Source organism: Pocillopora damicornis, chromosome 13 (assembly GCF_964200805.1).
Source record: "Pocillopora damicornis chromosome 13, jaPocDami1.2, whole genome shotgun sequence".
Taxonomy (NCBI): domain Eukaryota; kingdom Metazoa; phylum Cnidaria; class Anthozoa; order Scleractinia; family Pocilloporidae; genus Pocillopora; species Pocillopora damicornis.
The window spans coordinates 19887573-19945831 of NC_142682.1; the positions used below are offsets into that span (position 1 = coordinate 19887573).

The following is a 58259-nucleotide window of genomic DNA, read 5'->3' on the forward strand; positions in this document are numbered from 1 at the left end:
TTTTCCATGATCATTTTTTATCTCCAATCAAATTATTCCTATCATGTAAAAAACAAACAAGCTAACAAACAGAAATGTGATCCAATAAAAATATCCAAAAATATAACTGTTGTATTGATTTACCATTTCAAGTCATGCCTTTATTTTTTTTCTTAATAAATTTTCTTCATTTTTATGGCTAAGTAGGTGTATTGTACAAGTTATCTGCCTTCCTTGTAGTGGCTTCTTTGTTAGTGTGTTCATGAAGCAGCCAAGCTTGCAGCATTGAATTTCTGCACCCATACTTTCACTTGGCTGCTTGATGATGGCTAGCATGGTATCCTCTTTGCCTGGGTGGGTGCTGTGGTGGGTGGGGTGGGGAGTTTAAGGGGAGGAGAGGTTTATTAGTGCCATCTCAAGTTTCAGAGCAAAACACATTTTTGGAACTTAATTTAAATTGTAAACTTTTTTATCATTTCAGAAAATTGGGAGAGTTTTGCTGAAATCGACAAGAGTAAGTCACATCAGGTGAGCTTCTTGAGAATCTTGAGGCCAGCTAATTGGAATTTACCGGGCATGATTAAATAAATAGATTATTCAAGCATGGTTCTTGTCTCGAGACAAAGCCTCTGAGGTTTAGTGATGTAAAAGAAATCTTTCTGATTTTGTCAAATATGCTTATGTTAAGAAATGAATGATTAAATAAATGTGTTTGTCTTCAAGATTATGTGAAAATCTAGACAACAGGAATTAAACCATTAATGACTTGATTACATTTAGATGATAAAACATTGCCAATAACCTTATGTCTGCTTTTTATTTTTCAAGGGTGCTGCAGTGGTTCTCACTCCAGCCTACTGTGATACTGAAATAACCTCTCCTGTCACTGTTAACGTAGTGGTAACATTTGGAAATGGCAGAGATGCAAAATCAAGTGAACCTATTGAGTTCACATACAAACCCAAACCTAGGGTAAACTTGCTAGTTGAGGAAGTAGAAATGCATCCAAGCCTTCCCATTACTGCTACAGAAAACGTTATTACAGTGGATCTGTTTAACCCTATGGTTGAGCAGGTTGTGATGGACAACCTGCCTCAAGAAATCGTGGAGCCTGCACCAGTGCTAGTGCCCACAGTGAATGAGGAGCAAGGTAAGGCATGGGTTAAAGTAAATTCTACCCAATTTTTGGTTTATGAGTAATATCATGGATGTGTGTTGGTGGTGATTTGAGCATATGAAATTCATTGGCGCAGTTAACATATATGTGAGTGGTACTGTAGGTGAATTATCTATCTCTTGAACCTGGATAGCAAGGATGCATTTCACCTGTACTACTTCAAGCTCATAGTCTATCATGGTTAAATCTGTAATCTTGTTTTCAGACTGGCAGGCTTTGTGTGTTCAAATTGGTGAGCTACATCAAAATGGAGAGCTTTCTACAGAGCACGTCAAGGTACTTGAGCAGTTAATTGTCAGCTTGAGTGGTCAGTGAATAAAGGGATTTACATGGTATTCCTAGTAGGCTAAAAATAAATTTGTTTCTAGGAATTATGTGAATACATCAAAAGAAAGGACACTCTACTTCTGCAAGCCTTTCGTTCATCAAGAACTGCTGGCACCAAGGAACAGCTACAAGTGAACTTCAAACAATATCTCTCAGGGATGCTTTGTAATTTGTAGGTCACATTTGAACATGTAAATTAAATTATATTAATTATTGTTATAGAATTCTTATAGGCAATTTTATTATAATAAGTTTATTTCTTTCATAATTAAAAACAAACAAACAAAAAAAAACAGTAAAAGAGAATGCTGACGGTCTGTATTTTCACTGCACTGTTTACAATAGATAGAAGCATGTCATATCCCTATTTGTTTGGCTTATATCTATTTTCAACAGTGTTTTGTTGGTACAGATTTCACTAGACAACATCCACTGTAAAGGTGTTATATATCAGTTTCAAATGAAGGCAAGGTAGACTTGTTGGAAGAATGTATATTGATTATTTACTTTATTTTCTGCTCGTACAGATGTTATACACGTGAACTTCAGTGACTAACGCCAATCCCTCCTGTTTTCAAACAACACTTTACTCGATCTCTGCAAGACTTTTCTTAGATATGAGCTTAATTGAATTTGCCTGACCTTTGCAATCATTACATCTGGTGTTGGCAATGTCAACGTCTGAAATTTATTTTGTAATGGGAATTAGTCACTTGTTGTGTCCTTCTCAACCTTTATATTCAGATAGTTTTAAGTACTGAGACATTTTACCATGTTTTGATGTATGGGTTGCCACTTAATTGAATTCACTCAGGGTTAGCATGCTTAGTCAATTTGTAGATATGTGTAATCTCGCTCCTGGGAGATGAGTTTTCTAGATTCTTAAATTAAATTTCGTAGCTTTGGGTAGTGTTGTAGTTATGCCCGAGTGTGATTTCTAAACTACTGTGGCTACTTTTGTAGATTCTTTGAAGTGTAGCTATTACTAGGAGTTACTGTCCACCTTCATTAGTTATGTACTGTGTCTGTTAGCACTTAAACTTTTGTTATACTGGTTATTGCAGGTGGAACAATAATGTATGTATATGTATCAGTCAATATTTGTGAGAAAACCAAACTAAGGTAGTCGGCCTGCATTTTGTTTTGCATGCTTTCCTGTCTGATGACAGTTGAAAGCAGGCACTTCAAAATGTCGTTCTTGAATTCTGTGCGGTGTACATCCAAGTTAGTCTTAACCAGGTTGAAAGCTTTAGCATCTTGACTCTTGAGGATTTTTTAATCTGTTTTTCCTACAATGAGAAGATTCCACAAGGTATTGTGAAGGTGCAGTTGGCTTTTCTTGGTGGAAAAACTGAAGGAAATTATTAGCCTTGTTAAGACTATACATCATGATACACAGTCTGATTGTGTATGGCTCTGGAGTAAGTTAACTGTTCCTTTACTTATCTTAAAGCAGATTGACTTGAAAGGTTACATTTGCGCGGGAATGTCTGACATTAATATTATGCACAATTTTGTGTGCGTTGTTTTGTAAGATGAGTATTGTCAAAATTAATTTTAATTTATTGATATAGATTTCTCATGTTGAGTTAATGTCGTAATTTGAAAGAAATAAATGCATGATCAGTTCATTGTCACTTTGTATTCAGAGGTGAAAGTTTAGTAAAACAGGTTTTCTCCGGCAAAGTTTCGTTTTTGTTGTTTTCTCACGTAAATATCTTTTTAATTCCTGGGAGAACTAATGGAACTACTATATCTTTAACCCTTTGCACCCTGACATCAGTATGTATATTCTCCATACTGTTATCTACACATTTCCTATAGAGAAGATGAGGAGAACTTTTCTACTAATCAAGTGCCTCATTGGTTGGTGTCATTTTCTTGTGACCGTAATGGTGAATTTGAGGTGATATTGTAAGGAGAAATTAGATGCTTGTCACTCCTAGGGTTCGATGGGTTCACTTTGTAGGACATCGAATGTAACATTTCTGTTTTCTTCGGGGAGTAGTTGTTAGGTCGCTTAATTTTCCCAAAACAAATGGTCAAAGGTTGTTAGTTTGAGGCATTCGTGATTGGGGGGTGTGGCCTGGCTGATCACAGGCGGCCCAAGCTCACGTCTCGAGAAAAAGCCAACGATGATTTCATGAACGCGTCACGCGTTGTGTGACTCGGTGTTAAGTTACGGGAGGAACCGTTGAAAATTTGAACACGTTTTAAGGAATAGTATGGGAAACGAAATATGGTCGATTTACCACGATAAATATTTAGAAATTTAAATATTTTACACGTAAAATCAATAAAAGTTACTCATGCCCTGTGTATCCGTCGTAGTTTCTGGCGATTTCTGCCATTTTAAGCTTGTTTTACCATCACTGTTATCCATATCAAAAGACGAAGTGGCTAACAGTGATGGTAAAGCAAGCTTAAAACGGCAGAAATCGCCAGAAACTACGACGGATACACAGGGCATGAGTAAGTTTTATTGATTTTACGTGTAAAATATTCATATTTCGAAATATTTATCGTTGTAAATCGACCATATTTCGTTCCCCATACTATTCCTTATAACGTGTTCAAATTTTCAACGGTTCCTCCCGTAATTTAACACCGAGTCACACAACGCGTGACGCGTTCATGAATTCATCGTTGGCTTTCTCGAGACGTGAGCTTGGGCCGCCTGTGGGCTGATAAGCACGTTTCCAACTTTTTCTCAGATGCGGGGATCATTTCCTGACCAAAGGATGTTAACTCAACCTTCCTGACTCACGTACTCTATGTTATTTGAATAGAATTGTGATATTGGTATAAGTTTTCTCAGAGGAGGGTAGAGTTGTCATTCTGAATCGAGGCAAATAAATACTTTGCCGCGCCAATTAAGTGGTTTGCTGCTCCACCTCAACAGCCAAAGTTCAAATAACACCATGACCACATGGGTCATTCGTGTTTTCCCTCTCTGGAGAAGAGTTATCATGAATTTTTAAGTCGTGCATGCCATCGTGCGATGCTTTTCTTCGTTATGAGTGGTTGGTTGTAATGGTTTAACGGAACTGGGTCCGTTTCTCGAAGGTCGCGGTGACATATCGGACCCGTAAAGCTATTCTGTTTTCATTCAAAATGGGGTTTCAAAAGATTTAAAAATTGCATAGGAAGACTAGCTGCTAAAGAAACAAAATGTACTACATGGCTTGGGTGCCAGAGCCTGCCTCTTTATTCTTTAACTTTTTATTTTCAAATATGACTTGGGGCCCTTAAAGTCAGCAAGACTTCAGAGAAACGGGCCCCTTTGTCGAGTTTCGAGCGAATTGCAATTCAACGCTTTTCCTGGCACTGTGCGGCACAGATCCAACGAACTTTCCGGTTAAAAATTAGAAATGAGCATATTTGCATTGATCCATTTGTTGCACCAGTGAACACGTATCAGATACTCAGGAGTCGTGGCTATTTCATTAGTAAAAGTCACATCTATTATGTTGGTGGTGTGTGGCAGCGGGAGCCCATTCAGTGACCCTTCTATGGAGGTTGCAAATTTTGTTTGCCTGCCGCTAGTTTACTTAAATAATAAAGGAATCACGTGGAAAGAACGCGCTTCCTTTTTTACGTTCCATCTTCCTCCATTTTCAAAACCCTCAATATGGAATTTTGGCGTATTCGCGAGTTCAAGTGTGATAGTTGGCTTTATTAGAGACTGGAATTCGATCTGAAGAAGCAAAGCCTTTCAGAGTAGTATACCTCTTCTAGTCTGTCTAGACACTGAAATTCACTTTGGAAATAGCCAAGCTGTGCTGTCAGCAGCTTGTTACTTCTGGCGTAATGGAAGGTCACTCCGTCACATTTTCCATATTGATCAGAAAATCTGTTCTTAGCAAAGGATTTATTTATAACAGTATCAGTCGCTGATAAGAAATGTACACTGTAGCAATTTCATGTTCAGCCGACTTACCAAATTTCATATCAAGGTTTACCGAGCGCTGCGGCCCAATGGAATGACTAGCTTTCTTGAGACCTTTTAAAAGGCACATATCTTGATAGTTTATAGTTCTACTTGATGGTTCTACCCTAACTCAGAAATTATTTAATTTACTTTACTATTTATTGCCTCAGAAAGAAGGAAAATTGGATTTGAAGTATGGCGCCTGTCGTCTCTTAGCGGATTTTGGAGCAAAATAATAGGGATTGACCTCTCTTAGCAAGTTGATAAACGTTAGATTCCATTCTATATTTTTGTTCTTTATGGCTTGTATTTACTCTTAAACGACTCCCTGTTGGTTTTGCGCGACACTAGGAAAAAGCGAGATTGAACAAAGCCGGATGTCTCAGTTTAATTTCTCGAAAAGTATTCAATTCACCGTATCGGGGACGATTCAAAGTGGAGAATAAGAAAGAGACACGTTTTTTTTACTTTGAAACAAATCAGAGCATGAACAGGATGCCATTTCTTCACAATCGAGACCCTCTGCATGTTGTGGAATGAATCAGCTTAGCAAATTTGTTGGATCATTAGAAGTGAGGAATTAATAGTGATGGTATGCTAAGACATGCGTGGTCGAGGATGACAAGAAATAGCGGCATATTTACAGCAGCTTAATGTTTATTTAAAAATCGAAATCTGTAAGGTAGATAAATTTAAGTATTCGGGCAAGTTTTCAAGTGTATAAGCTAAGGCTGAAAGAGCTACTTGAGAGATTTCTCGCGGAGGAAAAAAGACGCTACAAAATTCAGTGCTGTAAAGCCAATCTTTGATTGAAACTAAGTAATGACTATTAACTCAGCAAGAACACTCTCACACCGGAAAATAAGGTCTACTTAAATAAAGGTTTAATGAAAAAGTCACTGCAAGTCGTACCGTTTCATGCGATTTCCTTACAAAAAGTTAAAGAATAAAGGCAATCAACTATAGGAATACGTACACGTTAAACTAGAAAAGTGCCTTTCAGTGAAATATGAATTTGGATTGTTTGAGTGCTGCTGGAGTTCAGTAAACCTGAAGCGATAACCAACAAGGACGAAGATGGTAAAGTGCAAATGACAAACTTGATTCATCCAGCCTTAATTTTCACCGGCAAAATCGGCCGACGAATGGTGGCGATTCACGTTTGAAGTCTGTGTCGATTATCATGACTACGTCATTAAAAATCTTGGAAAATTGTGATGGAGTGCACCGATAAGGATATTGGTCTATAAAATAGTTGATATTCTGCATTAAAGTGTGACACAGCATATGCGAGGAAAACGTCATTTTCGGCAGCATTCATTCATCTGTGCGATTAAACGAGTGAGACTCACTTCTGAAAAAAGCAGGGGCGTGAAGGGAAGTCGGAAGTCAGCTCGGGAAATGAACGGCTCGGGAAGTAGGGCTGATTTGGTTAAGATGGTTAGGGTTAAATTATGGATGCATTTTACGGTCTCATGCATATTTTCTGCTGTCTTCCGGATAATCTCATACGTCCAACTGAGAAGCAAGTGCCGAGGAGTAATTCAGCCCGAGTAATCCTAAAATTAATTAATTTACGTTGAATTTTTTTTTCATAACTGCTTTGGTCGAAATCCGGCCTTAGCTACAGATGCCACCTTCTCTCTCTCATTCCCGTATATTCCTCACCCTACAACCCACATAGCCTTAAAAACGCCGTATGAAAAAGCTTTCCTTAGAGAGAAAGAAATTGTTATCATTCAGTACTATTGCAATCAATGGATAACTTCCCTCGGCGTTATTTGTTTGGTAACTATGCAATAAATCCTTCTTTTATTGGCATTCTAGTCTTTCAGATAAAACCCCATAAGATGTAAGGAGACCCGAAAATTGTGGCTTTGTGGCCAGAAAAATGAGCTAGATAAAAATCCGATCATATCTACCGTTCTTCCTGCTCCCAGCATGTTTAATCTTGCAGACGCAAGACTGGATGGATTTTGCTAAGCTGGCTCTTGCACTGCAAGGTATCGGTGATCGTAATTTAATTCAGTTTAATCAGTTCATGTTTTTCTGTTGTTTTGGCTTTCTGGCCACGCTGGTTATCGTCTTAGACTGAGTCAGGATATTATTTGGTTACCATGACTCCTCCATAAGTATTACTGACATTTGCAAATACCAGCGGTACATGTTGCTTTGAGTAAGACAAAATAAATTGTTATTTACCAGGTTTGAACCAAAGTACAGGCAAAGAATAAATATGAAGACATCTGAATTCAAGCATGCCTACGACCTTTTCTGCTGTTAATGAATTAAGAAAAAACGGGCGCCTTGTTACTCAAAATTATCAGGAAGAGAGCATAAATAGTTGGAACTGAATATGTTTTCCGCTCGGCCGACCCTCAAGTCTGAGAGCCAAGAGAAATTACCTATCACATTCTTTTACAGTTTATTTTGTTAGATGGCGTCTCTTTGGAATCACGAAACAATAACTATTTGTTATTTCTTGCTGAGCGAAAAAGATCGGTCACTTTTTTTTTCAATGGTAAATTCTAACATCCTCGTCTCTCGTCAACACTCAGGTAATTTAGTGATAACAACTGAGTTGAAAACGTAAATTGGCCACCGTAAAGAGTTAAAAGGCCGACCGGTTTCGAGCGTCAGTAGCCCTTCGTCAGAGCGATTGTCGTCAATTTATCATTTCTCTCGATAGATTGTCGTCTTGTCAACACTGCTGCTTGTCACTGATGTTCGCGCACGAGTTTAAGTCAAAAATCCACCTGTTATCAGAGAGAGAAGTGATGTAAATGAATAAAAACATAAGTACGCTGTTCTTTATATTCTAAACAAGGTTGAAATCAAACCACATCACGTAAGTACAAACTGCACTCCAACTTATAGCTTTTGTAATATAAACATGATAATCACAAAGAGAAACGATAACTTGTGCAGGTTGGAAGGTTTGAGTTAACAACCACATTTACGTACGAAAAGCAAGGAGAATCAGACTTTGTGGATCAGGAATGCATTCTAGCGAAGATACACATGATAAGCTGGAATAATGGAGGTTTTCGGTCAAGGGCAGACCTTGGACTCCCGCAACGGAAACTCTTTTAAATGCATTATGTAAGCGACTAGTTTTCTCGAGAGTTCTTGGGCAATAAATACACCACAGAATCTTATTTAGGACAAGGATAGTAAACTCTTAGAGGCTTCAAGCTGATCGATGGTTAAGCTTTTTTTATCTTCACTAGTTGCCGTTAACGATAACCTTTAGGGTCAAATATGTTTTAATTTTTTTTATTAATCAATTAACCTCGAGGCTTTATTTTCCAACCAGAAAATTGACAGTAGTTAATATGACAAAAAGAACATTACCTCCACTGGAAACTGAAGTGGTAATATATCTTCTTACAATTAAGTTAATAGCCATGAAAGCACGCAAAGTTTTGATTATCAGCTACGCTTGTAGTCCATCATCAAAATGAGTTTCTCAACCGATGAAAAGTTCATCGATGAAGGGAATAAGCGCGAAAGCAAACGAAATAGTTTGCACGTACTTTCGTGTCTCGTGCGTGGATCCACGAGCGGACTAAGAAATGTGCGTGCGCGTCTGTTCACCTTGGGCTTAAAATAGAACCAGAATTGATTTGCGAAAATCACGACTGTCAAAGCTCTATTTATGATAATTTTTCTCATTAAGTTCACATTGTTTGAGTGTTATCAAGTGTGATCATTTGCGGCCATTAATTTAGCGGTGTAGGTAAACGACTGTTAAAATCAATTTCATCGCTTTTCAAACCTTTAAATAGCTGTTTCCGCAATCACCAGCTTTCGTGCAGTTAAATTATTGTCTGCGAATATTTCAAGGTTGAACAGTTTGTCAAGTTGCGCGCAGCCGATTGATTTCGTTAAAATCCCTTGCTCCAATTTTTTTCTCGCGTGGAACTAAGGTGCCTAAAAAGCCCATCCATATTTTAATAACGTGGATCCCGTTTCTGAATGATTTCTTTGTTTTCGCATTTCTGTTCTGTTTAATATTTTGTCTTCTTCTCCTTTGATTTTCTAATGTCCATGCCAAAAGGATCTCAAGTACTTGACATAAGTCTCAGAGTCAAAGTCTTGGCAGTTGATAGTTCATTGTCATCTCTTTGAGTAACTTTTGTATCGCAGTATTGATTTTAAGAGTCTACTGCGATGAATTGTGCACGAGTTACATGCTTGTTTACATCGAATTTTGTGTTGTTCCACGAGGGAGTGTTCCAAAGGATATAAAGGTAGTTTTTTTACGTAGGCAGTAATCAGGGAGATAGGAAATTACGTTGGGGGTCTGTAGTAAACAAAACTTTCCGTGCCCTGAGGCTTGTGTTGTTTTTTGGTCTTACAAATAACACCCGCCGCAAAACCACAAATTTGGGGAAAAGGATAGTGACAGAACTTGCTTTAATGGGGTTCTTATATTTTGTTGTATTTACAGATGAGTATTTTGGTAATACCGACACTTCACACCTAATTTACGCCTAAGATACGTTATCTCCGATCAGCCGGTCGGTTTTACAAAGTGAGCATTGAAAAACTTTGAGTTTGGTTTTTCTTTTACCTCTACGCTGGCCTTTGGTCGATGACGAACGTATGACGTACCTTTGCGGTACTCATAAATTTTTTAGCATAAACTATGTATGAGAATGGACGAATCGATCACTTTTTACAGTTTAAGTTTGCTAGTTAGAGAAAATGTATACGGTAAGAGGAGAGAATTATAAATTAAGTCTTGAGATTTACAAGGTTATAAAGAGATCTTAAAGCCTAGTTTGTATATTAAGAGCCCGGCAAAATTAGCAACAAAAAGATGAAAGAAACGATTAGGGGTATGCGGTAGAAACTTCTCGGTTACGTCGGAAGTGGCTTTGTTGGGCGGAAAACAATATTACTTCATTAGTTAATCAAAAAAAGTTGTTTTCTCGTGATCGACGGAAAAACCCATTGAAACCAAAAGGTGAGGTCACACATGTTGTGTTTTTTTTTTAATTCATACACAGCGCTGATTATTATCTTAAAGTTTAAATTAGATCTTCCGTCCAGTCACGCGAAGGTTGAATGTTGAGAACGGTTTTTAAATACAATTAAATGTTGACCAAACATGCCCTAGAACACTGATTAACACAAACAAAACGTAAAGAAGCCGACAAACACACACGAGATCAATTCAAATTGGATGAGATTGAACTAAATGGGTTACATACATAATAACAGAGTTTGTCGAGCTTACAGCAGAGTGACTCTTCATGCACGAAGAAGTGATTTACTGAAGCCGCCGTATAAAATCGCATTTATTCACTTTGCACCTTAAGATCTCAAAATAAATTGATAAGTTTGATACTTTCACACGGGGCTGGCTTGTCATGTTTAGAACAGAGAGGAATAACTCTTGACAGTCGTTTACCGATCCGTGACCCGCAGGCAATCCAGGGTTTAGTTTCCATCCTCTGGGAACACGCGATGTCATATTCAAAGTGCAATTCTTTGAAAGTTTTGTAAACGGCTGAATCTTTGTAAAAGGGTGCTTTTTTAGCTGACGATGTTTCTTGAGCTATCCGTCAATTTCTGGTTCAGTCCTGAACTTTTAAAAATGTCAGCTCCACCCTCGTGGAATGGATTTGATCTCAGCCACATTCCGTTCGAATTTTTGTGGAAGCTAGTTATTGAGAGATAATACATCTCTCCTACAATTTTTCATATTAATTTGACACATACCTTTCTGTGCTAAATTTAAAGCCTTTTAACTTGAAAACTCCTAAGTTTCCGACAACTCAACGCCCCCTAGATAGGAAATGATCTCCATGTCTGTTTTCGCTTACAATGAAACTTGCAACGTTCCACTCAATTAGTCAATTTATTTAGATCTGTTCGATCGATGCTTAACAAATATATGATTTTGAAAACTAAGAGAAGCCTGCTCTATCAAATTGCAAATTGTGGACTCACTTATCGATGTTCAGGGCAGAAAGTCAGCCATTGTATGCAAAGTCCTTGTTCTTCGTAACTTTTAATACCTTCCACGCCAACACAGATTTCATCCTGTGGCATGAGTGTCATCACATGGTATATCCATCAAGAGATTTTGTAAAATGTAACAATCGAAAGGAAATAGCCAGAGCAAGAGCGTTTGGAAAATATCACCACAGCTCTCGTTTCGATTTGATTTTTAATCCATTGATTAAATAAGAGGAACAGAGTGAGTGCGTCAAAAACTGAAACGAGTTCATAGTATACTAAATTCAATCGTCTCTTTATTTTCTCGGTAAGCAAAGCAAATGATCTGCGGAGCTGTTTGGAATTCCTTGTCACTAAAAGAACATCTGGTTCTGAAAGGAATCTGCCGAAATCGCAGTTAAGAGGGATACCGAGTTTCAGAAATCTGATGTAGCTTATTTTTTGGTCTGATAAAATTTAGGGCATGGGCGGAGCGGTGAAGCTTTGGACCATCTCCCGGGGCTAATCGAGCACATCTCTCTTGCTCGTGTCAAATCCGCCGAGTCGCACTTTATTATCGACATATTAACGAGGTAAAATAGCCCTGTCTATAGCCTCAAATCTTATTTCAACTAATCTCCCGTGCTAATGAGCTTGTCTACTGCGTGAAAATCTTTGAGCAGCCTCAGTTTTGTCGTATAGGACGTAAATAACTGGAGAGAAAAGTAAGGCGAGTTTCCTTGTTCAGAAATTCTACCTTAAATTCCCTTAAAGCAGCCTTCAATAGAACAAAAAGAAAAAAAAGGACTTCGTCGGTAGTCTGTAGAAGGCGTTTCGTTACAGTTCAACCTGGGGAGATTTTTTGTTCACTATGCCCTGTTGAAATTGCGAGCTTCCTGCGGTGATAATGAAAAAAAGATGCGAAAATTTAGTCTGCGGTTTCCACATGAAGGTAAACAAACCTTCGGCAGCCGAGTGTGATTCCGTCACCACTAGGGAACTTTTGCGCCTCGCTCTTTGAATGGCAAATTAAATACTTAATACATGGGAGGTTTTCTTGAACCCTTGACAACAACACAAAGGATACGCAAACAATGAGAAATATCATTTTATTTTTATTGTGTTTTTAAGCCGAGTTTAAGAAACTTATCTACGTGGTAACTCTTCAAGCGCATTAGCAGATGTTTGGCATATTTAGCAGCGTGCGCTGGCGCCGCACAAAAAAACGAAATTTCAAGAATCGAAGGGATTTAATCGCCGCCTAATTGACTGGCTTATTTGTTGGCCTCACGGCTGGGACACAAAGAGAATTGAAAAATCGTTTCTCACAATCCCTAATGCTAATAAGAGCGTGACAGTTAACTTTGCCAGACATTTATTAACCTCGTCTAGAACCTGATATTTCCCAAATGTACTTCCGTTCATTAAGCCGAACTCAGCAGCTATAACAGCCTTAGGGACTGAGTTGTAGCGTTATTCGACTGAATAGCGCTACCAGGTGGTCTGAGCGAGTTTGCATAATATTTTGCCAACATACTACACTCAAAGTGCGACTCGACTAGCCGTGTCAATTTGAGGTCCGGCAGATAGAGGTGTAAATTGAATCTTTTTGAGCGCTGATGTCCCAGATATAATAAACTTTTGTTCAAGTCGGTTTCCGGTAACATCATTAACCCGTGGTAGAAAGTGTTTGGTCAAAGCCATTGTAAAGTGAAGGAGAGCAAGACTCGTGGGTGACCGGGGCAGTAAAATCACAGCTAGTAGAGTCGCAGCATCTCACGAGAGTCAAAAACAATGTGCGGAGCCCTAGGCCTATTACGTTTTGCCTTTCTACTCAAGTTTGTGTTAGAATGCCGTGGATTTCGCCTCGTGGCAAAGTTGGAGCCGATAACTGTCGAACTGGGGCGATCTGTGTTCTTGGATCCAGTGCGCGATCTGAAAATCACGTTCCCTGAAGGAGCCACATGTAAGGTTGAAGTTTTAAGAACTGACCCCTTATCGCAAAGAGTGGGGTTTCTCTCGCCAGACACCTTTCCATGCGATTTCTCTCTTGGCGAGGTGCAATATTCACACTTGGGGTCCATGTTTTTCATGCAAGACTTTGTTAAACTACAAATCCGCGCGGACGCCGACACACAAACTCGTTTAATCCCACTCAATCTTCGCGTGACGGTTTCGTTCACAGACATGGAAATCGTCAAGAAAAATCTTCCCATCAAAGTGTTTGAACTCGGGGGCATTTCCACAGGCATAAACAACGACGTGCTCGAGTTCAAAGACGACGTAACCAAAACATGCTCCGTTACCATTCTGAACTTCAACAACGGAGGAGTAAATTCGCGATACGGAGAACTTGTTAATGTTACAAGGGACCAAGGGAAAACGGCCAGATTTGAATGTAGCGATTTCTTACGATCCAATATTCGCTATCAACACAAAAAGCTTTCATCTTCTAATCGCGATTTTATTCCACTGGTAGTAGAGCTTATCGATGAAAATACTCATCGAATCGAGAGGGAATACTTTCAAATAATCGTGCGTATAATGGAGGCACGATCGAACCAAAGACCAGTGGCTTCTTTTGAAGCTTCTCATACCGTGGAAGTCAATCAATACACGCTTGCCCCGATAACTTCTGATATCCTCGCTGCCTCTGACGCGGAAACCGATGCTCGTGAGATAATTTTTAATATCACTCAAGCGTTACAATCAGGCGAAGGTTCGCTGGTAAACACCGATGACCCTTATCACTCGCTGACAGCTTTCTATCAGAGAGATGTCGAACAGTTTAAGATCGCTTATAGGCCTCCTACCGCTCAATCATCGGAGCTGCGCATGTTTCAGGTCAGATTAGAGGCTGTGGACACTGAGGGCGCGAAATCTGAACAGATTCTTCTCTTGATTATGGTAAAACCAACTAATAATCTAGCACCTATTGTTACGAAAAACGCTGGTCTTAGCTTATTTGAAGGTCAATCACGGGCTATCACAGAAAAATTCAATCTGGCTATCTCCGATAAAGATAACTTTGATGACGTTCGGCTACAAGTGATTGGCGGCTTGAGGCATGGCGAGCTTCGAATAATTGGATACAAAGTAAATCAGTTTATGGCAACAGATTTGGAAATACCCGTCATAACTTATCACCATGATGGTTCAGATACTTACAGTGACAATATTATCTTCCGACTCACCGATACTCAACACGACGTAAAGTTCCTGTTCCCAATAACTATTGGCCTCGTGGATGACACTGCTCCAACACTGGTACACAATACTGGGCTGACATTGGACGAAGGGGATCTAGCATTGATAGACCAGTACATGTTGAGTGCCACAGACATCGACTCCGAGGACAGTAAAATAAAATTCAAACTCATAAGCCATCCAAACTTCCAAGAGAATGCGGATAATTCATTGTTTGAAGAGACCAGCATCGGTGTTTTGTGCCTGCGAACCAAAACTCCACCCGAAAGAGGCGAAAACTGGGTTCTTCTGGAGGACGGCGTTTATGAAACAAATGTTACTCAGTTTTCTCAGGACGATATCAACAATAGACGCCTTTACTATCGGCACCTTGGAGGAGAATATTTCAGTGATGAAGTCGCTTTTGTAATGTTTGATGAAGCTGATGATCCAAACGTTTCTCCGATAAAAACTTTTCAGGTCACAATTCGACGAGTCGATGACTTACCTCCATTTCTGTTCCCTGGATGTCCCTTGGAATTAATCGCTGACGAGAAGGGACTGGAGGCGCTAAGCGAAGATGTACTGCACTACACAGACAAAGATTCTAATGATGACGAACTTCTATTTTTCATTACAAAGGAACCTAGTTTTATTGACGATGGTCTGAACAGAAGTGAATCAGCTGGGGAAATTCTCCTTTCAAATACGAAAGCAAAAGTGTTGAGATTCAACCAGCTCCAGCTGCGGCACAAAAAAATCATTTTCAAATCTCCTGACTTGGAACTTGGTACCAAACCTAGATACGTGCAGTTTGAGTTTTCAGTATCAGATTTGTCGGGTAATACGGTTAGAAATCAGGCCTTCCGTGTTATTTTGACGCCGGTTAATAACCAAGGGCCTCGCGTGGTAGTGAAACCTTTAGAGGTAGACGAACTAAACCAGGCGATTCTGGGGAGTGCACATTTGACTGCGTTTGATGAAGACACACCCAAACATGAACTGACCCTCACTCTGGTTTCTCCCCCACGGTATGGCTTCCTCATCAAAAATGACCTCGAGTTGCAGTATCTGGACACTTTTAGCGTCCAGGATGTTGCAGCGTCCCAAGTTTGGTACCGTCACGCGACTAAGGGCGAGGCGAGTGACGAGGTTGGATTGACAGTTGACGATGGAATGCAAGGGCAAAACTTCCTTTTAGAAATAGGTATGATACTGTCATTGTGATATACGTGCTTATCTAACTTGCCAAGAGTCCCTATGGGACTGGACTAGTTCTGGGAGGGAACTGTCGAAGAGGTGTCCACCGCGGGAGGCCGACTTTAGTATAAGGCCTTTTATTACCCCCTTGCTGGTTAAAAAAAAAGCTAATGAGCTCAAGGAGTATTTGCTTTTGCTGGAACTTATCGGGTAACTAGTGTTTGGCTGTGGGGCCACTTTAGCCAGACAGCTTAGGGTTGGGGTCATTTAAGTAAAATGATAAATCACGATGAACTAACCAAGCAGATACATGGATTAAGAGAGAAATCTTCAAGAGTGCCCAATTACTATCGAAAACCAGCGGAATATAGTTTTCTCTCTAGCTTTTGGAATATTTTTGAACATTCTTATTATCGATGATACTTAAAAAACGGATTCTGACTCTGATCTGAGACAATGCAAAACTAAGATCTCGTTATGTACTCGGCCTTGTGAAAGACTATGGAATCACACAGAAGATCATCGAGAAATTTCAGTTTATGTTACACCGACTTCTCTACGCTGAGATTAAGTATAATACATTAAGTACAGTACATGACCTAAAATAGGAACTGTTCTATATTCTTTGGTTTTTTGTCTTTTTGGACTGATCTCTTTTCCGTGCAGTAAGAACATTTCTTTTAATGCTGAGAGTCGAAAATCCTCGAGCTGCTCGTTTCCGGATTATGAATGTAAAATCTGGGTTTTAGGTACCCTTTCACTTTAACATAAGAACACAAAGGTGCAGTAGGGCACTCCTATAATGAGTTTAAATGTAAATTAAAACCATGTGGTAACTAAAGATAGACATAGAGCCTGCGGCGTAAATTTTTGTCGTAGTAAATTCTTTCTGGCAAGAGTTTTTCGCATTCGGAAGATCACACGTGCCATCATTAGTTTTGAAATACAAGCAATGAGGTTATTAGGAAACGAAACTGAAGAGAGTGTTTTTAGAGCTGTAAATATCGTTTTCTAAAATGTCAAAGCTTCGGGGTTTTAAAGTTACCACAACTTGCTTGAATCGGACCCCTGGTGTCTAAAATGTCAAGAGTGGAAAAAAGATTTGCGTCTTGCTTAAAAGTCGCATTCGTGCCATGATCAGATTGTTGTACTCATAAGAGAGTAGAGTCAGTGTTTATCTACCCTGATTTTGTAGCCAAAAATTTTCAAGTTTGTCATTACCAATCTGAGTTAATCTTCTCCCCTCTTGCCTATCCTCGTCATTATTTATTGCTTTCTACTTATCTCTTTTGTATTTTTCGCGCTATTAAAGGTTTTAATCTCGTAAAATGGGATATTCTAGGACGCTAAAGAGACTGAATCACCTCTTAGCTTCAATAGAGTTTTAGTAGGGAGGTCTGAATGTTACAATTATCGCAAATCAACATCGAAACAAGCGTCGAGGATCGTATTGGAAAGTTGCGCGTGCAAGATTGTGAGGCCGGGGAGGAGTGCTTGCTTTCATTCTCTAAGAAAACGACCTTCGACCGCAAAGCTATGGTTAAGAAAATGAATAAGAATAAAAGAAAAACGTCCAGAAAATTATGGTTACATGAACTCTCTAAGCTTGTATGAATGGAAAGCTTGAATAGAAACATAAATAGGCTACTAGGTATCCTCCTTCGTGTCACCAAATCTACTGGTTTGACTTAGTACGATTTTTACTCGGCTTGACGTGTAATTCATGTTGTTTTGTTCCGTTGTTTTATCTCTTAGGGATCATGTTTCACCATGAAACCGAAAACAATGAAAGTTTTTTTTCATTTTGGCCAAAGATCAAAAGAAAAATAAACAAAGCATGACTTGGAGCATGATTTATGGCTCTAATCATTAGAATCAGACGAAGATGACCATCCAAGCTGTAGTCTAAATAGACATCAGCCAAACCTCATCGTGTGAGGCTAGCTTTTGGTCTTTTTTATAGATTATTACAATACAGAAGGTTTTCAGAGATAAAATAGCGACGTTCAAATATGTCTCCGAAGAAGTTATCGCCTCAGTTGTTCATGAGTTATCATGATAATCCTTTCAAGTAATACATCCTTGCATGTAAGAGGTTTTCATAATTTTCTATAGTATTTCTTGGCGATTTTTTTCTTAACAGTAAGCCAATAACCTCTTGAAACCTAAGTGAGATGAATTCGCATTCCAGGTCATGTTCTTTCCCTTCTGAAAAGAGAAGACTTTCTTCTGAAGAGTTCCGAAAGAAAGAAAAGAAAAATTTGCGTACCAAGGCGTGCAAAACATTTTCTGAACAAGAAAAAATCGAAAGAGGAATTTGTTTGTTAAACAACACGGAGAGACGTGCTGTATATCTTTTGCGCCATCCGTCGTCCATGAAAGCGAGGCATGATTGATTACCGCGACATTCGCTCTAATTTGATAAGTGTTCCGGCAGAAGCGCGATTAAAGTAATCAGGAAATGTTTTTTTTGTATTAATGAGCATGCTCCTTCTATTTGAGAAGCTTGCGTGCCCTATTCCTGTCTATTTTGTTGGCACTACTTATTTTAAGCTGAGCTAATCAATAAAAACTCAGCTTTGGGAAAAAAAAGGACAAAATTCAGACGTCCATAGTGAAATTCGCGCATAGTTTGCCTCTCAAGTATCGGCTATTTTTGAGAAAACACGTTTGCTTTTTTAATAGAAAGAAAGATTTATTTTCTATGATTTCGTGCAAACTCCCTCTAGGTTTTTTTCATGCGGGGCCTTAAACTCCTAAAGCTTGTTAATCCATACTAAACGGATTAAATCAAACACGAGCAATATGTTAACAGAGGCTACAAATAAATAAACACTTTATTTGAATTTCTATTTAACGGTTTTTATCGCAAATTGTCTCGGAATTATCGATCGCATTTCAATATGTTGTCTATACTATGTAATCCCCCCTGATAAAGGATTTCGAAGACGTTTCCAGAATGCTTTCTAGTTTTTTTCCATGACTTCTTGCAGAAGTCTTACTAAATGGAAAAGGAGTCTTAGTCAAGTGGATTTGGACCGGACGCGCTTATAGTTAACACTTGGATTGGCAGTACTTCTTCACGTCCTTATCAGACAATTGACGGGCTCTGAAATTTGGACCGGTTTCAATCCGTCCACGTTGAAAGTCTATTTCATAAGGATTAGAAAGTTCCACCTCATTTGTCTGAGAAAAATCCTGTATAATCTGCTTTTGGGGAGTTTATGGATTAAGCACTTTGAAAACAGTTCTTTGCCGCACAATGTTTCTTGTTTCTGTTCCCTATTACAAATTACCCTAAAATAAAAAAGGAAAAGAAAATGGTTTTAATTGTCGAGCCAGACAAGGAGTTTTTATTTATGTTGGGAGATCTTTTTTTAGCATAGATGAAAGCACGGCCTAAGGCTGAAGGGAAATGTTTCCAGTCTCGATCTCTCGCTAGCTAATAAGCTGAAAAATATAGCGAATCGTTGAATCGAACTTAGGTTTTTAAGCCTTGTTTACATACCACAGGGATAAAAATTGGGTTTGCGTGAATAAACTGAAAACTGTAGGAAAGGTGTCTTCTTCAACCTTTTATATCTCTGGCAAAAGCAACATATGATGATTGATGAAAAATTTGAATGGAAAATAAGGTGACATCTTGGTGAAGGCAGAATCGTAATCGCCAGTACGTGTAAAAATTTTACTGACTAATCCTACACGCCCTAATATCAGTCTGCATATTTTCAATACTCTCCTTTATATGTTTATTTTGGTATTGAAAAGGAAACTTTGTTTAATAACCAAGAGCTTTTTTGGTTGACGATCATTTTCTTTACTCTCTTGACCTTGAGTTTTGAATCAGTAGTGATAGCGTGAGTAGATTTTAGATAGCAGTCACCCCCTGGGCTAAAGGGTTTGTCAACAACAATTGGTGCGGAAAACTAGCTCCGGTAGCCCTTGATATCAAACCTCGCTCATAAATTTGTTATCGAGTGCATTTATTAGCCTGACACAATAACCTTGAACCGCATTAGCTACAGCAAAATTCTCCATTGGAGGTTTCCTCGGCATAATAGATAAACGACTACGATAAAACAAGTCCTCTTGGTCAAAATCTGAGTTGTTGGTCTCATTTCCACTGGGCGGGGACTTTTTGAGTGAATAAACTTCCCAGGGAGGAATGTCATAGTCTGTAAGTTTTTCTTTTTTTCTTACCCATTCAGTTATCATTCCTGAGCGCAAGAATGTGACTTGTCATGTGTACAATATGACAGTGACTGTAAAGGAAAATTCACGGGAGGCTATCAAAATTCACTCTTCTTCTCAAAGTCCCCGCGACACGGAGATTATACTTCGCATCGCTAGCCCACCCCGGGTAGGGCGAATTTTACGCGATGGAAAGGTGAGCTACGAGTTTAGTGTCCAGGACTTGGAAGCTGGGGTTGTCTATTACGAGCACATTGGAAGAGAGACTGGACTCCAAGGAGATGTGGATCATTTTAATATGACGTTGTTGAATGACACAGAGACCTGGATTCGAGAGGGAAGAAGATATGAAGGTAACTTAAAATGTTATTGTAATGAAATGTGCTTTATCAGATTACAAGTAGACTCGTTCAAATCTCCTGTTGGTGTGTCTGAAGTAATTTCGTGACTATGGAAAACTGCGCAACTCAAGCCAGACAGCTAAATGTTCACAATTTTCAAGTGCCATGAAAATTACATGAGGTCTCCAGGAAAGAGGTCGAATACGAAGAGAAGATAGTTGAACGAGAATTGTACAATTTTACCTACACAAAACAGGTCGCCTTGTTATTCCAAACATAGATCGTTTTTATTGAATATTATTAGATGACCAATTCAACACCTTCAGTTCGCGTTCGCTATAGTTGCTCTGATATCAAGCACGTCATTTAAATGCAATTAAAGATTAATATGTTATTTAATTTTTATTCTCACAGCAGTGACTGTGGTCACAAAGATTCTACCAGTGGACAGTCAGCCGCCCGCAGTGAGTAGAAACGAACCACTTGTTGTGCTTGAAGGTGGAGAAACCAAACTCACGTCACGCCACTTGACTATCGTCGATCCCGATACGCGTGACAGTGACGTCACTTGCACCATTGATATACAACCCACGGTGGGTTTCTTGGAAAATGTCACGCCATCTCGGGGATCAGAGATCAGCAACGCGGGAAAACGTGTTACCTCTTTTACTATTGACGAGATACGAGCTGGACGCATCAGCTACGTGCAAGACAAGTATGAGAACAGCGAGCCAACCATGGATTGGGCGGCTTTTTCGTGTTCTGATGGTAATAACACATCACCGCGTTACTTGCTGAATATCGATATCATCCCGCAAAATGATGAAATACCGCAGATATTCATCCGAGAATTTAAGGTGGATGAAGGTGATGAGATGATCATTGACGTAGCTGTCCTGAACGCAGTCGACACTGACGAACCTCTGGATGAGTTGGTTTTCTTCGTTGTCACGCCGCCAAGTCACGGCATGATCACGGACACACGGAGGGGCGCTGTGGCACCAGTGCCCAGGTTCTCCCTGACGCAAATTAAAAAATCGACCTCTATAGTGTACCAACATGATGGAAGCGAGAGTACTCAGGATTCTTTCGTTGTGAGCGTCACGGATGGCAAATATAACACAACGCGTTCAATTCCTGTTATCATCACTCCCATCGATGACGAGGAACCCACATTGTCAGTGAATATTGGACTACAGATCGAGTTTGTTGGCGAAAGCAGACCAATCACGCCAAACAACCTCAGAGCCACAGACATAGATTCCTCAGATGAGAACATCACATTTATAGTACGCAGTCCTCCGCGGTCGGGATATCTGAAGCTTATAAACCTTAATGGGTCCGTTCAAAACTTAGGTCGGTGGCAAAGGTTTACTCAAAGAGACATTGAAGAAAGACGTTTAGTTTACTCTCAGGATCCTCATATCCCAAGCGAGAGAGATCAGATAAAATTTGACATTTCTGATGGTAAAAACACACGATTAAATCAAATATTTTACGTGCAAATCAGCGCTGGCGATAGAATTCACCCAACTGTAATTAATAAAGGAGTGCAGTTGACCCAAGACTCTCGCGTTATTATCTCGACAAACTTCCTCAGTGCCAGCGATACGGGAAGTCCCAATGAAAAACTACAGTTTTTACTGAAAAAGCAGCCGTTAAAGGGTCACTTGGAGCACTTGGACTTTCCCGGACTGCGACTTAATTCCTTCACCCAACTTGATTTGGCGGGAAATAAAATTGTCTATGTACACACGAGTACCGACGAAGCTAAAGCGGACAGTTTTGATTTTGAAGTTTCTGATGGCACTAATGGCGTGGTTCGCTCATTTTTGGTGACGCTGTTAAACATCGACAACAAAAAACCAGTTCTAATCCATCGGAAACTTGTGGTCAATGAAGGTGAGAGTATACTGATTACACCTTTCGAGCTGCGCGCGGACGATCAAGACACGCCTCCCGCGAATCTCGTGTACACAGTCACGCGCGTACCTTTACACGGCTGGCTACTTAACCGCGGGATTCCTACGCACGTATTCACGCAAGAAGATATCAACCTTAATCGAATTTCCTATGCTCACGATGGTACAGACGTGGTTAAAGACAGCTTTAAAATCACGATAAGCGACGGAATTCATAACAAATTTTACATGTTTCCAGACACCGAGAATGTGGTTCGTGAGCCCCGGGAAATTCAAGTGTTTGTTGTTCCCGTGGACAACAGAATTCCACAACTGGTTATCAACAGAGCGGCCACCAATCTTGAAAACTTACCGGGCAACAAAATCGGGCTGGTTATAAGGAGCGCTTCGTTACGCGTGGCGGACCTGGACAGTGATAATTCTGAGCTTCTGTACATTGTCACAGCTCAACCATCAAACGGAGATCTTGTGGCACAAGGGAATTACCATAGCAACGGTAGCATCACAAACTTCACTCAGTCCGACATTGACGCCGGAAACATTTCGTATGTCTTACATGAAGGTTGTAACGCCACAAATGACGGTTTCAACTTTGACGTTTCTGATCCTGCCGGGAATGTCCTGCGCTTTCAGCGATTTTCTCTTACTTGGGCGTGGGTTTCATTTGAACGTCAAAAATACCACGTTAGCGAGACAGAAGGAACCATAAGCCTTGGAATCATCAGGAAGGGTTTTCTAGGGGACCCGTCCTTCATTCGCATGGCTATAAAGGGTCTTACAGCTACTCGAGGCCAGGATTTCTCCTTGGTTAGCCCTGCGCACGTTCATTTTAGTCCTGGTCAGAGGAAAGCGGAGTGGAAGTTGATCGTTGAGGATGATAGGATTTACGAAGCCAATGAAACGTTAGAGGTGGAGCTTAGGAGTCCTGAGATGTGCGTCATCAGGCAACCAAAGACAGCTCACGTGACCATCTCAGATCCGGAGGATGGTAAGATATGATCATTTTTAAAAAAATATGTTTTGCACAGAGCAATTTACATTTGATTGTCGAAACAGGAACCACATTATGGACTCCTGTCGAAAGTAATCTGGTATTGAAGAATTTTCACCACTTCTGTCTTTGAGTGATGCAATTTCATTTTTCGTTCGTAATTTGTTGCCCTATTTTTTTTGGTATTTTCTAGTTCCATCGGTTGAAGTTGTTCAAAGTCACTTTGTTGTGGAGGAAAGTGTCGGAGAAGTAAGAATTCCCTTGAGGCGCACAGGAGACACCAGTCAGCGGCTGTATGTCAGTTGTGTGACTACCTTTTTTGGGGAGGAAGGTAGGCGAGAAGCCAGGATATGGCTGAGTCTAACGGGCCAAGGAGCTCACACTGCCTCTTGTCATCTCGATTTCTATTTAATGAAGTGACTAAAATTTTAACTATCACTTCTCCCCATAAACCGGATGCTTGTCCACTACAGGTTGCTCCCCTATTCATCGTCTCTCTGTCCCCGTTCCCCCCTCCCCTTAGCATTTTATCAGGTATTCCTATTACGTTGCCGGTTTTCATTTCGCACTTATGGGTGGAGATGAGGGGGGGATCATAATTTGATCCTGGGTCTTCAATAGATAATCCAACAGGTCTGTTACTTCCTCTACCGAGGGAAAAGTACAAAATAAGTGAATTGAATAGTTCCACCAATTATGTTTTTATGGATCTTCACAAAAGAATTTTCTTTCAGTGAGCTTGTATTTAATATGATTCAGGTTGGGCCACAGGGACGTTACCTACGTCTATATTGTCTTACTCCGACTTTATCACGAGGCCTGACAGCAAACACAGTGTGATTACTTTTGGAAAGGTAAGCACTGTAGAACCATTATCTAATTTTTTAGGCTGCGCAGCCGGCGGTTTATTGAGTGCTTCATGACAATGTAGCAGTCAGTAGAGCCCAAGCGTCTCTCTGACTTACCGCTGATTTATTCTGCCGTCCTGTTCAAATCTTCAAAGCGGACGCAACTCCCTTAGCTACACAGGCTAACAGAATTTACTACGTAAATTCTGTCTTGCAAAATCGTGTGCGATTCCTCAGACTGTTGCCTTAGGATAATAAAGAATCGGTTTAGTTTCTAAGGCGGTCAGTCTTTTATTTCAGGATGGTTATTTCGTAGGTTGTACCGCTTGAAAGGCTACGCGGCAACTTTTCACGTCTTTCATTTGCAATCATGCCTAAGTTTTTTCCATCCTTGACCATCTTAGTCACTTTTTGTTTTATTTTCGCTTGTTTGGGTTTTTCTGTCAAAAAAACTTTTACATTAAGGTTTCCATTCATTAAAGTGCAATTTCTGCGACGCGCAACCGACTCAAAATGTTCCGTCAGAGCTTCTTTAATTTGATTTTCCTTCTTTTTTTTCTTCGAAGGGTGATACTGTTAAATACTGTCCGGTCACCATTATTGATGACTCTCTTTACGAGAACGAGGAAAAATTTTATGTGAAGGTGATCTCCCATCTTGGCAGCAGAATAAATAGTGAAAGGAACAGCAGCATTATTGTCATAGCGCCGGATGTAAAGGACGGTAAGGGAACATGCTGACACGCGACACGATAATCTGAACAATTATGAAATAAATGTTTGCATGTTTTCTTTAGCTTTGCGCCAATTTTCGAGTCTAGGTAGGGCGAAGACTCGAGATCATTAACTGCGTTGCTAGACACGCAAGCTGTCCTCAATGACGCACCGCTATTTTGTTTTTCATTTTCTAGAGGTTCTAGATCTTTGTGCGCCGCCGAAAAAACATCTTTCTTGTTCCGACACAAAGATAATATCAACAAGCCGACATTACAAGTTAGAAATAGAACCACAAGTGCGTATAGAAAGACAACATTCGGCGTGGCTTCTTGGAATTCATTCCTTCTTTTACGCGGCGTTGACTGAGCTGGCACGTTCTTGATAGGCGGTCCTCTTTGAAGGGAAAAAACACGGACGCGCTCTAACTTAAGACGATTACAAGTTACAATTAAGGGCTTAAGGCATCTTTTGAAAAACCAACGTCTAACGTCTGGTTGACAAAGATTATCCCAAAAGCAGATTACCTATGTAAACACAAGTCTGGCTGTCAAGTACAACAACATGCAACATACTTGATGGAAGTGACACTTCCTTCTAAAAATATTGTTTGAATCCTCTTGAATCAAAGGTTAAACGGCGTTTAATTGTAACATCTGATACTGTTTTTTCTGTCTCGTTCGCCCAATTGTCGAACAATTTTTGGAATGTATTCATCAGCCTAACAACTTGTTGCCGTTTATTTAGAGCCCAAGGTATTCTTTGATCGAGGGCGTTACTCTGAGGATGAAAGTGTCGGCAAGATTGACGTCAGCCTGAAGAGGACTGGAACTGACCTCTCGAAACCATCGTCTGTGTTCCTGAGGTCGAGACAAATGGATCCAATCTCCGCTCGAGGTATGAAGGCACAGACATGAGCTACTTTAGGAAAGTAGAGGGCTATTAATGAGCATATAGATTAATGTGATATAGATTAATTAAGAACAGCGCAGTTATTTTGTCCTTTGTAAACAATATGGTTTTGAGTTTCTGAAAGTCGTTCCAGTTCTTTGTGCTCGACTGATTGTAATGTTTTAGTGTTAATCTCTGCAATGTAATGTAAAACAGATGAATCGAAATCAGAGGATGGCAATCGACTTTAGTTGTAAGATTGAAGGCCATTTCCTTGGTGGTAGCCAAGTTATCGGGCATGCTAGACGAATTTTGCTTTCTTTTGCAGTGGAAAATATCGCCCTCGTGAGCCAGCAATGACTATGAGCCTGAATAAGGGTCGCGACAGAATTTTCACCTCAATATGGAGGGTTCGTTTTCACAAATTTAAGCCCGATCACCAATTGATTCGGTCGCAAAAAGCAAATCTGAGTAAGAAACATTGCACCACTTTGCGTTCGAGTCGCTTAGGATTTTCTGTGGTTGTCTTGTAGCTACTGAGGACTACATCCCCGTTATCCAGATGGTTTACTTCCCACCTTTCTCAAAGATTCAGACAGTACAGGTCACCATCCGAGACGACCAAGGACTTCCTAAGGTGGAGGGGACAGAGGAATTTGAACTTGTACTTAGAACGCCTATCAACGCTGGGCTTGGGCAGGCAAGCGAGACAGTTGTTGCAATTGACGACTCAATTTCAGATTGTGAGTTTCTTTCTGATATATACTGTATGTATATGTTTTTGTACAAAAAAGTCTAGCTTACTTATCTGGGGTGAAGAATTCCTTTGTTGACTCTTGGCTTTGTGCGCACGAACTTGAGGGACCAGTTTTACCACCTAACTGACAATATCCCGACATTTCTGTTCGCCGCTTTTTAATTTTGAATTGTCATGGCTCTGTGATCAATAAAGGTGAGGTGTCACAAGCTTAGCCCATCACTGGAGGGGCTTATTCCGATAGCATGAGGCAAACAGAGTATCGCCACCCGTATTGATCAGGATGCCATTCCATTTCTAGTTATTCGATCTGGTTTTACTGACAATTATCAGGTACCGATTAGTTCTCCTACGGGAAAAGAGGTTACATAAGAATAAAGACAATCAAAGCAAGCTTAGGCTTCATGCCTGATTAATCCACTTGCAGTCCAGTTCAAGATAATGATTCTTAAATTATGTTATTTGTTGTGATGTGCTCATTAGCTTTTCGAGTAAAAGTTGCGGCTATCTTTTTTCTTTCCCGTCTGATGTCTTCGATTCCTTCCTAGTGCCCACAATACAATTCGAAAAGACAACATATTTTGCCAAGGAGGAATCAGGAACGCTAAACGTTGTGCTCATGCGTAGTGGTGATCTTTCATATACGTCATCAGTTCGATGTTACACGCGGTATCTGACAGCGCAGGTGGAACGAGATTTCAAAGAGAGACCGGACACAGATAAGTCACTGGTTCTGTTTTACCCAGGGGAGTATCGGAAGATTTGTCCCGTGACTATTGTAAACGATGTTGTATTCGAAGGGAAGGAGATGTTTCGGCTAAGATTAGGAAGCGTGGACAAGGCAAGCCGGATAGGAAAGAGGAATACTTCAATAATAAGCATATTGGACTCTGCCGATAGTAAGTGCTAAGAACGAGTAAACAAGTAAACAAACGAAAAATATTTGATTTACAAGTTCGAATGTCATTTAAAGCTAACCATTATCTTGAGAATATTTAATTAAAAAAAATTAGAATAAAAAAAGGAAAATAGATGGGACAGACAGAGCATCCCGATAACTGTTAACCGAGCTCAGGCTTCAGTTAAACCAATCAATTCCATATCTAACTTTATAGACACCTTTTGAGTTTTTGGCACAATTGCGCATGAATTCTGTGGAACTTTGGTTGTAATTTTCTCATTTTGTTTTGCCTTTTTCAACTTCTAGAATGAAATGTTTTGTACTTCTTTCTTTTCCAGAGCCTGTGATTAAATTTACCAAGGAGCGTGTATTTGTCGTAGGCCCTGCTGTAGCTGGAGCGAATAGCGAAGCTTTGATTCCAGTTAAGAAAACAGGTGACCCCACCGTGCGATCAAAAGTCAGAGTTTACACCCTTGATGGATCAGCAAAGGCTGGTAGAAGTTATCAACCGATGACCGAGGTAATTCCTTATTAAAAGCAAGCTAATGTATGGCGCCGCAAGTCGCGTGCGAGAAAAGGAAATTAAATGGAAATTTGGTGAGTTTGAAGGCAGCGCGGGCGCGAAGCTTTCTGAGGCCATTCCTCACTCGCCAATTTCTTTCTTCAGTGCTTCAAAGGGTTACTCGTAGACAGCGATAGAACCTGCTTCTCGGCTGTTTTTATCAAAGTAACAAGATAAGCCTGAGATTGGTAAATTTCTTTAAAAAAATGACAGCCCTTGTTCATAATAACTTTTCTTGTCACCAAATCTATATTTATTCAATTAAGAATAAATTTCTTCACTTCCCTTCACAGATTATCGAGTTTTCGGGAAACAAGTCAGCTCATGTGATAGCTATCAAATTACTCTTCGACGCTCATCGAAAGATTCGCTTCGCGTTCAGCGTCCATCTGAGCTCTGACATGACCGGCGAAAGTAGCTTGGGGCTGAAGAAAGTTATCGTTTACATTGAACAGCCGTCTACAAATCCAACCGTCACGTTTCCGTTGTCGCCTAGAATTGTGTCATTGCGTGACTATGATGACGTCAGTGGTGCAGGATCCGAGGTTATAATGGGTTATCCGCTGATCTGTGTAACGGTAAGTTTCCAGAAAAATCATAAAAAATCAAAAAGGCTTGTTTGTAGTAGGATACTGAGTGTAGTGAACGTAGTATGTATGTATGTCGCAGGTGTAGTCTTCCATTTTTGCCCTTAGTCTACGAAGTGGTGTGAAAACAAATGTTCCATACTGTGTTTGATAATCCTGTCCTGAAAAAGCATAAATTTTCAATTTTTTTGGTGTAGGCCTGTGATCCAAAACACCCGCGCTATGCAGAAACTGGCTCCATTTGCTCTTCACAAAGAATCAACAACAGGTTGACGCAATTCCGTTGGCAAGTGGGTGACGATTCTAAGGACCTCACCAGTGACTCTTTTTTCGCAAGAACTGACCTCGTGACTTTAGACAGCTCATACTTAGTCCCAGGTACTCGAGTGCGATGTGTTGCGCGGGCGGTTAGCGACCGCGGTGAGTTGGGCCTGGAGTCAACTAGCCCTCAAGTGAATGTGAGTAGAAAAGACGGACTATGTACACCACGTGACCCTCATCGCATGGGTTCCCAGGAGATTGTGGCGAGTATTTCTTTCACAGGGATGACGGGTGATAAATATTCCAACAAAGTCCATATCAAAGTAGCCATTCCTCATACCGACGGTCTAATACCAGTTATATCTACTAAGAGGTTAAGAAACTTCAAACGGATCCTTCGTCCAGGTGTGCTGAGACAGGCGCAACACAAATGTTCTAACCTTTTGGATGTAAACGAACTGATCACCAACTTTGGTTTTGTTTCTCCTTCCATGAAAGATCGTGAAAGTATGATCGAGGGCGAACCTTATCAATTTAGTTCCGAATTAAGAAGTAACAGAACAATACGCTTTTATAGGAATCTCGATCTGGAGTCGTGTGTTTGGACTTTTAACAGTTATTATGATTTATCAGAACTCACACAGTATTGTGGTGCTTCGGTGACGTCAGATGGACAATCACGTGATATCGCACAATCCCAGATCACCGTTCGGGTACCTCTATATGTGAGTTATGTGTATCGTGTACCAAGGAGCAGAGGAGACTGGGTCCATTATGACCATGCCATGTATTTGCGCCTGTATCTAACTTACGACACCGCTGTGCTGTTGAATAATGGCATTCAAACTCCTGAGGGGGGCATGTTTAAAGGAGACTTGTGGCCAACAGCTATCTCTGTTCGCGAGGAAGATAAGAAGCTGGTGGTGAATTTCAACACCAGAACAAAGTTTCGAGGAACATACCTGATTAAAAATCCTGGTAAGTTTAATTCAGCTTCTTCATCGATGAAGTGCCTACAAAAAAGTTATCGGCGACAAAAACAACAGACCCGCGCGTTTTGAGCTTAGGCATAAAAGAAATAGGCTTCATACGATGGAGCTTGTACTCTTTGGTTTCTTATCTTCCATCAATAGCAAAAACAATGCATATCGGTGCACATACCCCCCCCCTAAGAATCTTAAACTAGGTAGGCTGTAGTTCATTTCCCTCCAGGTAGCGTACAACCTACTCTTTAAATAAATTGATAGCCCATCTTTCTTGCAGAAAAAGATCCGTTTAACGCACCCCTTTCATTGCTCATTTACACCAGTCTTATTGAAAATGTTATTTCTTTTTATGATGAAGGTACCCAAGCCATGGCAGCTGTTATGTCACGTGACCGCCCCCACCTGAGTTTCGGGTTGAGCCTGGTATCAAGTGAACAAACGTTCGACTACCCCAAACAGACCTGGCGATTTCAATCCCAGTTTGCCTTACGAGATTACACTGGTGTTTATTTTATCAAACTGATTCCTTGTACAGTTGATGAGGTGGTTATTTTAGAAATCTTCACGTAGTATTTACTATATGGCACCAAGAGAATATCAGCTGTATATTTGCAGTTGATATTCTCTTAATGGCGCATTGTTTTTGGTAAATGAAAGGCACAAAAAAAATTGATGTAAATGAGTGCCTGGGTATGTTTTTTTGTTTCTATGCAGGGAGTGAGTTACTCAGAACCGCCGACCTGCCATCCACGTGATCCGGTGACGTTCACTTTACCAATCAGGTTCCAGCAGGTTCCTGACCCAGTCCCCGGGCAATTTACTTTAAATGCTCAGTTTCTGCTGCTGGCCAATCGGGATCAGTGGTTGGATGGAGACGTTAATGGGATGAAGGATTTAAACGTGGACGCTGCCTTCTCCAGAGGTATCTACCCCTTTAGATTCATATTAGTAAAATTATCCGTCTGCTCTCTGTTTCTCTTTTTCTCTTGTTCATAAGACCTAAAATTTTAAATTCAAAGCCGACCTAGATCAGCGGACTCAAAATCCCTTCGCACATGCGCCACTCTTAGATCTTAATTCTTTATATTGCTGACTTATTAAACTATGTGTCCCTGCGACATGTCGCAAGATACCCGGAGAAGCTTTTTGCAGAGAGGTACTTTGTTCTTTGGTTCTCCACACCCCTTTGAAAAACGTTCATTTTATTCCAAGTATCGTTCCCTCTAGATAACTGCGGTTTGTAAATGGTGATAGGGGCAAGTTTCCTTCTCTCTTTCTTCTGAATGAAATTATATTTGAAACCGAAATTTTATTACTTGTGTGTTTCATTGTTTTGCATAGATTCGAAAATCTACGGTCGCATCTCACTACTCGAAGCCAGAGGATTCGGCAAGGGTAGGAAGGGGTATGCTTTAGCGGCAGAGAAGGTGTACCTGTGTACAGGGGTCGGAGAGTTCGTTCCTACTTACGACCCACTGAAGAACAAATTTGGATGTATGGCGCAGTCATTGTACTTGGAGCATCGGCTAAAAGTTCTGGTAAGTTTTTGATGACTTTTGCACAAGGAACATGAGTAGGCAAAGGCATTGGAAGAAAAAATGCTTCAATTAGTTATGCAAAATAGATCAATATTCCTGTATTGAAATACCTTTTTATTTCACATCAAATCAGGGCATGCTAGTACACAGTTCCTTAAAAAATTGGTTGAAGCTCGAGAGAAACCCATCTCTTCTTCTAAACGTCATTTCCGATTTTCAGCGAAATCATTGCTCCACCACGAGACCTTTTTGAATGGGTTCTTCGGTTTAAAAGTGAATTCTCTTTATCATTCAACAGGACAGAGAAGAACCGGATACAATAGATACTCATCTCTCTAATGTGCCTTTTAAGGCAAAATTTGCTGAACAAGAAGTCCCAGCCACCAACTTCTCAGAAGACCCTGGATCTGATGGGTTTTTAATGAACAGTGCTCCTTTGTTCGAGGTATGTCGCAGATTAAATTTCGATTTTCCCATAATTGTGGTTGCTTTGTTTTGTACACGGCATGACATTCCAATGCTCAGACCTTACCCTGACTGTCACGATTTACACCAGCATTTGCACCAGGTTATCTTGCATCAACAGTAACACGTCGATTGTTTTCCCCTCGGCAGGTTCCCAGGAGCCGGAAGTGGTTCATGCATGCTATCTATTCCGTCACATCCGGAGTTAACTCCAGACCTGCTCGATCGATTGGTCGTTCCACCGCTGACAGGAACGAAGTTACTTCCCATATCTTATCAGAGGTAAATAGCCGCTCGTTCAAGCTCTCGCATCGCTTATACCGCCGCGATCTCGGTGATAATCGGCAAATAGGAGATCACGGGCAAGGGGCAAATATCAAGATGATACGGCTTATATCTGAACCAACGGAAACGGAAACAGCGCGAAATACGTCATCTGCGGATCTGCCAAAAGAGGTTAAGGAGACAGAGTTAAATAGAGCTCACGATACTAGCCTGGTGAATCCGTTGGTTATTGGCATTGCGGTAGTTTGCCTTTTGCTTTTGGTCGCTTTGGTTGTTGTGGCTGTCTTTTTCAGACGCAAACTGCTGACTCAGCAAACCCAGAATTCTTCAGCAGTTGAGTCAAGATCGGAAGAAGTTACCATCATGCGGAGGAGGGGTGTGGCAGTGTGAAAAGCTGAATTCTTACAAGCCAAGTGCATTTCATCCAGTCATCGTTGTATGTATATAAAAAAGCTATTAACGCGCTTCTGAAGCAACCGAATTTTAACCTAAACGCAGTAAAAAGTTCGGCACCTAAATTTACCTCTATACTGTTTTATATTCACATCTTTGAATCAACGACAGATCACGCAAGGAAATCATTTAGTGTCGTAATAATAATATAATAACTTAGCAACAGGTGACGGTGCTTATTTCAAAAAAAATATTTTAACCGACTAACGAAGTCAGAGATCGTGTTCAGAAGACATCTGTTCCTCTGGCCTCTCTCTCTGGGTTTTCGTTGCTCCATCCAAGGGTTAGCGCTTGGTCAATTGTTAAAAATTCGCCTTGATGGTTTATCTGCCTAATATAAGTTCTTAAACAAGTTGGTGAGTGTTTTCTCTATTGCCAAAGCAGCTCATTGGAAAATTTCAGAGTTGTGGCACCACTATGGCAATAAACTATTCGAGAACGAGGTATGAGGCGTTGGAATAAAAGTTGTTAGATATTTATTTTTCTTTTGATACAACTTAAGTCCCGTATCACAGTTAATAGTTGAGTCAGAGAAGTGCACAGAAACAAAATGTCATGTCATTCCCGTGCTTTTCTGAAGCATTTTGATCAAAAACTGTAAGATAAAAGATTAACAATTGAGGTACTAATATAAAGCAAGAGTTTTATGATTTTTTTCATTTGTGACCTGCGCATAACCTGATTATTGTAAACCGCAAGCTAGAGCTAAAAAATATGGGGAAAAATGAACTTTTGCTCTCATTAGCGATGGAGAGGAAAAATAAAGTGAACATGATAATATAAAGGATAAAAAAATTTGGTGGAAATGTATTCTGACCACTAAATTTATGTTTGTTTAATATTTATATAGATAGAATTAGCTGTCTTTTCCTCTATATCTTTATGAGAGTTATTTAATTAATCGCTGGATTCTAGGAGAGGATTTTTATCACGAGGCACATTTTTACTTATCATGATATATCTTTCACCGCGGCCTCGTTGTTTACGCCCAGGTCTACGCGGTCATTTTAACAAGGTATGGGGCTGGCTAGGAGCGGAATGAGCTCTTGACTCGTTGATTTCATGTTATGGTAGTTTCCAGATGTTACTACAAGTTGTACAAATAAACAAATCTTTCACAGTGTCTCTGTCTTTTAACTGCCTTATCAAAGCCTTGTTAGACTGCTAGCTTTTCTGACGGGTAACCATTTCAAACATAAGGGCTTAAAAAAGCAATAATAAACGCAAAGTTAACTCATGAAAACTAAAGAGTTACAGTCTATTTGAAGTCACAAGACTCTGTCACGATCGTGTTTATATGACTCACGCATTTCCGCAATTCAGTTATACTTTAACTGAACTAAAAGTACATTCAAGCAGAATCATGTAAATCATTATTTAGCTCATTTTTATTATCACGATCCATCGCGTATTAACCTTGTCACCCGCTATGCGCATTTTGTGCTCGTTGCGCAGCGGGGAGTATGCGTAACGCTTAAGGATATGGTTACCGGAGTTAAATAACCGTATTTGAATCTTGATGGTCGTGCAGTTCACGTGATACTCAGCAAGGCTATGTGGTGAGCTATTTTTGTAAACTGCTGCACAAAATTGAAGGAATGAAAATAATAAAACAGCAACTAAATACGCAGGTATGAATGATAAAGTGTCTCTGCAAAAGTTTCTCTTTACTTTTGATTGCTTTATTTACAATCAAAATACTCATCTTTCACTCTTTCAATTTATTGATGCTTGAGAAATTAATTAACACTCTGAAAAAAATTATGAATCATAATAAAATTATCTGTTATTTTGTTCAGTCTGTTTACACCCATTTCGATTTGCTGATACTGGAGAAGTTCATATACACTGTCAATAATTTATCAACTAGAATACCAAGAGAAAGAAAAATGTGTACTTAACAATGGTGCAATTGAACTTTCAATTGAATTGAACAATGTAAATTTTATGTTAACACAAAAATCCTAACACGACTCTAATTTGGCGACATATGTTCCTCAAGATTTGTTCGTGCAAGTTATGTGTAACCACGTAGGACCGCAACAGTGTTTTGTGTGTATGTTGACAGGGAGGGGGTGGGGTGAATAATTTAGAGAGGGTGATTTTGGATATTTTATCCGTATGTGTTCTCCTTGAAAGAGAGTCTTAAAGGGGTTAACCAAAAATTTAAGCGTTTGTCGTAATAAAAAAGTAAGCCGTAAAATTTTTTCTGGGGACCACAGTGGAAAGATATTAATCCTTGAGATAAATTTGCCAAATTTGAACCTTTAGCCGCAAAAGCCCTCACCCCTTTGAGACCCTCATGAAAGAATGTGGTTTATTTTCTTTTTTCAAAATGTCACTCATTATTCACTCTTGTTTTCTTAGTATTCACATTTACGTCCCATAAATAATTTCCCTACTTTCGGGACAATTATTTGATTTATCAAAAGAGACAAATATATTAATTTTCTTATCATTGGTAGACGATCTCGTCACCAGAGTATCTTTTCCTCTAACAGGAGAGAAACCCTGGAAAGAAAGTGGATATCTGGCTTGTCAGAAAACGGAAGTGGCCAATTTAAATTATTCTCGTCTGGCGGTCTCCGAGGATTTTTCCAGAATATGCTTTAAATTTACGCTAGCATAAAGTTTCCGTGGGAGAGCAGGAAATAGAATCCATCTCTTAGAGACAGTCAATAATCCTGAACGCTTGTTCCAAGCCAGCGGATGTATGCAGGTACGTAAGCTGAGTCATACTAAGGACTGAATCATTAAAAATATACACGGCTATCTTCGCGCTTGTTTTTCCGCTCTTGTCGTCAGTGTTCTTATTAGTTCTCCTTTGTACAAATCCCAACTTTCTAAGCATTGGATCCGGTGTCGAGCATCAGGTACAGTCATATAATCTTCTCGCTAAGGATGAAAGTGTAAAGATCATTATAACTTTACCCCAATAATTTGTGTACTTTTTAAATCATTGATTGTCAGAAAATGATGGACACCATTAACTTTTTCTTGGCAAGAAGAAATGTTCTCATCATACAGTTGCCACACCCTTGAATACAAATATAGAGAATCACATACCAAAGCTTTTAGCTGAACGAGAGTGGTGATGCTGGCGTTCATTAAGAAGAACCTCTTGTTGATCATGATACACTCAGCTCCTTCACTGATCTAAGATGAAGATGATCAAGCCATTTATTAATGTTTCGTTGGTTGGCAACGATAACGGGGGCAGAAAAGACAGAATTTACATTTATAACTTTGCCAAGAAGCAGGTTTTGAGGATTTTTTTCCTATGATTTAAGAGCAGTTTGAAACCACTCACCAAGATGAGGCTTTTTGTGGAGGGATCTTGATTTTCTTCAACTGCATCAGTCTATCGAGGAAACGGGAGATAAAAACATAAAATCCACGGTTAATTCTTGACTGGAAAGGATATAAGTCCTCTTGTGTAAGCGAAATAAGTACATGTGCCAAGATTGTTCACAGATATTTGAATGAAATACTTTTGCCTGCCTCTGAACTTATCTTGGTGGCAACTTTAGGCATCATGGACTCCAGGCCCTGTTTGAAACACATAACGAGATAATAATCAAATGAATAATAATAATAATAATAATAATAATAATAAAAAAAGATATAGAAAATGAGATAAGTGGAATTGAAAAGCTCATTCTTTTTTCATCAGCTTAGAATTGAGATATGTAGTTCTGTGTCTGCACAGGAACTCAATTTGTTTTACTTTTTCTCTCATTTTCTATATTTAATAACTACTCTTCGGTGTCCAACACTAATCCATAACATAACGTTCTGCCAATTTAATACCCCGCTACGAGTACAATAGCACTTGATCCAGCCTTTGGTTTCGAGAGCGAACAGCATAAAAATTATCCACCTTCAACTTGTAAGCTTAGTTGGTAGAGCGCTGCACCGGTAGCGCAGAGGTCATGGATTCAAATCCCGTACAGACCTGAATCTTTTTCAGGCCTTATTTTCACTACTGCTTAAGCAGTCTTTACTGAGAAGATCAGTTTTCATATGCGCTTCTTTCTTCGTGATTGCATGTATGTTTTTCATATATTCTCAGTCGTAGTAATTCTCTTGACAAGTTTTCAAGCCCACAAATCACTTGCACAATATTTCAAAACATTTTCTATTTATTTCATTCAAATAAAATGCCAAGGTCTGACTGACACACACTCTCTCGATGACTTAATTCATAGACAGAAATATTATTCATCATAGTTGTAAGATCTGCGTTCAATGGGGATGAGATTTACTTACAAACATGTTCCCTGGTTTTAGAACAGCGATTTGCAGGAGCGCTGTTCTCGTGGGAATGGTAACTGAAACGTCGGACACCTTTTTGGTTATTTTGTCTCGCTTCTTAGGACATGTCATGCCACATGAATCAAAAATCGGGTCCTGCGGTAAACCAAAAGAAGAATGCGCGTAAACACGGATTTGCAAGATAATATCATGAAGCGCTACGTTTCTTTTAATTTTGCGATTCGATCGTTGCGAAAAACAAAGTCAGACTCAACGAGAAGAAGATCATAAAATATCAGTCTGGCAAAAAAAAAAGTAAAAAAATGAAAACTTATTCCAACTGGTAGTAGGGAATCAAAAATGACACTGTATGAGAAACTTTGTAAGAAAGCAGGAGAAGTTTGGTATAACTTTGTTAAGAAGGAGGGTAATTTACCAAAAACATTTACCTTTTCAAGTTGTCTTGAAGTGGGATGCTCACCATCGTTCTTTTCTGCAAACATAATTCCCGAGTCGCCTGTAATTTTTATATTTGGGTTCATAGAACACACTGCAAGAACAATAATACCAACGGGTCAATATAAAATCTTCATCGAGCAACTTGTGGTATGTTCTCTGTCGATATAGAAGGACTTTTGCGCCTTGAAGTGGAAATTACATGCACTTTGATTGGAAGGCGGCAGTCTAACTAACCAACTCCACCCGAAGGGGGTGGGGGTGCCGACCAACGTGGTCAGTAGTTGGTAAATATAATTAGGAGGGGAAGGGTTTCAACCGGAGACGAGAGGTCGAAAAAAGGGAAACGTTCCTTTTCTGAAGAAAAGCCTCGTTTTCTTTGCCTCTGTTCTAATAACCCTTCATAAAAACATTGTCTCCAACATACCTGAGGTTCTCATCGTTATTTTATCCAATCGCGACTTGTTTTTCTTAGAAAATGTTTCCGTTAGCTGCCGGAAAAGAATGAAACGTAATCAGATACAGGGACTTTCTTTACCCTAATGAAGACATATCAATGAGGAACACATATTGTCTCACCTCTAACAGACTTGTGGGGTTTTTACCAGGAGTTGACCCTAAGGAGAAAAGTTTTATAAGGAGTTATTTTCAAAGAAACTCCGAGAAGGAAATCCAAACATTTCATTTGATAAAGAAGTTGTACACGTGACAAATGAGAGTTCATCTATAGGAAATGGAACTGATTTTGGAACAAAATGCCTTTCTTTGTCCCACAGGACCAAAGGATTTCAGATAGTCCTTTAATTTTGATATTTGATGCAATTTCAGAAGTTTTATTTCTCACGAAACTAAGGAAATACAAAGGCACAATATCATTATCAAAGAGATTCAAATCGATGTAACTTACGTGGAGATTTCCTCGTCACTGTGGTAATGCTGGGAAGCTTTGTTGTCTTGCTCATATCTAACACTTCCTGCTTTCTAACAACCTTACACCTCCCCTGTGAGAAACACGCAACATGTCAAGTGGTTAGAAAGGAACGACTGAACATTATTTGTGCGGGGAGGGGGGGGGAAGGAGGGGAAGGGGGGGGAAGGGGGGGAAGGGGGGGTGGAAGGGGGAAGGAGGGACGGTCTAGAGAAGAGGGAAATAGTAAAAATTGGGTCGGTGGTCGGGAGAGATTAGGATATGGGAAAGGATGGAGAGAAGAGAGAGAGATGGCTGTAATATCTTTGAAGGGAATAAAAGAAGAAAAAAAAAACTCTATTCCGTTTGAGCTCTTTACCTTTCACAAGGAAAGAAAATCTTAATGTTGGTGTAAGCCCCAGAAGCAAGGCAACAAACTTGGTGTGAGCAGATGGAGATATCTGACTTACTTTAATCATAAGAATGATAACTGTTCTTACTGATTTCACGATGTAGAAGAATGGTGTATCACTACTGTCTTTAACAATCACTGCTTCTTTACTAAAGGAAATAAGTCAAATTTACAGGTAAGTAGCTAGAAAAATAAGTAATTCACGAAGATTTAATTATTTATTCAATGTATTCAGCTGTTCTTATGAAAGAATGATCAACAGCTGAGGTAAATTTAGATTTTAGTCATCATCACTACGTGTCATAAAAACGAATGCAACGAATACATACGCAAAGTATTTGGTCATAATGGCGTCTTTGTCGTCTAGAAACTTTTCCAGCGGAAAGTTTCGAAAGAGTTCGATTGACCTTAATTGGAAGAAAAACAGAAATAAATTGCCTATAAATGGCTTAATTTTTGTTTCCTTAACAGTTTGCTATGTAAAAAAAGGCATATTTTCTTCGCTTTCTTGAACGCGATTAAGGTCAAAACGTCGTCGAGTCTGCGTCCGACAGTTTAATAGAATTGCATAATTGCACTTTCTCTAATGTTATTACTGAATTGACACTTCTTCAAAGACACAAGATCAGAGAGAAGATGATATTCAGTAAGTTACACCGGCATACTCGGAGAAAAAGAACTCTGAGTGGTCCCACTAGATAGGGGTCGAACCAACGACCTTCCGATTAGTGCTTTGAATACTCTACCACTGAGCTCTAGGGGGACTCGTGGCAGGTTCGGCTTTTGCACCTGGTCCATTTACTGCTTTTTCTGGTGGAACTGATTTTGATGAATGCAGTGAATTGCCTCGGAACCTTACTATATAAGGAAAAAGTTTCCGGCTTTCACTAATCGTTAATAAACAAGGATAAATGCTTGGCAAATTCATAAGCTCTTTCAGTTTTCGCCTAGGTACTTCGTTAAAATCATGATTTCAGAGCTAAAGTTTCCATGTGCTTTTGAAAGAGTTTCACTCGCGGGTGTGATATTTAGAAACTTAACAATTCATAATCGATTCAAGGAACTCATGATTTTAGAAATGAAATATTCTTCCGCAAAGTCCAACAACTCTGAGATTAATTATGCAAAATGCGTTGTTCGTTTTATTCAAAGTTTGCCTTTTACCTGAATATTTGTCACAGTTTTAGAGCGTGCGTGATCACTTATCGTTTCAAAATGTACGTTCAAATTTATTGGGATGACTGACTTTTGGCAAGTTCCTCGTAAGTCAACATTACCTCAATGAAATTAGGAGATCCTCGCAGCTAAGAACACTACTGAAACTAGTAGTTGTAAGTAGGACCTTTCAGGTCCTACTTACAACTATTAGTTTCAGTAGTGTTCTTAGCTGCGAGGATCTCCTAATTTCATCTTTCCACCGCAGTGCAAATATGTGAATTTTCATATATCTAAATCTTCATTACCTCAATGTTTCAATCGGCAGTCCACTGTCCGGGCTTGTATTCATCAGTTCCATGAAATCCTGCAACAATATTTCAATTATAACTCTCGCCACAAACGACACTTTTTTTTATCAACAGCCCGCCAGTAAAGACGCTGAGAACAGTTTTGTTTACCAAGCGGAGAGTCTCACTGATATTGTCATTCACTTATATTCGTTGTCCTCGTAGTTATGGAGTCCTGCGCTCAAACATTATTATAATGAATGATTCGCTCAAAGCCTAATCAAGTGTTTGTTGTTCGAATGACTAATTACCCGTAACGTTTACACATGAATAAACAAGCCCATTATAGCTGTAATCAAGGAAGGAAACGCGGAAAAACTCACAGTCCTGTCTTTTGCGTTTCCATACCCAAATAAATTATTACGAAATTCTTTTACTTCAAAACGTGACCTCTGAGTGAAAAGCAACGGAAGAGGTGTATAATTAAAAACTTATCAACTATTATTCCTTTCCCAAAACAAAAGCCCCAATAATCCTCTTGTTTCTCGTTTGTTATCACAGATTCATTTTCTCCACTGAAAAGAGCTGTCACTTTGTTATCCTTTTATGACTAAGACTGTTTATTTCATTTACCCGTCGGCAGAATTTTCACAAAGGAAGCGAAGGGATTTTTGTGATTTGCGAAATAGAATCAAACAAAGGACTTTAAAGCAGTAAAACCACTTTGTATTGTGTACGTGCGTTATAACATGGGCTTCTGTTTGTTGAGCCAAGTTCAAGCTCGTCGAAACAAAGTACCTTTTTCCCTTAATCATTTTAGTCCATCATGCCATTCTTTTCGAGTTCAACAGTAATAAAAATGTGTCTCTCTGATTTGAAAATAATTAAGCTTACGTTTTGGTACCTTACCTCTTTGTCTAACACGAGAACTTCAACAGGTCCTTTGCATATCAGAGAATGTTCTCTTTCTGTACCGTTCATCAGTTCCACAGGCTTAAAAAAGACGGAAAATTAACATACTAGTTCAGACATTTAATTTCCTTCCGCTGCAGTAATTCTGAGCAATTTCACACGTTGCAAAGTCGGGCTTTCGGCGTTTTTTTAAAATCTTTTTTTACATAATCCTAATTAGTTTTAAGCTGCCTCAAACATTTTGGCCAGGAAAAAAAAAAAAAAAACATAAACACAAAAGGGTCAAGAATTATAAAGGATATAGAATACTTGCGTTTTCTCACTCTATTCTTCCAAGAACTGAAAGCTCCGTTCCAGACCCTCAGTTTGCGAGGACGAGCAAAAGCAGAGCGAGCGATAAAAAAAACATGGATAACCCAGCCTATTTTCGCACGTCTCAACTGAGCGCGAGACTGGCCCACGCTGTTAATAAAATTGTCAGTATGTATACCTGCCTACGTATACGATCTATAACAGTTTTGACAAACTTACATCGGTTGTATTTCCTTGCATCAGCTCCCCGAAAGACATCTTTGTAACACCAGCAGCCAGATCATAAACACAAACTTTACTAACTAGATAATGAAAAAATGATATTTAAGAGTTACCAACATAGAGTTCAATGATGTTGAGATCAGTTGAGATGAGACGAGCAACCACAATGAACTGAGGGGAGTATTGCAAAGAGGCGATGAGACCTCAAAGCCAAAACAAGCAAGTTACCCAAAGCGCAAGAACGCGAGCTATCAAGGCAAGATGGGTAGCGGTGAATGTGTCTAATAAAACATTTGCTTAGAGCGGTTATCAAGTGTACGTGGAGGGGAATACGGATCGTGGTGATTTTGCTTCTCTATGATCAGTGCTTGGTCTGAAGATCTTGTGCTATTACATTGTTGATAGCTAGTGACGGACTTTACATATGAATGCAGATTTCAAATCGAACAGAATCGATATAGAAAGTCTTCTCTGAGAGAAACAGCCCATACCTCTCCCTGAGAGGACGTAATAAAATCTCTCCGGTATTCTCCCCTGACAGGCAAGTACTCGACCATTGTCGTATCTGAAATGACGATGGAAAGAAAATAAAAAGAAAGAAGGAAGTGGCATTAGATCACAATGCAGCTAAAAATTATTGTAGCGTTCAGAACAACTATTGGAATTGCAAAGGCAATACCTCTGGTTCCAAAATATTGGACGATTTCCAGGATAGTTGAGTGAAAGATAAATTGAGAATCACTGGGGAAACGTTTCCAGAAAATATTAGCCGAACAGGTAAACCTCGTGTTTTTGTATTATTGTTTTTTATGAATCGAACTCCCATTACAAGATCAAAACATTTTTGATAGTTTCTTGCAAAAGTTGAACTAGGGGAAAGCTAAACGAATGAGAAAAAAAAAAAAAGATCGAAATACATTTCCTTCCAATAACTAATTCCTGTGTGGAGATGCAGTCAGGTTCTACGAATAGTCTGACTATTGCAGGTAATTTAGTGTTAACAACTGGGTTGAAAACGTAAATTAGCCACCGTAAAGAGTAAAAAAGCTGACGTTTCGAGCGTTAGCCCTTCGTCAGAGCGATTAGAGGAATTGTGGGTTGTGTGTGGATTTATATAGTCTGACTATTGGTTTCCTCCTAGAAAACTCACCGTTCATATCCAACGAGGCGGGACAGATCACTTTCTCTCTCCAGTGGAAATATCATGAACGCACGCGTACTCCGACAAAGTCTCTGGATCTAAAGAGGAGATGAGGTATTACAAGTTGAGAAGAAGACAGTTTTAAATTAAAATTAATAAAAATTAACCTGATATCAGGTCACAGACAAACCCACAAGTCGTCAAGTACCTTCTTAAGCCCTTCATTTGTTCGCACTCGAGGTATGGATATTAAAATCTGACGGAGTTCATCGGAGATCTAAGAAATATGAAAGTGGCAGTTAAAAATTACCGTAAATCTCAGCTCAGGGGAGATCCCCCGCAAGAAAAATGGTAGCATTTGGCTGTTATCAAGGCAGACGTGTATTTTATGAACATTTGTCTCAGAGGTTTTCGAAGGAACAAACTGACGTGAGGGCGCGAGAACTTGGCGAAAAAAATTAAAGGGTCTTGGTGCAACGAACAAATTACCAAAAAGCGATGCTTTATGGCTCATTGTTTAGCCATCTTAATCTCACATTTGTCCCGTAAAGTTTAGCTCAGCGGTCAAACGTTGTGTGTCAATTTCCTACGCAAAATCTCGAAGGAAAATAGAAATACAAAATGCCGTCGGGCAAAATACGCGAGGAAAAATTTGTAGGGAGAAGGAAAACTCCGCATAACGTTGCAGACACAAAGCTCATCTTTTTTATTTGTTTTGCGTTTCATCAAAAAATCTAGACGGTTTTAAAACACCGTGACTTACCGGCTGGTGCGGTTTATAGACCTTGTGCGACAATTTGATTCTGACAGCCCGAAAGCACGCCATCTTGCGTGCTATTACAACGTGCGCACATGCGCAAATGTTTAATCGCTCTGTTGAAACTGATGTCTCGATGTGCGGCGATTGTTACATGTGTTGTTATTTCAGTGTCGTCATTGAATACGTACCTTACTTTTCCCTTTGAATGCTCTTGTATCAAAACCAATTCCAGAGTTTTTCTGACTTCCTTTTCTTGTTCCTGAGTCAGCTGAATCTTGTCTACTTTTGGTACTTCCATCTGGTTTCTTGTATCTTTGCATAAACAAGAGAAGAGTCTTTTTTTACTGTACCAGATTCAAACGAAAATTATATTCATTGGTTTCAAAACGTCAGATCTTTAAAATCTTAATTCCATTATGAAGATTTTTGAGACTTCTGCTTCGCTCCTGAGATTGGCTTATCTTCTCAGATCAAAGTTAGAGGCTGAAATGAAACCGAATGTCTCACTTTTACACAATAGAACTTAGGCTTAATTGTTTTCGAAGAATAATATCCACTCACACTGGTGTATAATAGTTATCTCTGAAGGAAATCAAAATTGACAGTTTCAAGTCTCACTAAGCTGTTTTTTTCTCGCCCATTCCTACTGTACTAAATGCGGTATAACTTTCTTAACTCACAAGCTCGTTCATAAAACCTCGATCATTTTAGTGCGAAATCTATTTAACAATGAAAATCAATTTTCAACTTAACTATAGCGAAATGAAAATGTTTACTTTTTGCCAGTTAAGGAAAAGGTGTAAATGGCATAGAACGAATCAGTATTTATTTTCTCTCGACATTTGATTTACACAAATCTGAAAGGTCACTTCTATTGCACTTGTGGAGTGCATAAAAGATATTGGCATTGAAAACAATCAGTTATTATCAATATCCCCGAAAAATGTGAAATAAAACAACAAACTTAGGGATGAATCCAGAATTTACCGTAACTAAGTGTTAGATATTACAATAACGTCTTTACAAAAAAAATATAGATGAACATATTAAATGATTTCGTCTAGTAGGATTTCTAGTAAGTCGATGACTCTAACAGAAATTATTTTACCTTCTCCATCTCATGCAAGACGAAACTAAAACATGAACCACCCGTGCTGCCCAGATGAATTTCTCCAATGGCTACGAAACAAGAGAGAAAAAAGACCTATCAGTTATAGGATTTAAAAATAGATGTCTCTGAAACGGTTGTTATCGGCGAAAGTTTCATAAAAACTTCCTGTTTCGTTTACAAAAAATTCTCTCCGATGAGCAACAGTAGACATTGTTATAGAGGTAATTGAGTTAAAACTGTCTTACCGTTTTCGTCATGTTAGAAGACGCTTCGGGACTAAAACATGTTCAGAAACAAGTTTTCTCAAAAAAACCTTTGCATTGACCTACTAAACTGAGCTGAGTGTCGGTAAATATTCTGACCTAGGAACATTTATCGAAGAATATTTGCGCAGGTGAATGAGCTTTGTGCCAATTTCGTGTCGGTTTGTTTTGCTTCACGGAAACTGTGATTTTAATTATGCAAACTGTTCAATCGCTGTTTTAAATACGGCAAATTAACACGACTTAGGTGGTCTTTCAACTTATCCGCAAGTATTAACAAATATTATAAAACGCCCACACGGCTAATCTCTGTTGTAAACCGCAACAGCAGATGATCACGAAGCCTTATTAAACAATAAGTTATTTACGGTCTGTTTTCCACCCGTTGACTTAATTGTCCTGTTTGACGAAGGAGCTATTTAAGAATACGATTTGTTTCAAGAATGTAAATCACGTTAACGGTGTATTCCATCAAAAACCGCAGAGAAGTATGCATTTAAACAAAACCTCTAATTATCAGTTTTCTACTTCATTTTATAAACATAGAAAATATGGCAAACTTACCGTAAGATGTGATTGACTTTTCTCCTAAAAATTCACAGAATTGCCATTAGACTTTTTTGATTTTATCTTAAAAAATGACTTTTACATTATTAATTGTTTTTCGAGGCTCAATTCGGCTAGGTTGAAGGAGATGTGTAGCCGAATATCATTATGTTTCATTAAAACTGCCTGCCTCTCCTACCTAAAACGCATATACTCTCACTGAGTAGGGGACAAAGATGGTGTTCCTTGAATTTAGGTGCCCTCCCCCCCCGCCCCACCCTTGAAAGAGAGGCGCACCCATGCATATCAGGGACACTACAATAGCATCTATAAGCGACCAGAAATTTCCATACAGCAGGCACATAGGAAAGAATTTTGAAGTAAGGGGGGCCAGTGTCAGCAGTGATTGGACGAGTATTATAGTGGGCCAAAGGAGGATCTCTAAAACACATTCTGACGCTATTTGGTTCATTTTAGAACACTTTTTAGAGGAGTGGTTTTTGATACTTTCAAGCAATCGTAAGGGCAGGCAGTTATTGCTCTGTCTTGTAGATTTGCATCGTCGTATAAATTACTCGCATGAGTTTCTGTCAGTTGACAAAGTTACAACGAAATTTTAATCTTTGTGACCTTTTCTTTTGCCTCCCTTTCATTCACTCCGCCATAAAAATAACAAGTACGACGACTGATCAAAGTTTTTGCTGCATGATAAGATGTAGGACTCTCAACTCGGCGCGTTTGGCTAGTACATCCCGGTTAATGAGGTTGTAAATTTTAAGTCAGTCAGTTAATTCGGTGAAGAATTTAGCTAGTACTGACCTGGATGGTGTCGAGCCGTTGGTGAGTTTTCTTGATAAGAGCCGTAACTAACAGAGGAGCTTCCAAAGCACTTTGACTGTCACGGCGAAATCTTTGAACTTCCATGACTCTTTTATGTATTTCAATTGCAGTCCTTTGTGCTTCGAGACTTGGTTGAATTATACCAAGTTTACCTTTACCGCGATCTTTTCTCACCAGAAACGGCTTCGGTAGATGAGGAATGAACTGCTCGTCACTCTCAAAGTTAATGTTGATGTTAATGACCGATTTTTCGTAAGCCATTTTGAAGATCAAACTGTTTTCCTATGGAGAAAATTAAAGGAAGGCTATTTAGTACTGTACAAAATCGAAATGAGGCCCTTATGAAGGGTTTCACGGGGAAGGAATTCTTTAGACAGGAGATTTAAGCTTTTAAGTCTTCACTCGACTCGTAGATATATCAAACAAGTTTTTCTTATGTACATATTAGCATCAAACTTCAAAGTTTACAAAGCAAAGTGTTACCTAAAGTTCAGTTAGTTTGAATGTTATTTACCCACAAAGTCATGAAATCAGCCGGGTACATTGAAATGGAATGCATGTTTACACGAGTCGTTCAGCTTACCTTCAAGCGTTGCAAATCGTTGTGGTTTCGATCGAAGTTTTTGTTTCGATTTCACAGCAGTTACCAACCATAAAATCCAAATTAATGATGTGCCTTTCCTTTACACTCGTCAAAGTTCTCATCTTGTTTGCAATTTTTCCTGAATTCACCATTCAATTGCTCATAGCAACGCAAACGAAATGATACACCATGAACATAAAGGAATCCGCGATTTGGTAACGAAATCACGTTTGAACCTCAATGGATGATTGAGTAGCTTTGTCAGTGAGGTCAAGGGCTAACTCGCAAGCGAATAAGCACTGTCTGTTTACTGTTGACTTAAGTTTTCATTACCGTAATTATCTCGAAGCCACTTCGTGGTGCGTGAACACAAAGGATAGCTTGGCGAATGAACTGTGTGGAAACAATACTACCGTCTGCGTACCGAATCTCAGGGGAAACGTCTTCTTTACCGAACAAACAAAGAAACTATGATTTTCTTTAAAGTATTCCCTTTGTTTTCGCGATGTTGGTGGGTAACTGAGAAAAACATGTCAAGAATGCCGAGAGAACCTTCTGTGACATAAGCCAATTAAAATACGATTTATGTTAAATTTGAAATTTAAAGTAGTTTAGACAACTAGGAATGTTTCCCAAAATACCAGTGATTCGTCATGAAACGTATGAACCACATTGAAAATGGGTCATGAAGTGAGTAAGTGTGCTTGTTTTGCTCGTTTTCTTTCGTCAATATGTTGACCAACACGTTCTGATAATGATTTGTTTATTTTCTCGTTTAATGCGCGTTCGCGCGTGACTTTTAGAGTACGATTTGTACGTCACACGAAGTGTAGCTTGAGACACGCGCCTAAGTCGACTTCTACACATTGCGTGGAAATGCAGAAAACCTCAGAAGTCTTTTTTAATTTAATTTTATTTGTATTACATCTTTCCCTTGTTATTCAGTTTTGCTTGGCGAGCGGACGAGATCTGAAGTCCTTCGTTTGCATACATGACCGAATTAAATAAAAATTGCTCAAAACAAAAGAGGAATTGATAATGAACTTGCTTAGTTATTTAATTTCCTCCGTTCTTTTGTTTTGCAAACTATTACCAAAATAGACGCACTGCGGTTTATGAACACTAAGGTAGCTGAAGAAAGAAAAAGTCGCCCTCCAGGCCATCTCGTGAGGCTGAGCTTATCAAATAACCCGTGTTGCTTTGCTCAGCTTTCACTTCAGTCAAATTCTTTCCAACACTGAACGGATTATGCCGTTCTATCTGGGGTAAAAAGTAGATCAGTCGATGTTTGATTTTTCTTGACTCTATCACTGATGACGAAAGGAGCAAAAGATTCATTTTACATGAAGACTTAAAGGTTCTCGCATATAAGTAAACAGGCCCAGGGACATTAAGGCTGAGCTGTGTATGATACTGTAGGAGGTCTGAACTGTCCTAAGGCTGAGTCTATTACTTACAAATCTTCTCCGTTTCCGTGCACTTTGGGTTTTAAACCTCTCTATGTCTATTTCAAATGTTTCACTTCGAGATTGGCAAAAATATCTGTTATCGAATTACTAGCTGAGTATCCAGCGTCTTCGTGGCCTTTCCCTTTAGCGACGTATATGCATTATATTTAATATAATGCATATACGACCCTTTCTCAAAATCTTTGCCAGTCGTCGGGAAGTAATTTTTTATCAGTGACTAAAAGTAAATTGGCGAGAGAGCACCGAGGCCTTTTAATGAAGTCACGCGAAGGATTTCAGCCAGATACATCACCAACTCATTAACGTTGGTCGAACAAACAAGCAGCGCCCCTCCGGATCCGTAAGGATGGCTGTCAGCAAATAGGAGGGGACCGTCTTTGAAGAAGAGAAAGACCCCAGATCTGGAATCTTTGATGAAGATTACTGCTGATTTTTCGTTAAATTTCCGCAGTCTTTCAAGCTGATACGAAACCGTTGCTGTCTCCGTTTCCGAAACAAAACTGACTGGAAGAGAGGAGCCGAGGTTTTTTATTTGAAGCATGTCCCCAAATTCTTCGACTACATCCTCCACCGACAAATAAATAGCGCCTTGTTTCTTCAAGTTAATAACCATATCGTAAAGTCTATTGCCCTCAGCGATGCAACTGCTGTATAAGTTTATCCAACTTTCGTCAAGGAGGTCTGTTTCTGGGAGATTAAGATTACCACAGCAAAACGCCTTCGCTATCAACACAGCAATCACAGTACAAGCATTACTACCATTTCTACCGCCGTAATACGACTGACATATTTCTCGCGGAAAGTGGTAGAAGAATACTGAAGTGTCTCGAACTCTTTCGCACCTCACAAGCAAGTTAGTGCCCTGTTTTTGTGAAGGATAGTCCTGTTCTGACTTTCCAACTCTTAAAATTTCACCTGAACTTGCCAAAGCCCCATTTCGAATACTTTCAACGTAGTTTTTGCGGTTTGCATGAGGAGAAAATGTATTTTTACTCTCTACCTCACAACCGGCTTTTGGTTCTAATGGTAAATATATTGAACCCCCCGATAAAACTTGCGACTGAATGTGCGGGTCAAGTGTCAATATAGCATAGATAATGAAAGAAATGTACAATAACAGAGGCATACAGCTTGTCGTTATGGTAACTATTTGAGCTGGTTTCCAGTCCGCCTGTAGTCCAACGAGCGAAGATTTATCATTCTGAGAAAAGCGGTTTATGATTGGTCCGTACCAGTTTGTTAGAGTTGCCAGCGTGTACATGGATCCTGTGGACATAAGAAAATGAAAAGCTGAATAACTGTAAGACAGGTTCTCCTCGTCTGTTTTTGTATCTTTCAGGAGTCCAAGCGTGAAAGAGTCTCTACTGCTGCGTAAACATTCGTAGACTATTGCTGTGTGCATCAGAGACAAAGCTATAATACTTTTCAAATGTACTCTAGTGGAAATTTTTTGCCTTGAGAGAAAGGTTCCTTCAAGATTGCATCCGCGACCTCCCTGTATAGTAAGTGCTAAAACCATGACAAAGACTGAGTGAAATATCACTACTGCGCATGGCAGGATTACAGCTGCTGTTTGAATGTTAGTTCTTATTCGAGGATGCCATGTGATGCCAAAGGATATGAAACTTGCTCCAAGGATTAGCACTATGAAGATATCATTCCATATACAATTTTGGGTTGATGATACAACAAGGATGTACGCAACAGTACCAAGGCTGACGGCTAATAACAAGTAGGAATTACAAATCAACAGTACGAGCATAACTTTAAAAGATGTTTTGCGTTTGGATCCCTTTTCTTGCTGTTCTGTGACCCAAGCACCCAAGGCCTCTGCAAGGTCTACCCACAGAAAAAACTGAAACATGATGAATAGGCTGCTACCAATTAGCACGACATACGAAAAGTAAACAATAAAGTAACTGTGTTGAGGTATATAGAGAGCTCCTATGCTAATAGCAGCGAGAGACAGAAGCTTGAAAACCCAGCACTCATTATGCAGATGTTCACGAATAGCAGGGAAGTTTGGTAGAAGAATGAAGGCAAGAATGAAATGATACACTGTAATAACCAGAAACAGTCGATAAAAAATCTCGTAGGTTAACACTTCCCGACAAGTTTTTTCATCCATGATCCTCTGGCATGTAAACAAGCTCTTGACCATTGTCGTTTCCAAAAACTTCTCTTTGATGCCCGGTGCTGTAACGATGAATGTTGCTAAAGTCCATAGACACAAAGCACATTCATAAACAATACGACTTTTAACGAGCATTCCTTTAGAACCGTCCGTGAACACTCGATTTTGCGAAGAAACAAAATTGGTGGGACATCATTGTTCGGAGTTGATAGTATGTCAACTTAATTCACTGATCTCACTAAGTTGTTATGTCGTAACCTTCCGCGAGGGTTCCGGGAGCGGTAATGAAGATTTCGCTCTCTGCTATTTTATGGGATAAATAAACAGACAGAAATTTGGCGCAAAAACCTGAGTGCATTGAAGTGGGAAGTATACCTGCTGTTCATTGTATTGTTAGGCGATTGATTGCGAGAGAAACCGATATATTACTGTTATTTTTTGGACAATGTTTGACAAATTTCTGACTCCTCCTTGGCTCATCTTTAAAAAAAATTGCGACATATTTTTAAAGTAAACTACAGCAAAAGTTTCACTGTTTCATGCAATTTGGTTGTAAAAAGGAAATAAATATCTAGTGACAATTTTTAATCGTCAACTGGCTTCTTTAAGTGTGGTATCATTATCAGCAGGTGGTTCTCAGTCGATCGTATATTTGCTAGAGGATGCAACTTTTTACATGCGTCTGCGCAAACAAGATGGCAGCCAACAAGATGTGTGATCCTTTGCGATGTGCTTACAAGCTTGATTACGGGTAATATAGTTCTGAGTTTGTGTATGAACTTCTTATACGTAGCTTTCCGGTCATGTAATTTTTTTTCAAGATTACGCTACTCCCAAGATTACTCAAGAGAGCAAAAATGGAGGAAGGGGAAGGGGCGTGGGCGCTTTACCAGGGAGTGAGCACTGCAACTTTGAGCTGGAAATGAAAAGAGAGTCTACGGTTTGGGTCTTCTTCACTCTGATGGTTTTTTCATTACGGTGGGAAAGCATTTTTTCCCCAACTTTTCTCTAAAAAACAGAAACAACATTTGTGGATGGCAAAGTCAATGTGACTATGTCATCATTGAGAAGTGTGTGTACACATTTAATTGTAAACTCGGTGGAAGGTGTGCAAACAACAATAATACTTGTTCAAGAATATTTCAGATTTATAGCATATTCACATAAAAATACCTTTTTCCATTGCTGTACAGCAAAATCATTGTCCTCCCACTCAATTTGCAAGCAAAGTGGATTGTTCTCTATCTGGTGAAAAGTTGGATTTTTGCTGTGACTGACTCATGCGGGCATGAACATTTTAAGTTTGAGTTCGAGACAAGGTAATTTCCGAAAAACATCTATACCTTACTACCCTGGGGAGAATCAACGACCAAACTTGACCTCACTTGATTGTTTCAATCATTAATGGGAGCTCTTGAGGTTTTGAAAAATTTTCAAGCGCAAATTAAATTAATCAGCTATGTAGTCCTTATTGTTTAGTTTATTGCTCTACAGCTAAAACTATTACTACTTAAAAGCTACATGCGTGCAAAGCAAGTGTTAGTGTTCCTTCACTAGGGAAGTTGCTGGAGAAGTGCGCTACAACAACTATATACAATGTTCTTATCCGTGAAGACTAGAATGTCCAACCTTATGCAGATGTCATCGCAAAGGCAGCACATTCTCCTCAGTTATTTTAAGACCCTGAGTCTTGGTCCGGTCTGGGGCTTGAACCCTCGACTTACCCTTTTTTTATCTATTGAGGACCTCTTTCAACAATAAATCGAGCCTTACATCAACTAGTTCAAGGCAAAACTGGCCAATCAGTTTTCACAAACCAGACTACACACATCAGGGACCGCGCAGCAATTTTTTGGGTTGGGGGGGAGGGGGGCAATTTTTGGCTACGTTATTTTTGTTAAATTATTTTTTTGTCTAATTTATTTTATTTTTGCGAAAAAGTGGGGCTAAAGCCCCCCCGCCACCCCCTCCTCTGCGCGGTCCCTGCACATACAACTGACAATTGAAGTAAAATTGTCAAAACTACTTCCAGCCTGATGATCACACTAAACGATCGGGAAACAAAATGATATAACTAGCTTTGTTTATCAGCATTTTTATGTGCAAAATGGCTCACGATATAATAGGCTGAATTACGCACGAACTTTGAGTGGTTCTTACTTATGACCTATTGGAGGACAGACCCAGACACACAATATTTTTTAGAGTGAAAACACTAACTATGACAATCTAGTCATAGAATGCTTTCGCCCGGCTTAAACGTCAAACCTTTAAAGAGCAATACTTAATTCTAATTTGGATCAACTCAAGTTTTAGGAGAAAAAAGGCCTGTTGACTCACAGACCGAACAATGATTTAGGGCCCTTTAGCTTGGTTTACATTCATCTCCTTTGTCCTCTATAAAGGATCACATTGAGGGCAAAACAGAAGAAAAACACAGCTAAACGGCCTTAAATCAGCACAGAAAACTCACAAGATGCGAACGAACAAAAAACTCATAATCAAAGTGAGTTTGTTTTGATTCAAAATTTTAGGTTAAAAATGCGACCAAACAAATCCTCTTACTTTAGCCCATGGCACAACGTAAAAATATTTGCATATTTACGAAGGCTTATTGTGCGAACTTGGGTCACCTGTGGTATTAAGCCCATTGAAAGTTCGACCTATAGACCGGGTCTTTATTACATTTTACCGTAAATTTCAGAAAACCATGAACACTTTGATTTGATTCTGACTCGTCAATTGAGAATAACAAATAAAAAAAAAGTCTACGACACGCGAGCGAAGCTCAACACCACAAACTAGTAACCGTTGCCTGAATAAAAGACACTGACATTTCATAGACATTTCTAGTCTTCATGGTTTTCTGAATTCCACAAAAAAAATTATATATTTCCCTGTTCAACGAGGGTGAACGGCTTCGGCCCATCGGCTTTTGGTTTTAAGATGAAAAGACGGTCTCCATGTCTTACACTCCTTTTCTGAAGGGTACCATCGTCGTTTCTGACATTGATGCTGAAACAAAGACAACGATAAAACATTACAAACGCCTCTCAATCCCCACAGGGGATATCAGAGGGATCATATATATACCAGAAACGGCGAACAATGTGTCACGTCAACTCGTTTGGCCTTACAAACGTCAGCTTTCAATTTGGTGTTCTATGTGGCCGTACGGGTCACATGATAAACTATTCATACGAAAACACGAAAACAAATCCAGAAACAATCTCCCCTCAAATATCATCGTAGTTTTTGGATTCGTGAATAAATTTCATTTTAGAGTTAATGCCTCTCCTTAGAGAAAGGAAAAGTATGTCGCAGAAAAACAGCTTATGCCATGTTACGGGCAGCAAAAGATTATTAACATAATTGGGCTTGTAAATTAAGGGCGCTCTTCAAAAAGAAAAGTCATTCCCCTCTAGCTGAAGTAAGTAATTTTCTTGTTATTTCACTGTAATACCTATTTTTACAAGCAATAAGCCATTAGTCGCTTGTATGTTGTTGTTTACTTCCAGAAGAAGTAGATCATGAAGGGGACAGTTGATATTTATTACAGTAAAAGTAATGTTGGGAAAACTAGTGGCAGCGGATGCCATACTTGGCGGGAAACTAAGGAGTCTAGAGAGGTCCTTTTCCGTCTTTTCTAATGTCTGTTCTCTGCCAAAATTCTATTCATTGAAGATTCAACTTTTCCCTTCTCTTCTCTTACACCACTCTGACTTTCTCTGACAAATCCTTCCTCTGATTCTGTAACTCAAATGAATCAATCATACACGTGGCTACAGGGGAATTCATTTTAGTACACGCTAGTTTTATTCTCAGGGAGGAATAACTGGTGGCTAGTACTTGATCGTGCACACAAAACTGTGTCTCCGATAATAGATATCATATCATCGTTGAATATTTTTGGGTAGTGTCCCCTTAAGACATGTACCTATGCCATTAAACTTACCTTTTTCTACCGTCATCAAATTCAATATCTTCAATTGCATCATCTGTCAAATTAAATTTTTTAGCAACCTGAAAATCCAATGGAAAGATTAGGCTGAGTTGCAAATATACCATGACTCAGATGGAGAATCTGAGTCAGCTACCAATGGTACACCACACAACCGTTTCAGTGAGTGAAATGGAAAACCAGATCAAAAGAATTCTCAATGATGCTTATTGTATAACCTAAACTATGTTTGAGGTGGGGTAAATTTTGATGGATTCAGTAAAATGTCTCCCCCTCCCAACATAAGGCTCCATAGCTCAGTTGGTAGAGTGCCCAAATAGTATTTTGGAGCAGGGGCTCGAGCCCCACAGGAATTTTTCAGGCCTCTTTGCCTGCAAATCTAAAAAATAACACAACTACATTAAAGAAGTGTAATAAATTATGATAATAATTAAATCAATCCTACTCATAAGTGGCCAAGTCACCAACCTAAGACTTTGTTACATAACATACCTCCTCCTTGATTTTGGCGGTTGTAGGTTTTCCCATTTTCAGTGATATGTAAGCAACATCATTTTCATCTCTAACAAATATGCAATTTTCTGGTAAAGCAAGATTATATTTTTTAAGCAAAAACTAACTTCTTTTAGATGATGCAAATCTAAAGAAAATGATAAAGTTATGAGAGAATGACTAATTTGATGGCCAATCAACAGATTCGCCTTATCGCTAATCATCATTAAAACTTAAAAATCAGGTAAAGAAACAATTGAAAGTATGGGAGGAGTCTTTAAGTAAGACAGCATAATCATGATATCAAAGGTAACCTCATCTAAATCATATATGTTGAATGCTTAATACTGGATCAACATGTACACCCAGATCTATATACCACCAATGGCCAACTAACAATCACCTGATGGTTGGCTGAAATCTCCACCATCACCTAATTTTGAAACTAGAGCATATGCCAACTATATGCAGTCAAGAGGTGGTTGACGACCATCATGTGATTGATCAGCCAATGAATCACCAAATATCTTCTCACAACATGCATCCTCTTAGGGGAGGCATCAAATGTAAAAATATATGATACATTTCTTTTCTACTCTTAACAAAGACAACATTATACAATTATATACTATCAAATTTACCTTTAAGAACCTCATCTTGTTCCATGGGCTCCGCAGCATCAATCTGCTGATAAAAATCAAAGTGAAATAAACTTATTAGCCTTTTAGTGCCATTGTTGCATAAGTTGGAAACATGAGTAAACTTGAGGAAAATTTTTGCAGAAATTCAAGGCCTCAGTAAGATAGTATGTTTGTTTTCTATTTTTACTGTTTAAGCTTTCGGCTAAAATGAACTAAATACTTTAAACCAAACTGTTTTGGATGAAAATCTGGACCAAGACTAGAAAGACTATATATGTAATGTAACAACTGTGCTGTTATCACATCAATTCATTTTCCTCATTTCTAGTAATGGCAATTTTAATACTGAAAAAAAATTCAGCACTTCTCAATCATTTTCTCTTAGAGTTTCTTTGAAAAACTCTTAATACTCCTAACTCTTTCTGAAATTCACCATTTTTCTCAATCATCCCCAGCCAACTCATAAAAAATGAAAACAATATTCAAGTAAAGTATGTTAAGCAAATTAAAATATATTGGTGAAAAGCATTCTAATGAGATATATCTCTAGACAGTGCTGTTCTGAAAGAAAGAAAGAAAGAAATATTTTAGGTTCCCAAGGAAGTTTATTCCAGAGTTTTGGTGCTTCCATTCAAGTTTCCATGGCCCTAAGTGCAGACAGTTGGGAAGTATCATTGCTCAGTTTGAACAATGCACCTGACAGCAAATGAAATTACATCCAATATTTCCAAAGAAGCCCCAGACATTTGCAAAATCTTCTGATCCACTTGAAATCCTGGAACATAATCTTGAATTTTGTGTCTTAAATTTCCAACCTATAGGAGCTGAAACCTTGTCTTCTTTTATTTTCCTGGATTAACAAATTTTTTTGAGGCATAATTTAATAAACTTAAACTACATGGTCATCTATTTAACCTATTACTCTGTGTTGCTATATGATTATATACAGTTGCAAAATGTATTAATAAGTAATGAGAACATTCATACCCTTTCTTCTCCACTTGAGTAACCCCCTGAGGTTTCTTTTCCTAAAGACACATAGGAGGTAAAATAAAGTAAATTTTATAACCAAAGAAATAAAACTTTTCATCAGACACTGAATGACTCTCGAACCTATACATGTAACTGCAATGTCTGAAATGGCATTGGCAAGAGTGTAGGGATCAAAACAAAACTAGTACAATGGAACAAAAGATTCTTTAGCATCCCCTTTCAGTACGATATCAAACTTGAAGTGCTGTAAAATTTCTGAAATGACAATCAATCAAATAATATGATGTAAGACTGTGATTAAGGCTATTGTATAATGAATTATCAGAATACATGTGACAAACCTGAAAAATGTAACTTCCTCTTGGAATACATTGCATTTGCACGCACAAGTGAGAAGGGTGTTTCGGCAATAGTCTTTTTTATCCTCTCTCTTCCAGTCATTCCTACTTCTCTATTATTCGCCTTTTTCGGAATTGGTGTAATTTTTTTGTTCAATTGATTAGTGGACATTATCTCTGTAAGGTTTTTCTGTGGCTATTTATCTAGGATAGAGAAGATCAAGACAAACAAGTTAAACAATCATTCACACAAAAGAGTGACAGAATCAAAGGATATAAACTATTTGCTAGTTTGTGTAATACGAGCTTTATATTTTAAGAAGTGTATTGTAACATTTAAGGCTGAAGCTTAGTGGTGAAGGTGGCGAAGAAACTAAAGTTCTGTTGGAGACTGCTCACGATGATGTTGCAAACGGCAAAGTTCCTCATTGATGATGGAAACTACATGTCTGCATTGATGCATTTCGACTTATAATTACTTTCGTCTACTGTAATCAATGCAGCAAACTGAGCAATATTCAAAACCACTGAAACGTTTCTACTTAACTTCCGCCTTATCACATACGAAGGGAAAGAAAACCCATCCAAGTCAATGAAATGATGATCGATCTGCATTACTGCATTCAAATTAATGCCTTTGAAAGGGCAACTGTGATTTCCGCATAGACCCCTTACTTTATTAAAAATTAAAAACTTTGAGAAGAGAAAACAACAGCGAAAACAAGGGATTGCCTTTGGGACTTAAGTTTTTTTCTTAATAGTCTGAGGTTGTATGGACATCCATCCACGGCTTTTGGGAGCCTTGTCTTACATTTCACTGAAAAAGTCGAACAACAGCAACATGGAGCTCGTTAACAGAAGAAAATAATAGCGAAAACAGTTCATTACCTTTGGGAATGAGGCTTTGTTTTAGAATATAAAGGAATTAAAAGAAATTTTTCCATTTCAGATGACAATCTTGAAGATTGGCACGAAGCATGAGTTGATTGTTCTCAGGCTGTTTCAATAAGAGAGTCGTTGGACTGATCTCATGGGAATGTCTGAAAACGATTACCACGTCTTCTGGAACGACCACATCTAAACAAGTTAGCTAGAGGAGATTGTAAGAATAATTCGGTTACCAACCTTCTAATGCTGAGTGAGTAAATTCCTCAAACTGAGTGCGTAACCTCCTAAAAACGACCGAAAAATTAGAAATATAGATCTAAAATTTGAAAAGCCCGCTGATCGAATTTTTAATGAGCGTCCTTTTACCGGTAATTTGCATATCCGTTACATCTCACAATTTCAGTAGAAACCAGTCTCTCACGGTTTTTGCATGATGAGCTAGCGTAGCTAGAGGCGCTTCTTACACGATCGATTTCTTATTCTTGTTATCACATTCAACTGACTTGAACGTCAAAATGAAAGTTTGTTTGATAAATAAGATGCTTGAAGAGTTGAATAAACTTGAGTCAACACATATTTTTTGCTTGTACCGACAATCTACTCGACACATCTCAGGTCAAACTTTCTCTTCTTTCTCTCCACGCAGGTGGCCACTTGGAATAAATTTGGTGAATGATACTGAGCAGGTGAAAACATTCCTGAAATAGGTAAAGAAGAGTTGTAGAACAGTCTCCGGAC

At 39.1% G+C, this 58259-nt stretch overlaps 4 protein-coding genes and 1 long non-coding RNA gene across 9 annotated transcripts in view; 2 read left to right on the forward strand and 3 right to left on the reverse strand.

Annotated features, from left to right (window-relative positions):
* LOC113664349 (uncharacterized) overlaps nucleotides 1–3169 on the forward strand; it is a 19159-nt gene extending 15990 nt beyond the window's left edge. For all 4 annotated transcript variants that reach the window (XM_027179956.2, XM_027179969.2, XM_027179976.2 and 1 more), the window contains 4 exons: nucleotides 461–507; nucleotides 808–1129; nucleotides 1362–1432; nucleotides 1525–3169. In XM_027179956.2, coding sequence (XP_027035757.2) covers nucleotides 461–507; nucleotides 808–1129; nucleotides 1362–1432; nucleotides 1525–1659 — 575 coding nt within the window. In that variant the 3' untranslated portion in view covers nucleotides 1660–3169. The remainder of the gene's footprint in view (nucleotides 1–460; nucleotides 508–807; nucleotides 1130–1361; nucleotides 1433–1524) is intronic.
* Nucleotides 3170–12459: 9290 nt separating this feature from the next.
* On the forward strand, nucleotides 12460–33564 carry LOC113664413 (FRAS1-related extracellular matrix protein 2). The gene is made up of 17 exons (XM_027180016.2): nucleotides 12460–15756; nucleotides 19958–20293; nucleotides 20696–23191; nucleotides 23388–23525; nucleotides 23954–24048; nucleotides 24609–24765; nucleotides 25503–25652; nucleotides 26180–26389; nucleotides 26952–27302; nucleotides 27643–27824; nucleotides 28160–28444; nucleotides 28651–29692; nucleotides 30059–30243; nucleotides 30415–30622; nucleotides 31042–31238; nucleotides 31537–31683; nucleotides 31854–33564. The coding sequence occupies exons 1-17, from the start codon at nucleotides 13158–13160 to the stop codon at nucleotides 32376–32378; spliced, it is 9303 nt and encodes a 3100-aa protein (XP_027035817.2). The 5' UTR covers nucleotides 12460–13157; the 3' UTR covers nucleotides 32379–33564.
* Nucleotides 33565–34147: 583 nt separating this feature from the next.
* On the reverse strand, nucleotides 34148–46961 carry LOC113664578 (uncharacterized). 2 transcript variants are annotated; one of them, XM_027180207.2, is made up of 22 exons: nucleotides 46606–46961; nucleotides 46002–46304; nucleotides 45201–45224; nucleotides 44371–44441; nucleotides 43451–43574; nucleotides 42711–42779; nucleotides 42512–42600; nucleotides 41853–41926; nucleotides 41359–41441; nucleotides 40825–40908; nucleotides 39934–39992; nucleotides 38800–38877; nucleotides 38559–38619; nucleotides 38059–38152; nucleotides 37731–37768; nucleotides 37579–37642; nucleotides 37145–37245; nucleotides 36711–36851; nucleotides 35943–35990; nucleotides 35752–35802; nucleotides 35508–35597; nucleotides 34148–35336 (listed from the first exon to the last, which is right to left on the reverse strand). In XM_027180207.2, the coding sequence occupies exons 2-22, from the start codon at nucleotides 46281–46283 to the stop codon at nucleotides 35211–35213; spliced, it is 1851 nt and encodes a 616-aa protein (XP_027036008.2). In that variant the 5' UTR covers nucleotides 46284–46304; nucleotides 46606–46961; the 3' UTR covers nucleotides 34148–35210. The 2 variants fall into 2 exon arrangements, with proteins under 2 accessions (XP_027036008.2, XP_027036013.2); XM_027180212.2 differs by lacking the exons at nucleotides 45201–45224; nucleotides 46002–46304; nucleotides 46606–46961 and adding an exon at nucleotides 44619–44806.
* A 676-nt stretch (nucleotides 46962–47637) lies between these two features.
* On the reverse strand, nucleotides 47638–50547 carry LOC113664570 (putative serine incorporator). The gene has a single exon (XM_027180196.2). It carries the CDS (start codon nucleotides 50341–50343, stop codon nucleotides 48292–48294), a length of 2052 nt encoding a protein of 683 aa, XP_027035997.2. The 5' UTR covers nucleotides 50344–50547; the 3' UTR covers nucleotides 47638–48291.
* A 2586-nt stretch (nucleotides 50548–53133) lies between these two features.
* Nucleotides 53134–54678, reverse strand: LOC149035855 (uncharacterized). The gene is made up of 3 exons (XR_016182323.1): nucleotides 54662–54678; nucleotides 54164–54206; nucleotides 53134–53223 (listed from the first exon to the last, which is right to left on the reverse strand). It is a non-coding gene; the product is annotated as an uncharacterized LOC149035855 (long non-coding RNA).
* Between the last annotated feature and the right edge of the window lie 3581 nt (nucleotides 54679–58259).

What these genes read in the sequence shown, in the direction of transcription:
- LOC113664413 (XM_027180016.2), top strand. Translation starts at nt 13,158, where the DNA reads ATGTGCGGAGCCCTAGGCCTATTACGTTTTGCCTTTCTACTCAAGTTT. An exon ending in GGATCCAATCTCCGCTCGAG is followed by an intron (nt 25,653 to 26,179) that starts GTATGAAGGCAC and finishes GTTGTCTTGTAG; the next exon opens with CTACTGAGGACTACATCCCC. An exon ending in ATACCTGATTAAAAATCCTG is followed by an intron (nt 29,693 to 30,058) that starts GTAAGTTTAATT and finishes TTTATGATGAAG; the next exon opens with GTACCCAAGCCATGGCAGCT.
- LOC113664578 (XM_027180207.2), bottom strand. Translation starts at nt 46,283, where the DNA reads ATGGCTTACGAAAAATCGGTCATTAACATCAACATTAACTTTGAGAGT. An exon ending in CATTCAAAGGGAAAAGTAAG is followed by an intron (nt 42,780 to 43,450) that starts GTACGTATTCAA and finishes CATATTTCTTAG; the next exon opens with ATCTCCGATGAACTCCGTCA. An exon ending in TTCTCGTGTTAGACAAAGAG is followed by an intron (nt 39,993 to 40,824) that starts GTAAGGTACCAA and finishes ATATTGTTGCAG; the next exon opens with GATTTCATGGAACTGATGAA.
- LOC113664570 (XM_027180196.2), bottom strand. Translation starts at nt 50,343, where the DNA reads ATGCTCGTTAAAAGTCGTATTGTTTATGAATGTGCTTTGTGTCTATGG.